The sequence below is a fragment of the Cnephaeus nilssonii genome (assembly GCF_951640355.1).
Source record: "Cnephaeus nilssonii genome assembly, chromosome: 2".
Taxonomy (NCBI): domain Eukaryota; kingdom Metazoa; phylum Chordata; class Mammalia; order Chiroptera; family Vespertilionidae; genus Cnephaeus; species Cnephaeus nilssonii.
Genome location: NC_137073.1, coordinates 22,954,715 through 23,026,803, shown reverse-complemented (window position 1 = coordinate 23,026,803; position 72,089 = coordinate 22,954,715). Strand labels below are relative to the sequence as shown.

The following is a 72,089-nucleotide window of genomic DNA, read 5'->3' as shown; positions in this document are numbered from 1 at the left end:
CTAAAATCAATAAAAACATTTTTTTAAAAAACCTACACAGTGGAGCCATGTTATACATCTTTGAAACTTAGTAAACCCAATTATACATGCAAAAGAGAGAGAGAGAGATTCACTATTTAAATAATGGAGGAGTTCCTGCCCTCCATTCTCTTCAAAAAGCATAGGTTTCAGAGGGTGAGGCCAGAAGACACACCTGCTGGTCCCTGAGGCAGTCTCCATCCAGGGGCCTTTCAAAGTGTGAGTGCTCTGTGCTTAGCTTGATTCCAGTGTTTGGAACCCAGCTGTCCAATGTGGTAAGTCACATGTGGCTGTTTAAATTAATTAAAATAAAATTATCAGGCCCTGGCCAGTGTGGCTCAGTTGGTTGGAGCATTGCCCGTTACACGAAGAGGTGACGGGTTTGATCCCCAATCAGAGCGTGTGAGAGTTGGTAGATTGATGTCTCTCTGTCTTTCTCGCCCTCTATCTACCCCCCTTCCTCTCTCTAAAAATAGATAGATAGATAGATAGATAGATAGATAGATAGATAGATAGATAGATAAAATGATCAGTACTGCAGTCTCTGTAGCCACATTTCAAGCACTCAATAGCCACCGTATAGATATAGGACATTTCTATCATCACAGAAAGTTCTAGTGAACTGCGCTGGTTTAGAAATATACATTTTGGGGGTTACCTCATGGGCCCCTACCATAAGCCAAGTACAGAACTAAAGAAACAAGAAGCACTTCCGCTGCTGGAGGGAAAGTGGGCTAAGAGTGAGACCTGGTATGTGGATCCTCAGAGGGATGGTCTCAGTAGACAAGCAAAGCCGAGTTTGATTATACTCACTCAGGGACTTGGCTGTGATCTACCTTATAGATCTGGAGGACTGTTTCTCAGTGGAGAGTTGGAACCCTAGGATAGAGGTTTACCAAGTGTGACAGTTGGACTAAAGGATGCTTACTTTGAAAAGCAGAATCCTGGGCCTCACACCAGGCCTGCTGAGCCAGAACCTCCGGGATGGGTGCCCAGGCATCTGCATTGTTCATTAAGTCCTTGATGGATTCTCTTGTTGACTGACCTTGGAGAACACTGTTAAGAAACGGAGCTGGGAAGTTGAAGAAATTGTATGCAGTAATGATGAAAAACAGCAGGTTATATGCACCAACATAGCCTTTTTCGTGTCCCCAGCTCACTGCTTTTTGTGCTCTTACTGGCTTCTAAGAAGAGAGAGTGCATTTGCATGCATGCTGCACCATCTGCCCTCCTTGTGGGCCCTGCAGTACCTCATTCTTTAAAGCTCAAACTAGAAACCATAATCTCTTCCAGGAAGCCTCCCCAGCTGCCCATAGAATTATTCCCTCCTCTATGCTACTTCACGTTTTACTTTGTTGATTAAAATGTTAGTAATAATTATTAACATATTAGTAACAGTAATAATTAGGTATGGAGCTCTCCGTATGGTATTCCAGGCTTTGTGCCAAGTGCTCCACCTGGATAAATCCATTTAACCCTTGCAAATAACCCTATGAAACAGACACTATTGATGTCCCCATTTTACAGATGGGGAAACTGAGGCACAGAAGTAAAGTCACTTGCACAACTAGAAGAACAAGAGCAGGAAACAAACTCAGACAGGTCTTACATGAAGCCCTTGAGAGCATGTCTCAGTCATCTACAGGGGCCTGGTATGACTGGCATATAGTAGGTGACAAGTATTGTTTGCTAAATAATTGAATTTTAATGGAACACTGATAGAGAACCCTTAATCTCCTTATCCCACCTTTTAACTGAGGATATGTTCATTCTAAAATGACTAAGGGTGAAGGGTACAGGAGAGAGAGAAAGACGTAGGAAGATAGGGTGTATGCTTTCACAGCTCACCCTCCTTCTTCTCTCCCAATAGCTGCTTTAGCAATTTCTCCCTTCCATTATCCAAGTTACCTGCCAGTGCTGAGATGCCTTAAGATCTCATTTGATATAAGCCCCAGGCTGTCTCATGTATATTACAACAAATGCATCTTATCCTCCCATATCACTTCTTAAGATCAGGCTGTAACTTTAGGCTCTGAGAGGAGCCCTATAGCTTTTCCAGCTTGACACCCCCATCTCTCTGCTTTAGTTGTTTGGGTATGTTTTCACTTTCTTGTTGCACATCAAATAATTGACTTGTTTTTCAGAAGGCCTGCAAAGAAAACTTAGAGTGGGAGCCAGACTCATTATGTCCATCTGTTAAATTGGCTTTCCACCTATTGAGGGCTGTGTGCCACTCCACAATTATTACCGTCCCTACTGTGCCCTTGGTATGAATTTTTATTTCCTCCAGTGACCTTTATCACCCTCGCAAAGCCAGACACCATGACCTCGATGCCTCCCTAGAAAGCAAGCACAGCAGCGTTCTCATTGTCTGGGGCTGTTGCTCCCTCCCCCTGTTCTCTGGAACGGGATCAAATGTCAGGGGAAGGAGTTACATTTACAGCTCCTTAAATTCCCTCTTCAACTTTCTATAACATAAGCTTTGCCTCCTCATGTGTTCAGAGAGGACGCTCATCAGGGCATATGGCCACAAAGGTCTGCCGCTGTTTCCCGAAGACCAGAGTGGCGCATGTGTTGGTTTCAGGAGGAATGTGAGAAGATTGTGTGTGGTAAAGAGACATGGTACCAAGTAATGTCGAGTCACATAGTGAGACAGCCACTCTCTGTTCAACCACCCTTTTATTCACTTTAGAAGACGGTCTCTGATGAATTCTACTGTCTAACATATCTCCAATGCCTGCTAACCTGCATTCTGAACAAAGCCAGAGTGGGCCTCCAGCAGGCCACAGGATCTGGCCAAAATGTAATATTATTCTGTGTCCTTTGTATATATTTTCAAAATGATCTTTTTCTCATGGTAAGGGATGCCTGATTTACATTTACTATAGCAATAAAGTTTCCTTTGAAAATAAATTTGGTGGGGGAAAAAAACTGTGTCAGTTTAAAGAAAAAGTGTGGAGTAAATAATAGTCCAGATGATAAACTCAAATGACAAAAATGGGAAGCCTGAAGCTTGCGACACACAGTGGTGGCAGTTAAGGAGTCCTGGTAAGGGACCAGACTGGCCTAGGTTTGTATTTTGGCTCTGCCACTTGGTAGCTCTGTGACCCAGTTATTTCAATTGTTTGGGTAGGGGGGGGATAAACCCCCCGCTCTTCCCCGCCCCCACACACAGAGTAGTTGTGTGGATTAAAAGAGGTGAAGCACCAAGCTCAGCATCTAACTCATAAAAGCATCCCACTCAATGGGTGCTACTGACGTGACTGTTGCCCCATCTACCTCCAGACTACATTCTGGTGTCTTGGTAAACACTCAGAAGGCCACCATGTGAGGGTCCATCCCAGTCCATGCAAGCAACCCAGACAAGGATGTTCCCAGATCAGTCCCACACTGTGTAGGACTGATTCTCTGTGCCTGCACCTTCCCATCTTCACTTCATCTCTTCCACCCCCATCTACTCGACCTTCCCAGTGTGGTCATCCAGTCAGAGACTCTCCCAGCTTTTTTTAAATTTTATTTTTAAAAAATAGTTGGCATAAGATATTATAGTAGTGTTAACATAAAAAATCATCGAAACCTGTAAAGATTTTTTGTGAGTTTACTTGAGCCAAACTGTCAACATATGCCAGGAAGCAGAACTTCAACATATTGAGATAATGCTTCGGAGAATGGGGAGTTCATTCCTTGTTTTTATAAATTTACCATCAAAAGGAAAATACATAAGTGGTTACATAAAATCCATTGGTGATAGATTAAGGAGGTGGGATAAAGCAAAGTGGGGAAACCTCTGGGATAGGGTAAAAAGTGAAATGATGGACATATGCTTCTTTTACAGAGATGGATACAGGATAGTTTAACATAATTAAAGTTGACGATTAACTTGATAACAATAACAATGAGGGACTGTCCTGGAGCCATTTGTTGTGCCCCGAGTAGTCCAGAAAAAAGGGAAGTTACAAGTTACCCAGACATTTCACAGATATGTTATCTTAGAGGCAAAAAGACAATGGGCTCAGTAAAGATCTAAGTTGATCTTTGTCAGGGAAAATACTGGCCTAGAACCATGGTCAGCAAACTGCGGCTCGCGAGCCACATGCAGCTCTTTGGCCCCTTGAGTGTGGCTCTTCCACAAAATACCACGGCCTGGGCGAGTCTATTTTGAAGAAGTGGCGTTAGAAGAAGTTTACGTTTAAAAAAATTTGGCTCTCAAAAAAAATTTCAATCGTTGTACTGTGGATATTTGGCTCTGTTGACTAAAGAGTTTGCCAACCGCTGGCCTAGGACATGACTACCCACTATAACCTGTTTGTAGTTAAATATTTAATTTTCAGACCATCTTTTGTGGTTATTTTAGATCTCTGAGTTTGCAATACTGCCATGCAGGCCTCCCCTGAGCTTGTTAGGTTAGCATGTGGCCCCTTTTGTCACAGAAGTTTCAGTTGTACAACACAATGATTCAACATTTATATACCTTACGTTGTGACCACCATGATAAGTCTAGTACCCACCTGTCATGGTACAAAGTGATTACATCATTGACTATATTCCCTATGTGTACATTATATCCCCATGACTTATCCTATCTAATACAGAGGGAATACGCTAATTGACTGTCACACCCTCACAAAGATGGTGGTGCCCACAGCCAATAAGGCGGGAATATGGTAATTGACTGCAACACCTTGAAAGATGGCGGCGTCCACAGACACAAGATGGCGGCACCCAGTCCCCTTAACCCCGCCGGGGTGGCAGGCATGCGGCAGGGCCGGGCCTGCCCCCGCCCCCAGGCGGGCCCAGCCGCACCATGTGCCTGCCTCCAGAGTCTCCCCAGTCCTCTCAGCTCCCCAGCCGCCCAGGGCTGGCCCGAGGCACAGGCAAGCCTCGGGATGTCGGCTTCCCAGCCGCCCAGGGCCGCCTGAGGCTCAGATAACCAGGGCTGGTCGAGGCTTACGCTGCCAGCAGTGGCAGCAGCAGAGGTGTGATGGGGGCTTCGCATTCCCCTGATGGCCGGGTCGCCTCCCGCCCCTGAGGGCTCCCGGATTGTGAGAGGGGGCAGGCCAGGCTGAAGGACCCCCCTCCAGTGCATGAATTTTCATGCACCGGGCATCTAGTTTATTTTTTAATTGGAAGTTTGTACCTCTTATTCCCTTTCACCTTTTTCACCCCTCCCCTCTAGCAACCATCAGTTTGTTCTCTGTATCTATGAGTCTGTTTTGGTTTTGTTTCTTTGTTTTGTTTGGTTAGATTGGGCTCCCCAGGTCTTGACCCTCCCTCTTGAGTGCTGACAGTCTGATCTTTTCATTCATTTCGTTCATTGTTGTGACAAATACGAAGTGCCTGTTGGGGTGGGGGGATGGGGAGAGAGCACTGAGAGTGGAAGCCAGGCTGCCTCTCTCAGAGCACTTGCACTTCCAAAGCACAGAGATGGGCAATAATAAACAAGACACATAGACACGGGACAATTTGGGATAGTCTGTGTCTGAGCTCCTCCTGAAAGGACACTAGTTTACAATATGAGAGCGAAAGCAAGAAGGCAGAGCAAGGCGGCTCCGACTCAGAAGGAACATGCAGCTCAGGTAACTGAAATTTTTGCCACTCTGCACGCATCTGAAAATGACCTCAAAAGCGCTGCAAGTATTGATTCAGGGATTACAAATAAATTCAAGGGAGTAGATGAATTCACAAATACAGTATAATGAAGATCCACCGTAAATCAGTGTGATGCAATAGTGAGGAGGAAGGGGGTCAATTTTCAATTGGAAATCTCTCAGAGGAGGAGGTAACATCTCAGTTGAGTCTTAAATGATGAGAAGTAGCCAGCCATGTGAGGTTTAGGGAGCACAACATGCCAGGGCATAAAAGCAACAAGAATACAGAATTTGAAGAGGAAACAAGCTTGGCAGGTTGAGGCATCAGAAAGGAGGTCAGAGCAGCTGAATTGTACAGAGAAGCCAGTGATGGGGAGAAAGGCAGAAGATGAAGTGGGAGAAGGGAAGTTGTGGGTGGGTTGATCCTGAAGGTCCACACAGATCCTGGCCCATCATCTATATAAAAGTCAGATCTTCCTCTAGGTAAGGGGCTCCCTTCAAGCCACCCCCATGGTCCTACCTTAGCTTGTACCTATTTGGGCCCTCCCAGGTAGTCCTGACTATTTCCCCCAGCAACCCAGACCCTGTTCTCTCTCTAAGTTGGGCTTGCTAACAAGTAGTTCTTCCTGATGTGTAACCTAAATCTGTTGTCTTCACTCAAGTAATAACATAAGGAAGTTACCATCGCAATCATGTCCTTTAACATATTATCACTTTCTGAGGACAAGCAATATGCTAAGAGTATTCAGGAAAAGGCTCATAGAGGTTAAGTAACTTGTCAAAAGTCACACAGCTGCTGAAACCAGTTTGGCTCAGTGGATAGAGCGACGGTCTGCGGACTGAAAGGTCCCAGGTTCGATTCTGGTCAAGGGCATGTACATTGGTTGCGGGCACATCCCCAGTAGGAGGTAGCTGGTCGATGTTTCTCTCTCATTGATGTTTCTAGCTCTCTGTCCCTCTCCCTTCCGCTCTGTAAAAAATCAATAAAATATATTTTTTAAAAGTCACACAGCTGTCCCTAACCGGTTTGGCTCAGTGGGTAGAGCATCAGCCTGTGGACTCAAGGGTCCCAGGTTAGATTCTAGTGAAGAGCATGTACCTTGGTTGAGGGCACATACCCAGTAGGGGGTGTGCAAGAGGCAGCTGATCGATGTTTCTCTCTCATCGATGTTTCTAACTCTCTATCCCTCTCCCTTCCTCTCTGTAAAAAGTCAATAAATATATATATATATATATATATATATATATATATATATATATATGTATATATATATATATATATATATGCACACAGCTGTATACTACAGGAGGATTCAGACACAGGTCTATCTAATTCCAAGATGGACTCTTTCTATTGTGTTCTTCTCTCCCCGCCCTTCCCCACCCCACCCCGGCTCTTCTCAAACATACAGACTCTCAGCAGGACTCTTTATGGATGGTCACAATAACCTGATTCACCTATATAAAAAACAACTGGGTAATTTATCTACTTAAGTTCCCCATACGTTGCCCTGTACAGGGTGAATCAGTAGCCAGTCTCTAGGGCTTATTATTATTTCTGAGGTCTGTAATCAGCAAGAGTGGATTCATTGTACAACCAAAGGCACGTTAATACTGTTTAAATCTTGAATATGGTAGATGTGAAATAACATTTGTTAAATGCATGACTAAGCAGGAAGGATGACGTTCTGCTAGTTTGAGTGGGCAAATGTCCTAGCAGTTGTCATGCGATATCCATGCCCCGGTGTTTGTCATGCTGTGTCCTTGTCACGAGTGTCTGCCATACAGAGTCCCTGTCCTGGCATTTGTTCTTTTGGCTATCCCACATCCACTCCCTCTTTCTAATAACACATCGGTTCCTGGTTGGGGAAATACCTCTGTGGGTAATCTTTCTCTTGCTGGGACCGGCCTCCAGGAGTGCCTTTCCAACTCCACATCAGCTGGGGAGAAGAATGTGACAAGAGCTTGGCCAATGGGCAGCTCCCCCTGGATTCAGAGCCTTGAGAGGAGGCGAGAGGGATATTAGTGTGCTGTTCAGACTCTGTGTGATATTGTGATTTATAAGAAATATAATCATTCAGATCACTAAATATATTTCTCACAAATTTTGGGTCTTGATCCACAATTTCTGGCTCACAGTTCAGAAAACTTTGAAATGTTCTAAGTATTGAGAGTGATGAAGGTGTACTAGTATTCTGTTATGCAAATGAGGTGACTTTCCAAAGCACATGGGACGGGGCTGGCTGCCAGGAGAACCAACCTTGTAGTTAGAAGGTTGGAACTTTCAGCCCCATCCCCCTTTCTCCAGGGAGAAGAGAGTGGCTGGAGACGGAAGCAGCAGCCAATGGCCAGTGATTGAATCAATCATGACTATGCATGCAGCCTCCATGCATATTGTTGTGATCAGTTAATGTAGCCTTCTTCAACCAAGAAATCTTGTATCCTTTCCCCCTTTTTCTCCTCTTTTTATATCTTGGTTTCTGACTTTTCTCTTGTTTTATGCTTTTCAGTATTATTGTCTCTAGAGTTCTATTAAAAAATGCTTTCAATCCTCTTTGGAAGTTGATAGGAGTTGGAATCAGTGACATTTTAGAACACTCAGCCATCCTGATGGAATCGGTGATATTTTTAAACCAGAGATTTGTTTTTAACCCAACTGATCAGAAAACACCTTATTTGTTAAAGTAAAGTTTTCGAAGACATTCTTTACAGGTGCTGACTCGGACAGTTTCTGAGTGTATCCTATGCAAGACACACCAGCAATGTTAGGATTCTATGTGTGAGGATGTGGAGAATGAACAGTGGCCTTGCAGTCTGACAGGCCTCAGTTGAAGTCATTCATTCTCTCTGAACTTCTGATTTCCCCCTTTGACAATGGAGATAATACACAAAGACTTCCAAGGCTGTTGTAACATTAAAGGTAGATCAACTTTGAAGTTCCATTAAAGATAATAACCAAATAATCCAGTAATTCCAAAAGAATTGAAAGCAAGGACTCAAGGTACTTGTATATCAATGCTCACAGCAACATTATTATTATTGTTTTTAAAAATATATATATATATATATTTTTAAAAAATATATTTTATTGATTTTTTACAGAGAGGAAGAGAGAGGGATAGAGAGTTAGAAACATCAATGAGAGAGAAACAACGATCAGCTGCCTCTTGCACACCCCCTACTGGGGATGTGCCCGCAACCAAGGTACATGCCCTTGACCAGAATCGAACCCGGGACCCTTGAGTCCACAGGCCGACGCTCTATCCACTGAGCCAAACCGGCTTCGGCTTTAAAATATATTTTATTGATGATTTTTTACAGAGAGGAAGGGAGAGGGATAGAGAGCTAGAAACATCAATGAGAGAGAAACATCGATCAGCTGCCTCCTGCATACTCCCTACTGGGGATGTGCCCGCAACCAATGTACATGCCCTTGACCGGAATCGAACCCGGGACCCTTCAGTCCGCAGACCGACGCTCTATCCACTGAGCCAAACTGGTTTTGGTGACAGCAACATTATTTATAACTAGAGGCCCAGCACACAAAATCGTGCAGGTAGGGTCCCCAGGGCCTAGCCTCCTCGATCAGGGCCATCTTCTGCCCGTTCGCCAGTCCCCAGGCTGAACGCCACCTCTGCCGCCGGGCTGTCAGGCCATTGGGATCACCAGCTCATCCCCAGCTGTTTGGGGGCTCAGGCCTGCGGGAAAGCAGGTGCTGGCGAACTCACATCCATGTGCGTGCATTGGGCCAGCTGCTGATGGAACGCACTGCCCACTCGGGGCCTCTCACACCGCTGCCACTGCCACTGCTGCTGAGGCTTGAAGCGCTGATGGAAGCTGCGGGGTGCGCCCGTGACCTACCTGCCCTGGCATGAGCGGCCCTGAGCAGGCAGCGCATTCCATCAGCAGCCAGCCCGGCACCCATGCATGGAGGTGAATTCGCTGGTGCCTGCTTTCCCACAGGCCTGAACCCCTGAGCAGCCGGGGATGAGCTGGTGATCCCAACGGCCTGACAGCCAGCCTGGTCCACCGGCCACCCACCCTGATTCCCCCGTTCACCATCGCTGATCCATCGGAGCCTGTGGGCCAGGGGCAGGGACCAAGAGGTCAGCCATTCAGCCCGCTCGCCAGTCCCCAGTTCTGCCCCACCCCGCGGGCGGAGGAGGGGGGGACAGAGAGGTGCTCAATGCACCTCATGGTGACCAATCGTTTGGTCATCACAGTCGTCACAGACACTGGCTTTAGATAGATAGATAGATAGATAGATAGATAGATAGATAGATAGATAGCCAAAAGGTGAAAACTGCCAAGTGTCTACCAATGAATGAATGGATAAACAAAATGAGGTATACACCTACAATGAAATATTATTCAGCCACAAAAAGGAATGAAGTTCAGATACATGCTACAACATGGATGAACCTTGAAAACGTGCTAAGTAAAAATAGCCAGACACAAAAGAATACATACTCTGTGATATACCTATATGAGGTACCTAGAGTAGGCAAATTAATAGAAATGGAAACCAGAGGTTACTAGTGTTAGGTCTGATCAAATAATGGAATTGATATCTCCTCCCCTGGGAACTGACCTTTAGGCCACTTCACAATGGACATTCCACTTGTGTAGACCACATTTCACTTGCTAAGACCATTATCTCTCCCCTCCAGAGTTTCCCAGAATCTGGACCTGCACAGAGAATTCTCTGCCCAGAAAAAAGGCCACCTAGAGCCCTTTAAAAACCTCTGACTCCCCATCTTTGGGGGCTGGTGCCATTTTGGGCACAGCCCATCTGGTATCCAGATGATCTAATCCTATATAATAAAAGGCTAATATGCAAATTGTCCCTTTGACCAGGAGTTTGGCCAGGGGGTGGGGCCAGCTGGCCAACTGCCCGCGGCCCCTCCCCCTTGCCAGCCAGGCCCAATCACCCAGATCAGGGCTGGCCGGCTGGATCCTACCCGTGCACGAATTTGTGCAGCAGGCCTCTAGTAAATTAATAATTCTGCACCCCTTTTGGCCTTGTGCGTTCCTCCTTTAGCGACCCTAACAACTAGGGGCTTGGGGAAGGGAGAATGGGGAGTTCTTATTCATAAAATTTCAGTTTAGGCAGATGAAAAGCTCCGGAGATGGATGGTGATGATGGTTGCAGAGCAATGTGGATGTACTTTAAGTCCCTGAATTGTACATTTATTAATGGTAAATGTTGTTAGGCATATTTTACAATAATTTAAAAAAATATTTGTTATTGACTTTTAGAGAGTGAGGAATGGAGAGAAAGAGAAACATAAAATGTAAGAGTGATACATCAGTTGGCTGCCTCCTGCACTCCCTCTACAAGGGATTGAGCCTGCAACCCAGGCATGAGCCCTGACCAGGAATCAAACAGCCAACCTTTTGGTACATGGGATGATGCCCAACCAACAAACCACACCGGCCAGGAATAATAAATTATTACCATAATTTCTTAAAGTAAAACAAATAGAGATAATGAGATAGTACTTATGATAATTATTATTATTATATATTTGTATAATCTATACATTATTTAATAGGCTAGCTATGCAGCTTAACACTGATGAACCTAGTTGGAGTTTTCCTCTGCCCACCTTCCCCATCAAGTGGTCTGTACAAATGTGCCGGACCCTGGAAAGAAAGGTGCCAGGTTCCTAGGTGTAAAGCATAATGAGCAATATCTTAATAGCTCAGGAATAATGAACCCTGATTTCTACAGGATGAATCAAATTTTCATCTGAGTTAATTGATTATTATCAGACTTCCTCTGTGCTCTTTATTATGGGTCTTTTACATTCACAAAGGGATGTAATGAGATAATCATTACAAAGAGGCAGTTAATTCAAATGTAAATCAATAAGCCAATGGATCCTGGGGCCTGCGGTATTTAGACAACTGTTAATGGCCAAGCTGTGCTAACAGAGGGAGCTGGCTGAGGAAAGAAGCCGCTCTGAGGGTGGTCCTGGGGGTTCCCCTCTACTTCTGGGAGACAAACCCATTTACAGGGAAACCCATCAGGGTCAGCGATCAATAAACCTGGATTTTAGTCACAGAGGGCACCCAGGATTACTTTGGCTAAACATTTCCTCCAGATGGGTGGTCTGAGAGAATGAGGCCTGTAAAGTGACAAAGATTTACTCATGGAAACATCTCCAATTCATGGGGGAAAGGTGGTTAGCCCACAGGAGCTGACTGAAGAAGCCAATTCAATTGGCCCAAAGAACTGGTCGCTTGACTCCTTAAAACAAGCTCTTAGGCCCTAACCCGTTTGGCTCAATGGATAGAGCATCAGCCTGTGGACTAAAGGGTCCCGGGTTCGATTCTGGTCAAGGGCATGTACCTCTGTTTCGGGGACATCCCCAGTGGGGAGTGTGCAGGAGGCAGCTGATTGATGTTTCTAACTCTCTATCTCTCTTCCTCTCTGTTAAAAAGTCAATCAAATATGTTTTGTTTTTTTTAAAAAAGAGCTCTCAGGCTGAATGTCACTGTGCTCATGTTGGCATCACCAAACTTTAACACAATGAGCAGCATCTTCTGCTAGCGATTGTCTTTCATTATCAATTTTATCTTGCCCAATAGTCTTTTTTTGTGAAGAATTGTTTATGCATTTCGTGACTCATGGAGACCCCTTTTTCCGTACTTCTTTTTCACTGAATGTTGTCTCTTCGGTCATTTCATTCCAAACTGCATTTTCATTAACCCAGACTTTAAAAACAAACAAATGCCACGAATTTGATGATGGTTTCACAACAGTGATTATACAAAAAACCTTTGAACTGTACAGTGTAAATGGGTGAGTTGTGTTAACATAAAAAAAAAAACCCACAACATTCAAACCTGTAAAGAATTTAGTGAGTTTATTTAAGCCAAACTATTGACAATTGCCGGGAAGCAGAATCCCAACGGATTGGGATAATGCTCTGAAGAATGGTGGGTTTTTCTCTATTTTTATACATTGCAATCAAAGGAGGGACACAGGTGGGTTACATGAAATCCATTGGTGATAGACTAGAGAGGCGGGAGAAAGCAAAGCAGGGAAACCCCTGGGATTGGATAAAAAGTAAAATGATAGACACATACTTAGGTAGGTGCAGAAACAATTAACATGATAACAATGAAGGAATTTGTGGTATCTGTCTTGGTGGCTAGGCACATTAGGTTGTGCCCCAAGGGGTCTGGAAAAAGGGAAGTTACAAGTTACCCAGACATTTCAAGGATATCTATATATATAAAAGGCTAATATGCTAAGTGCCCAACTGCCCGACTGGCAGCTATGACGTGCAATCACCACCAGAGGGCAGACGCTCAACACAGGAGCTGCTGTGATGCACACAGAGAAATGGCACTGTGGACCCAGCACCCACAAAGCAACGGCTTCCCCCAAATGGGACAGGAGCCCCGCCACCAACCCGGAGTGACAACCCACCAAATTGCAGCCGATGCTGCTGAGACCCCATGTGGCAAAATGTGGCCCACAGCCCAGCCCAGCCCGGAAACTGTCACTGTGGGAACCAGGTAATGACATCACGTAGCAACGCCTGGCTTCCTCTTCCTAGCCACGACTAGCCTCCTTGCAGTTTCTTCAGCCCAGGAACACGACTTGTTCCATAGCCAGGTGGAAACATTTCACACTGTAACCAAATGTCTGTGAAGCGTTTTCCCCTGCCTCATCTCATTTGATCCTCACAGAAGTCTTGGAGTAGGTAGATAGGAGACTCGGTGGAATCCTATTTTCTTTTCATTAGCCAGAAAACGGAGATTTAGAAAGTTTAGAAACTTGACCAGACTGAAAAGAAGAAATGGTGGACCTTGAAAATGATTTCAGGTTTTCTCACTGCGCAGAATATAGTCAATTACTGCTGCAGTTAAATATTTTACCCTTTGTTCTCCCTGTGTGATCTACAACAATAATCTGCTTTGTGTTGATATTTACTGCTGTGTTGCTGACAATTACCTTGAAAGAGAAGTTGAGGTGCTTCACTGGGCTGGGAAAATATTTAGCTACACCAGAAAGCATATCTAATTAAGCAAGTTTACTCTATATCTATAAAAGGCTAAGTTGACTCATGTATGTGTGATACATATAAAGCTCTCGCTGGCGCCAATTGCACGCGTGTGTTTCGATCTGTCATTGTCGATTGTGAATTTGGTTGAAACTTCTATTATAGAGAAAGGGCAAATAGCAATATTAAAATATTTCTTCTAATTAATTTCCTTATAATGTGCACTAATCCATGCCCCGGGCCACTGGTGTTAATATAGTTGCAAAAAGACAGATAGGCTCAGTTAAGGTAAAGGTTGACCTTGTCAGTGAAGATACCAGCCTAGGACGTAACTACCTACCATAACTGCTTTTAGTTAACATTTAATTTCAGACCATCCTTTGTGGTTACTTTTCGACTCTGAGTTTGCAAGACCGCCATGCAGGCCTTTCCTGAGCTTGTCAGGTTAGCATGTGGCCCCTTTTGTCCACAGTTGGATGGCATGTGAATTAAATCTCAATAAACTTAAAAAATAAACAAACCATATGAAAGAAGAAAATCTAGCCAAAGTGCAGAAGCAGTTGATTATCCACAGTGTTGGTTGTGCTGGGTGAAAAATTAAGCAACAGTGTACTAATATTTTCTGTCCATTCTAGTTATTTGGGCTAACATGCTACTTTGATTCTAAATTTCTATGAATAATTCAGAGTTGGCTGTACTTAGCAAGTACAGAAACTCTACTGAGGACTCAGGAGTTTCACTTCTGAGTAGTATTGAATACTGGAATTGATTTTCCAACATCCAGTTTTTGCTTTGGATAGATAATTTGTCTCTAGACCAGTGGTTCTCAAACTTGGCCTCACATAGAGGTCTCACGTTAGATGTATTTAAAATGTATCAATGCCCAGGTCCTGCCCAAGACCAATTAAATCAAAATCTAGAGATGGATTAGGTTGAAAGGTCCCCCAGGTGATTTTAATTGTCAGCCAATCGTGCAAACCACTGGTTAAAGAGATGCCCTTTCCTCAAAGAGATATCACTTCACACCCAGTAGGGTGGCTATGATTAAAAAAAGAAAAGAAGAGCCTAAACCGGTTTGGCTCAGTGGATAGAGCGTCGGCCTTCGGACTCAAGGGTCCAGGTTCGGTTCCGGTCAAGGGCATGTACCTTGGTTGCGGGCACATCCCCGGTGGGGGGTGTGCAGGAGGCATCTGATCGATGTTTCTCTCACATCGATGTTTCTAACTCTCTATCCCTCTCTCTTCCTCTCTGTAAAAAATCAATAAAATATATATTAAAAAAAAAAGAAAGAAAGAAAGAAAAGAAGAAAAACACCAGAAAATAACAAGTGCTAGTGAGGATGTGGAGAAATTGAAAACTTTGTGCATTGCTGGTGAGAATGTAAAATGGTACAGCCACTAGGGAAAATAATATAATAGTTCCTCAAAAAATTAAACATAGAATTACCATATGACTCAACAATTTTACTCGTAGGTATATATCTAAAATAATTGAAATCAGGGACTTGAGCAGATATTTGTATACTGGTTTTCATAACAGCATAATTCATAATAGCCAAAGGGTGGAAGCAACCCATCGGTCCAACGACAGAAATGTAGTATATATAGGCAATGGAATATCATTCAACCTTAAAAAGATGGACATTCTGACATACGCTACAACATGGATGAATCTCGAGGACATCCATGCTAAGTGAAATGCAGTTTTTCTCACCACGGGACTCCAGGGATATGAAGCACCTACAGTAGTCAAAGACATGGAGCAGAAAGTAAACTGGTGGTTTCTATGGGCTGGGGGAGAGGAGAATGGAAAGTCATTGTTTAATGGGAACAGAGTTTCAGGTTGGAAAGATGAAAAAGTTCTGGAGATGGATGTGGTGATGGTTACACAGTAATGTGAATGTACTTAATGCCACTGAATTGCACACTTAAAAAATAATTAAACCTAGGCCAGTTGCTCAGTGGTTAGAGTGTTGGCCTGAGGACCGAAGGGTCTTTTTTTTTTTTTTAATATATTTTATTGATTTTTTACAGAGAGGAAGGGAGAGGGATAGAGAGCTAGAAACATCGATGAGAGAGAAACATCGACCAGCTGCCTCCTGCACACCCCCTACGGGGGATGTGCCCGCAACCAATGTACATGCCCTTGACCAGAATCGAACCTGGGACCCTTCAGTCCGCAGACCGACGCTCTATCCACTGAGCCAAACCGGTTTCGGCAGAAGGGTCTTAGGTTCGATTCCCGGTCAAGGCATGTACCTGGGTTGCAGGTTCACTCCCCAGCTCCAGTCAGGGTCCGTACAGGAGGCAACCAATCAATGTGTCTCTCTCACATCTATGTTTTTCTCTCTCTCCCCACCTCCGCCCTCCCTTCCACTCTGTCTGAAAATCAATGGGAAAAATATCCTCGGGTGAGGATTTTTTTTTTTTAATTATTAAAGTGGCAAGTCTATATTTTACCACAATAAAAAGAAAGAGATCCCTTTTTCAAGAATGGGTATGTGACCCAATTCAGGCCAACAACACGGGAGGAGATACCATGGGAGGGCTTCTGAGAAAACTCTTCCCATTCTCAGAAGAGAACTGCAGGTTGAGATGCTCTCTCTTGGTTCTCTGGGCCCAACATCTGGAATGTTGGCTTTCATCTGGAACTCTGCAGCCCTCTTGGGACCAGCCTGAGGATAAAGCTGACAGCCAGGGCAGCTGACAGGTAGAAAGCTGTGGGTCCTTGATGATGTCATGAAGCTACTGAACCAATGGTCTCAGAAGTCAGTCCTACCTTAGGATGTAGAGTTATGTAAGATAAAATACTTCTTACAGTTATATCCAATTTGAATGGAAATTTCTGTAACTTGCTTTTGAAAGTATCCTGACATTTGTACAACTACTGTTGGTATAACAAAATTTTGGAAATACCCTAAAGGCCTATCAGTATGGAAATGGGTAAATAAAAAAGAGGTATAAACATAGATGGAATTACTCTGAGAGGTTAATGCCTGGCTGGTGTGGCTCAGTGGTTGAGCCTCAACCTATGAACCAGGAGGTCACGGTTCGATTCCCAGTCAGGGCACATGCCAGGGTTACGGGCTCAATCCTTAGTGTGGGGCCTGCAGGAGGCAGCCAATCAATAATTCTCTCTCATCATTGATGTTTCTATCTCTTTCTCCCTCTCCCTTCCTTTCTAAATTCAATAAAAAAATTTTTTTTAAAAGAGAAACATGGACCAGTTGCCTCCTGTACATACCCTGATGGAGGACAGAACATGCAACCTGGGCAGGTGCCCTGAATGGGAAATGAACCAGCAACTTTTTGGTGCACCGTACAACACTTAACCAACTGAATCACACTGGCTAAGGTGTAAATATGTTTTTCAATAGATTAAATGGATCACATTAAATATACTAGTAGGATAGTGGTTGCCATTTTTGAGGGGGTAGAATGGCAATGGGATGGTGGTAAAAGAAGCAACACGTATTGTAATTGTTATATTTCTGATCCTAAAACATGAAAAAAGATGATGTGTTGTTAACAATTTCCAGTCTTGGGATTCTATGTAGGTATGTGAGTGTTTGTGATTCTTAGTACTATTCTATACTTACAAAATTCTCAAAGGTGGAAAAAAAATCCTTCCCCAGTGCTACCCCTAGTCCAAACAAATTTATTTAAGGAAGGCAAGAAAAAACATTTAGCAAAGACTGGAACCAAGGCTAAAGTTTGTATAATTATTAGTGGGCTGTAAGACTTCAGAAAACATGGCTTTTCATTAAAATTAGAGTTTTTAACATTTTAACTGCTTATTTTGAAATAATCCTATCTAATAATAGACAAATATGCAAATTGACCATACCTCCGACACACCCACAAGCCACGCCCACAATCCAATCAGAGCGAGTATGCAAATTAACCCAAACCAAGATGGCTACAGCCACAGAGAGCAAGGTTTCCTAGGTAACAGAGGAAGCCAAGCTTTCCACCTGCCCTTGCCAGGCCTAAGCCTCCACTCAAGCTACAAAGTTTCAATTATAGAAGGTAAACAAATTCAAACAAATGGCAGCAGAATGGAGCTTGAGAGAGCAGGCCAGGGTTGCCCCCGGCAACAGGGGAAGCAAAGCTTTCCACACACCCTGGCCGGGCTCACCCGCTTAAGGCAACAAAGTTTCAATTATAACCCCAACAGAAATGGCTGCGGGCCTCAGAGGGAGCCCCAGGCTTGGCTCCGCTCCAGGCTACAAAGTTTCAATTGTAGAAGGAAAATAAATTCCAGATACCAGGGCCTCTGCTTGGGTTGCCAGGGGGCATGGCCGGCCTGCAAACCACCACAGGCCCCTCGCTCAGGCCGCCCCACACCCCAAGGGAACCCCCACCTTATCTGGGACGCCCTTCAGGGCAAACCAGCTGGCCCCCACCCCTGTACCAGGCCTCTATCCTATCTAATAAAAGAGTAATATGCAGATTGATGATCACTGCAACACACAATATAGCTGCCCCCATGTGGTCAAAGATCCTGCCCCCATGTGGACACAAGATGGCCACCACAGATGGCCAGCAGGAGAGGGCAGTTGGGGGGCACCCGGCCTGCAAGGGAGGGCAGTTGAGAAGGATCAGGCCTGCAAGGGAGGGCAGTTGAGAAGTGATCAACCCTGAAGGAGAGGGCAGTTAGGGGTGACCAGGCCGGCAGAGGAGGGAAGTTGGGGGCAAACAGGCTGGCAGCGGAGTGGTTAGGGGGTGATCAGGCTGGCAGGCAGAAGTGGTTAGGGGCAATCAGGAAGGCAGGCAGGCAAGCAGTTGGGAGCCAGCAGTCCTGGATTGTGAGAGGGATGTCGGGGGATCGGGCCTAAACGGGCAGTCGGACATCCCTAGAGGGGTCCCAGATTGGAGAGGGTACAGGCTGGGCTGAGGGACAACCCCCTCCGTGCACGAATTTCGTGCACCAGGCCTCTAGTTTTAGACATAAAAAGATTGCAAAACTATTACAAGAGATCCTATGTATCCATCACCTAGCTTCTCCCAATGGTAACATCTTACATATCTATAGTAACACCAACAAAACCAGAAAGTTAACATTGCTACAATCCAGGTAAGTAGACTCTACACCTTACTGGAATTTCATCTGTTTAACCTTTCTATTATCTTTAATGTCTTTAAGCTATAAAACCAATTTGCTCATCTATGGGTGGATAAACAAGAATTGGTATAGCCACACAGTGGAATATGATTTGGCCATAGGAAAGGAATGAAGCACTGATATACCTGCCACAACATGATGAAGTTTGAAAATATGATGCTAAGTGAAAAAAGTCAGACACAAAAGGTTATATATTATAAAATTCCATTCATATGACATAACTGAAAGATGAGACAGAGGGCCAAAGACCAGGACTACAGGCTTTATTAGAGGAGAAGGACCCTGCCGGGCTGCCTTGCAAAGGAAGAGAGCACACGTGCAGGGATGGAGACGCCCTTTGAGGGGAGGAATGGGAAGGGATGGGGCTTAGGGTACTCGGCACGCGCTGATTGGTGGTTTCATAAAAGGCACATGATTAGGCACTTAGGTACTTAGGAATCGGAGGCTTAGGGTATTAGGCAGGTGCTGATTGTTGGTTCAATGTACAGTCCATATAAGGTGCCCGGTTAGGTGCTCAGGAATGTCCAGTCATTTTACCCCGTCCATCAATTGGGGAAAGGGAGGATCTACCAGAGAAGGTAAATTTTAGAGATAGAAAAGTGATTAGCAGAGGCAGGGAGAAGAGGAGAATGGGGAGCATGTGGTTACACAACATTGTGAATGCACTAAATCCCACTGTTCACTTTAAAGTGGTTTGTTCACACTTTTTGAAGTTATAAAGTATACAAAGAGATACATATGTTTCTTTCTCTCCCAAATGGTTACTGAACACCTTATCCACTTGCAATGTTGTAGATGATGGGAACACAGTCGCGAATAAAACAGACTAAGGGGATTAATTTTCTAGTAGCAGGAGATTGGTAGTAAACATGGGAATGAATAACTTCAGATCATGATAAGTGCTGTGAAAAGCTAAGACAGGGTAAAGAGGGCAGAGAGTGATGTGGGTTGATGGAGGGCAGGGTCACTAGGGGAAACCTCTGAGATAAAGACACAACATTTGAGCTGAATGATAACAAGGACCTAGAGAGTTGACGGTGCAGGAAAAGAACATACCAGGGAGAGGAAAAAAATAGGTACTTTTAAAGAAATAGAATTGTATTAGATGCATTGATCCAGTATATATTCTACACACACTAGATATCGTGCTTTTTTCTGACTTTACCATATATTAAAAATGAATTTCCATGTTGGCACCTAATCTACTTTACTCTTTTAAAAATATATATTTTTATTGATCTCAGAGAGGAAGAGAGAGGGAGAGAGAGATAGAAACATCAATGATGCCCTAACCGGTTTGGCTCAGTGGATAGAGCGTCAGCCTGCGGACTGAAGGGTCCCAGGTTCAATTCCGGTCAAGGGCATGTACCTTGGTTGCGGGCACATCCCCAGTAGGGGGTGTGCAGGAGGCAGCTGATCGATGTTTCTCTCTCATCGATGTTTCTAACTCTCTATCCCTCTCCCTTCCTCTCTGTAAAAAATCAATAAAATATATATTAAAAAAAAAAAGAAAAGAAACATCAATGATGAGAGAGAATCATGGATCAGCTGCCTCCTGCATGTACCCTACGGGGGACCAAGCCCACAACCCGGGCATGTGCCCTGACCGGAATCAACCGTTACCTCCTGGTTCTTAGATCGACGCTCAACCACTGAGCCACACAGGCCGGGCTACTTTACTCTTTTTGATAGTTACATATTATTCCATAATATTGATAGGATATCACTTATTTAACCATTTCCATGCTGGTGAAATTTAGATTGTTTCCAGTTTGGAGCTATTGCAGAAATGCTGGAAAGAATAGATTTTCACACTTGTGCTCATATTTCTGTAGAAACATTTCCAGGAACGGGATGGCTACATCAATGTCCATTTGCATTTTCACCCACTAAAACTCTGGGAGAGGCGTGAGTTTTCTTAGCATCCTCATGGTCAGAAGCATGAAAGACAAACTCTTAGCTTAAAAAGAACAAAAGAAAGTACTGTGTAGTTGACTAAAACAGGCAAATTCAGTTTAAAGGCAGGATAACTAATGAAGAATAAGAAGACAGCAGAGAACAAAAGTCAGAGACCATTAGGAATGCCAGCTGGTGGAATTTGCAATGGAAGGTGGGAATTAATCTGTTGTGAAATGGCTCAGACCTTGAACTGAGAATAGCTTTATGAAGTACAGCTGTTGTTAAGCTCACCCTGTGTGTCACAAAGAATAGCATCACGTCCTTGGAAAAACTTAAAGTTGATAGTCCTGTGTCTCAACAGCCCTAAATTATTTTTTTTTTAAAGAAAGGCAGTACCATCCCAAACCCCCTATTGCTTCACCCATTCATTCATTAAACATTTATTAAGCTTCAATGCCATTCTACTCGGCATTGGGAATATAAAAAGATGAAGAAAAGACCCTGACCTCAGTTGCTCAGTCTTAGCTCAACGGTAATTATTAAGAAGAGCTTCTCACTCTCTGGCTGAAGCAGTGCCTCAACCCTGGCTGGTCAAGGCTTTTGAAAACCAATGGAGTGGATTCTTTCCTGAATATCCATAATTATCCTATTCAGGGATATGCAAGTTAATGACATCAACTGCTTTTCTAAGCTGCAGTCTTAGCAGTTTCTGTCTTTGTCCCTGGGAAAAGCACAAGGTACAAAGAAACTTTAATTTAATTAGATGTGAAGAATCGATCCATCGGAGCGATCATCCAGTGCCCTATGGGTGACACATCTTGAAGTATGGTATCCAATGACAAGGTGGTGGGAGGACAGAGTAGTTCACTATTTGAGTCATCTGCTTGTATTGACAATTTCTTAGGAATAGGTTGGGGAGTGCAAATCTTGAGTGAGAAGGCACTTTATTTCATACACATTGTATTTTCGACTTGTGAATATAAGATAAAAATATTTATCATTCAATAGCAATGTAGGTCTCCTATGTAAGTTCTCTGTAAATCTGAGGGCAATCAATTAATACCAACTTTAAAGTGGGACACTTTTAAGAAACATATAATTGGGTCTTCAGAGAACCCTATTAGGTTGTAACCAGAACTTGGTATTAATCCGAGGAATACATTATTTGGGGGGCATGGGGGGGGGGGGCGCGGTGGGAGGAAGTGTCCAAAAGATTTCAGGGAGCATGGACCACAGACCTGACAAGAAACTTGTTATAATGGAGGTATCTGGTTTCTTTACATTTTCCAAATGTTATGGGTTAAAGGAAAAAAGCACACAGAAAATTTGCTAGTTTAACATTAAACACAATTTCAAACCACATTAATGTAGGACTTGTTTTAAAAGGTAACTGACAAAAAATAAAAATAAAAATAAAAGGTAACTGACAGCTTTGTTTTTGACCTGTCTCATTAAGGTGAGTTCTCTCTTTTTTAAAAAATAAAATCTTTATTGTTGCAAGGATTACATATGCCTCCCCCGCCCCATTGACCTCTACTAGCCCACCTCCACCCCCACCCAGGCCTTCACCACCCTATTGTCTGTGTCCTTGCGTTATGAATATATGCATACAAGTTCTTTGGTTGATCTCTTCCTCCCACCCCCTTCCCTCTGAGGTTCCTCAGTCTATTCCATGTTTCTATGTCTATGGATCTATTTTGTACATCAGTTTATTTTACTCATTAGATTCGTGGAGTAAGAGATCCTGTGATACTTAATTTTCTCTGACTGGCTTATTTTGCTTAGCATAATACTCTCCAGGTCCATCCATGCTGTTGCAAATGGTAAGAGTTCTTTCTTTTTTAAAAAATTTCTTTATTAAGGTGTTACATATGTGTCCTTATTCCCCTACTAACTCCCCACCCCCCCAAGTTCTTTCTTTTTACAGCTGCATAGTATTCCATTGTGTAAATGTACCAAATTTTTTTTAATCCACTCATCTGCTGATGGGCACTTGGGCTATTTCCAAATCTTAGCTATTGTAAATTGTGCTGCTATGAACATAGGGGTACATACATTCTTTCTGATTGGTGTTTCCAATTTCTTAGGATATATTCCTAGAAGTGGGATCACTGGGTCAAATTGAAATTCCTTTTTTAATTTTTTTGAGGAAACTCCATACTGTTTTCCACAGAAGCTGCCCAGTCTGCATTCCCACCAGCAGTGTACTAGAGTTTCCTTTTCCCCACATCCTCACCAGCACTTGTTTGTTGATTTGTTGATAGCCATTCTGAGAGGTGTGAGGTGATACCTCCTTGGCATTTTGATTTGCATCCCTCAGATGATTAGTGACTTTGAGCATTTTTCATATGCCTTTTGGCCTTCTGTATGTAAGCTGAGTTTTCTTTTGTCTTTAAACTACACATGTTTAAAACTCATATCTAGATCTAGGTAAGATTAAGAAATACCTAGTCTCTGTGTATCCGAGCCGTTATTCTTTAAATAGATTAGATGCACTTTGGACTCCTTGAAGAAAAATATCAGCAATATGTTCTTCTCTGCTTGGACATGGATGAATTACAGGAAAACTTAACTGGTCCTCAGAGCCATGTTATTTCCCTACTTCATACAGTTGTGTCGAAGTATTTATCTTTTTTTAAAAAATACACTTTATTGATTTTTTTATAGAGAGGAAGGAAGAGGGATTGAGAGAAACATCGATCAGCTGCCTCCCGAACACCCTCCACTGGGGATGTGCCCGCAACCAAGTACATGCCCTTGACGGGAATCGAACCCGGGACCCCTAAGTCCGCAGGCCGATGCTCTATCCACTGAGCCAAACCGGCTTCGGCTCGAAGTATTTATCTTTTGTCTTTTTCTTTTCACATGCTTGTCTAAACGCAACCTGTCAGCGTTGAGATGCAGTCAACAAAGTACTAAAGGAATAAACTTGAGCGAATCCGATCATTCAAAATAAAACCACGTTAATGGAACTAATGGTGCATAAAAGCAGCTGGATGTACCAAAATAACCCTATTAGTTGGGTACAGTTGGATACATCAAGGAGGAATATGGCAATCTTTCGTTCAATCTGCAAAGCCCTTGGCCCGAGGAGGAGGGGATGGAAAAGTTTGGGTGAAGGATTTAAATGACTAGTCAAACAGTGAGTCACTGAAACTTTCCAGTTAATAATACCCTCTGCTTGAGCAGAGCCTGGGCCCAAGCGCTTTACGAGCCACATCACAGTTTAAGTTGTAATGTCTCACGGTTTTACTGCCTCTTCCACCAAATGAATACATAAAATGAAACGCGCTCTGCGTCGGCTTGAAATGCAGGAAAAAAATCTGGCTGGGGGAGGGGAGAAGGAAAGTGGAAAGAAAGAGAACAGGCAGGGATTCAGAGAGGCAGAGAAGGCGTGTGAAAAGGAAGGAATTTTCAGGAGCGGAGAGTTTTTCCCCCCGCATCTTGTGCCTAACAGGACGAGTGGACCACTGCAGGCTGAGACACTCAACAAGTCGCGCCAAGACTTGCTTCGGTGACCCCTGGCCCCACTCCGTGACAGGTGAGGCCGCAGAGCCGCAACTAGATCGCAGCTTCCTCGCGCTGCCTGCCGGGAGCCGGAGCCGCTTCCGGTTGCTCCGGGCCCCAGAACTTCGACTCCCGTCAGCCCCCGGGAAAACCGCAGAGGGGTCGCGCGGACGCTGCCGGAACTCGTAGTCCCGTCTTCGCTGCGCTTCATAGCCGGAAGCGGGAACGCACAGGGCCGGGAACTACCAAGGCGAAGGTACGGGTGGCGGCGAGGGGTCAACCCGTGCCGGGCGTGGGGTTGGCGCTGAGGCTGTCGGAGGTGGTTGGGGTTGGGTGGGAGGAGATCCGCTCGCTTACACGAGGAGGATTGAGCCGCCGCCGCCGCCGTCGTCGCGAGTGCGGAGTCGGGACTGGAGCCGCCGCCGCGACGCCGCCGGAGTTTGTGTCGCTAGCTCTCGGCCCTCCTGTCTCGCTGCTTCCCGGGGTCAGCGCGGCCTGCTCGTTCCCGGCCGGTCGCCCCCGCCTCCATTTCCCGCCCTCTCTTCACCACACACACGGCCCCCCCGATCATGGATCCGGGCAGTGGTGGCGGCGGCGTCGGCGGCGGCGGGAGCAGCAGCGGCAGCAGCAGCTGCGACTCGGCGCCCGACTGCTGGGACCAGGCGGACATGGAAGCCCCCGGGCCGGGCTCATGCGGGGGCCCTGGCGGCCCTTTGGCGGCGGCGGCGGCCGAGGCCCAGCGTGAACCCCTCAGTGCGGCCTTCAGCCGGCAACTCAACGTCAACGCCAAACCCTTCGTGCCCAATGTCCACGCCGCCGAGTTCGTGCCGTCCTTCCTGCGGGGCCTAGCCCAGCCGCCGCCACCCTCAGCCGGCGCCTCTGCCAACAACCACGGAACCGGCAGCGGCGCGGGAGGCTCTTCGGGTAAAGGGTCGGGACTCGGGGCAGCCCCGAGACGCGGGAGGAAGCCGGGCTGCGAGGGCGGGAACAGCGGCCTGGGGGCCTGGGCCCACCTGGGATGGGGTGGGCTGGGATGAGGCGGTGCGCCTCGCAGTGCCGGGGGACGCGGGGCCCGGCGGCACGTGGGGCGCTGACAGCGGTGTCGGGCGCCGGCAGTCTTGGGTGGGGCGGCCCGGGGCCGGGGAGTCGGCCTCATGGGGTGGCCGCGGCGGAGGGCCGGGCGGGGCGGGAGAAGCGCGCTGGGGACACTGGCGGGGCTTGGGGCCGGGGCCTGGGGCCCCAGTTACCCACTTAAGGTGGGAACCGTATGGAACGGAGAGGGGGCGGCGGCAGCGCAGTAACACGAGGCCCAGAAGTGAGGACAGATGGAATCCCCAGTCTGTAGGTGGGCGTTGAAAGGTCCGAGGAGTTGGGGAGGACGAGTCGAGTTTTCTCTTCACCTTAGGCCTAGGAGAGAGCGTCTCTTGCTGCAACTTCTATTATTGAAACTGTAATTACGTGTTAAATATCTGTGACACGGAACCGGCCTAAAGGAATCCCAAGATGCATTGCAGTCTTGTGATCCGACAGAAACTGTTGGCTATCAATACAAAGATCTTTTTCACCCTTCGAATTTGTAAGCTTGTAAAGTTCACAAAAAATGTCACAAAGTTAGAGTACCTCATTTAATATGGGTAGGAAATTACATTAATTTGTGTGCTCCCTTTCTTAAGTGGGACTTGGACTTTCCTCCGTCAGTGACAGGCTTAGAATTTTCAGTGTGTCAAAATCGTTTACCTTAATCAGGTTGTTGTGTCTAACTCACTTTTTTAATGTTATGTGTCACTTAACTAGTCTATTCAGACACTTGAGCATTTGTTATAACAATAGTAGTCATGTGCGGTTCTGACCTTAGGTAACAGACAAACTTTCAGAGGTTTCAAGTTAAGTTCGGTCTTTAAAAACCTTCCTGTATTTAGGGGGCTGCTTCAGTAATAGCATGCTTTCAGGTACTGATTTTGTAGGAATATCAAATGAGTGAATTTAAGTATTCTTATATAAAAGTTGCTTATTACCCTGGCCGGTGTTGCTATCTGGTTAGAACATTGGTCCTCCCAGGGTCGTGAATTTGGTTCCCGGTCAAGGTTTCTCTCTGCCTCTCACCATCCCTCCCTCCCACTCTCTGAAAAGCAAAGGAAAAGATGTCCTCAGGTGAGGATTAACAAAATAAATAAATAAATAAAATAAAAGTTGCTTATTTTAGGAACTGTCAGTATTAGCTTAAAGAGAAAAGGGGAAAGGCTGAATGTCCTTGCATTCTAGTGAGGGTATGGAACTGGATCGTAGTTATTTCCCCGCAATTTGTGAGAGCAGATTGTTGATTTCTCTTTAAAGTTCTATATTGTAGTATTTCTTAGATAAGTGGACACCATAAAAGTTTGGTTTCTTCAGAAGCTTTTGCTACAATTTTCTCTCTAGAGGCAAAAAGGGACTTTGGAGAAATACTTTTGCAAGTATGTACATATGTGAGCACATTTTGGATTTGGTTGTTTTATTGACTGGTATTTCTTATGCTTGTGTGGGTGTTTGATGTTTTCCCTTTGAACAAGGAAGCTTACTTTTTTTTATTTCTTTGCTTTTGTCAAGCCATTTTGGCTAAACTAATCCACTTAACAGCTCCTAAAAGTGCCTATTTCCAGTGCCTTATCATAAGGATCTCTGTTATCTAGACATTTTCTTTTTTGGTCCTCCCTCCTTAATCTGGAGCCATCAGCACCACTATAGCTAGACCTATTTCCAGCCTAGCTACCTATTAGCCATCCAGGGACAGCCATCAGTCATCAGGGACAGCTATCCTTAGAGCAGTGGTCTGGAATGGTAGTCAATTGTTGAATGACTAGGCAGACTAGGCATTAACTCTTATTTTTTTAAGCTAATACATTTTTATTTAAGGAATTTCAAATGTTCTGTCTCAGTCCTTCCACTGGAATCCCGAGTTTGAGTCTTAATCGTCATCCCTTTTTTGCTCAATCCAGTTGTCATTTCAGTCAGTCCACAATCCTTTAGTTGAGCTTCTTTGATCTACACTTGAATATGGACATCAAAAACTCTCCACCTAGGCCCTGGCCGATTTGGCTCAGTGGATAGAGTATCGGCCTGCGGACCGAAGGGTCCCGGGTTTGATTCTGGTCAAGGGCACCTGCCTGGGTTGTAGGCTCGATCCCCACTAGGGGGGTGTGCAGGAGGCGGTTGATCCACGATTCTCTCTCATTAATGATGTTTCTATCTCTCTCCCTTCCTCTCTGAAATCAATAAAAAAAATATATTTTTAAAAAACCTCTCCACCTATAATCGTTGGGAACTGATTTCTTCAAAGCAAATTTACTTTAGGGCAATGGTTAGGGTTTGAGTAGATGGATCTGCCTCGTTTAATTTCAGATACCCTCTAAACACGAGTAAGTTCAAATCATCTTCACTCCTAAGCTGTCACTCCCTAGATTAGTACAGATCTTCGGGATATACAAAATACCTAAAGAATAAGACATAAATCCAGATATTGTGTCCGCAAAATAAAACGCTAATGAGAAAAAGAAGTCGTCTTTGTTACAGTGTTACCAACATCAAAATTAAAATACTAAAGCAGTATGGTTGATATTTCCCTGATATTCTGTGCTTTTTAAATGATTAATCCTACAGTCCTGGAACCAGCATTTTAGGTATCATGTTCCTTCTTATATGTATCAAAACTCATACTGAACAATGAGTTCTGGGTTAGGCATTAACTCTTACCCAGGAGAACTTTTCCTCTTCCTGATAGTTGCTAATTTGCAGTTTTAATTCTTTTCTCTGTGACCTACTGGGAGTTAGAGATGTAAAAATGTGTAGGGAAGTGGTTGTAAGGAAAGTCCCTACATTATGGTCAACTTTTTCTTTTTTATCAGAGACTTATTTTGATGTTACAGACTTTACCAGCTGCTTCTACAAAATGTGAGTTATGTTTTTAAAAATTATCCTTTGTAGGGTATCTATTTGAAAAAGAATGGATTTTCTAAATTGCGGTCCTGACTTATGTGGGACTGTTGGATTGCATGTTCCAAGCCCATTCAAGTCCATAAAATACCATCAGAGCAGGAAACTATGCTTGGAAGAAGTAGGGGGAAAAATGGAAACAGCACTTAGATTGAGTTTACAAAGGAGGAATCATAAAGTTTGCAATTTTTTTTATACTGAGGAAATGGACAGTAGGGCTAACATGTTTCTTTTTGTTGTTAAGCCATAGCTGAAATTTGCCGTGTGTGTGTGTGTGTGTGTGTGTGTGTGTGTGTGTGTGTGTATTTAAACTAGATACCAGAGAGCACTTGTACAGTGTCATCTACCTTCCCTAGAAGGCTGCTGGTTATGCCTATTTCCAGCCATTCCAGCTTAGGTTTCAGTGTTGACCTAGGATCTCTTTGAAAATTTAATATAGGGTTCTAAAGACATGACTAAGTAGAACCCATTTAGGTGTAATTCATTTTAGTTCAGTACTCTGTACAGAGCCAAGTAAATTGGCTAAGTAATTGCTCTTTAAAGTAGAGGTCCTAAAATGAATGAAAATATGAAGACAAGGGTTATATATACCAGAACAAACATTTTCTATGGTAGAATGTACTTTAACCCTTTGCACTCGCTTGCTTTTTTCTCGATTCCTTTATTCTAATGCTAACCATGTCAAGTCACACTCGACATCCGAGTGCAAAAGGTTAAGCTCCAGTTTGCACCTAGTTCAGTCTCCCCCCCCTCCCCCCCCAGTAAATGAGAAACAGGTTTAGCAATGCTAGTCAGGGTTAGTTACTTGGTGTCTTAGTCCATTTGTGCTGCTATAACAAAATATTACAGCTGATAGAAAACAGACATTTATTGCTCACAGTCCTGGAGGCTGGAAGTCTGTGATAGGGTGCCAGCCTGGTTGAGCAAGGCCCTCTTCTAGACTATTGACTTCTTGTGTCCTCTTACGGCTGCAGGGGCAAGAGAGCTCTTTGTAAAGACACTAATCCCATTCATGAGGGCTCCACCCTCATGACGAAGGGCCCTCCAAAGGCCCCACCTAATGCTATCACTTCAGGTGTTAGGATTTCAACTTAAGAATTTGGGGGGTAAAGGTGGGGCACAAATATTCAGACTATAGCACTTGGATTTAAGAGCAGCCTAGTTTATAAAGTAATGGTGCAATGCTCTTTCCACTGTTCCATCCTCAACATTTCTCACAACTCTGCCATTAAAAAAATAAGTATAAAATTTAACCAGCAGTCCTCAGAGGAAGATCTAGCTCCAAAATGTAGCACATTATATTGTGGAACTTGAATTTAAAAAAGAAATATTTGTTTTGTAGTGCTTGGTTTTCACTGAATGCCTGTATGTTGGGAAGGGATTTTTTTTTTAATGATTGAGATATTAATATAACATGAAATTCACATTTTAAAAATGTACTGTTCAGTTGTTTTTGGTATATTCACAAAGTTATGCAACAAAGTGTCATCCACCTTCACTGGAAGGCTTGTTACTTGGTAGATGCTTGTTAATCACTCAATAGTCTCAAAGGATGTCTTTGGGGCCCTAGAGTAGAGAAGATACAGAATCAAACTGGTAATGCTTGTTTCCTCCAGAAGAACTCTTAAACTTTATTATTATTAAACATTACCTATTGACTGATAGATAAGTTTGGATAAATAAGGTTCTTGGCTTTAGATTTGTTTTCTTTTTCCTCTAAGACTGAAATGGTCTGCAATAACAATTCTAATATACAGGATTTTTCAGGCTTCTGTGGGAGTGTAAATAGAATAGAGTAGACAGAGGAGATCAGGGAAACTATTGCTCCTGGAGTGTCGGAATGTTTTGTGTGTGTGTGTGTGTGTGTGTGTGTGTGTGTGTGTGTGGTTAATCCTCACCTGAGGATATTTTTTCCATTGATTTTTTTTTTTTTTAAGAAAGGGTGGGAAGGAGAGAGACAGACAGACATTAATTGGTTGCCTCCTGCATGGGCCGGGGATCGAATCTGTAACTCGGGTATCTGAACTTGACCGGGAATTGAATCTTCAAATCATTGGTGGCTAGGGCCGAGGCTCTAACCACTGCACAGCACAGGCGGTGCGTTCTCTCTCCCCCCCCCACCCCCCGTCCCCCCAATCTTGACTTACTGATTATTAGGTTATTGAATTTAGGCCCTTGTTTTATGATTTTACATGCTTGAATGACTTGGGCAGGAGGATTTAGGGAACAAGTGCTGTGCCATGTTGAGCAGTTGTTTAAACTGTTAGAAATTTTGATTGAGAATAAACTGTCTTTGAAACAAGTTTTATTTAGTGCAGTGAATATAGAGCTTTTTGCATTCTTTTGTCCTTTATTTTTCACCTTTTCTGAATCGTATTGCATGAAAGGACAGCAATTAAAGTTTATCAGGGCAAGTTAGGGAGATATTATAGAGGACAGATTTTAAGCTCTGTTTTGCTTGCTTTTGTTTGCTGGGGAGGAAATGTCTTAGTGTTGAAATAGTATTGTTTTTCTGGTTGAAGAGAAAGAAAAAAAGAGACTGGATAACCTTGTGGGCGGGTGAGTTAGCAGTATTAGAATGGAAATTTTTGAGATGTGAATCTGGTTTTGCTCAGATATATGTATAACAATTAATGAACTGCCTACAGAATGCAGGATGCTGTTCTAAGCACTTGAAATGACAGTACCAAGATGAATAAATTGTTCTTAAGGAGTCTAGAAAGGGATCAGATTTACTCTAATGGAAGACACAGCATGGTAAGAGGGCCATACAGAGGGTGCAGAGGGCTTTCAAAGCTGCGAAGAATAATTGTTCACAGATTTCCTTATGTAAGTAATTTCAATCTTGTCACCCTAATGACAAAACTAAGGATCTATTTTCTTTCTTTTTTATTTTTTAAAGGATTTTTCCCATTTTTTAAAATATATTTTTATTAATTTCAGAGAGGAAGGAAGAAGGAGAGAGAGATAGAAACATCAATGGTGAGAGAGAATCATTGATTAGCTGCCTCCTGCACGCTCCCCACTGGAGATCGAGCCCGCAACTTGAGCATGTGCCCTTGACTGGAATTGAACCTGGGACCCTTCAGTCCACAGGCTGAAGCTCTATCCACTGAGCCAAATCGGTTAGGGCGTCTTTTCTTTTTTTTAAAAAAAAATAAAATATTTTATTGTTTTTTACAGAGAGGAAGGGAGAGGGATAGAGAGTTAGAAACATCGATGAAAGAGAAACATCGATCAGCTGCCTCCTGCACATACTGGGTATGTGCCCGCAACCAAGGTACATGCCCTTGACCGGAATCGAACCTGGGACCCTTCAGTCCGTAGGCCAATGCTCTATCACTGAGCCAAACGGGTCAGGGCACTATGACCAAATTTTAACTAACCATTTAGAAATCCAGGTTATCATCTGTATTAAACTACTATCTGACTCTTCTGTTAAAATTTTTGCACTTTTTGTTTTAAAATTTGTGGTAATATACCTAGTTCATTAGTAATAGCCAGTTCATTAGTCTTCCTTTATCATAAACAGTAGTATTAGTTTCTCTTTTCAATTTGGGGTATGACAGTTTTATTCAAAACTGATACACTTAGCCCAGCCAGGATAGTTCAGTGGTTGAGCACTCACCTATGAACCAGGAGGTCACAGTTCGAATCCCAGTCAGATTCCCAGGTCGCAGGCTCTATCCACAGAGTGGTACGAGCAGGAAGCAGCTGATCAATTTTTCTCATCATTGATGTTTCTGTCTCTTGCTCCCTCTCCATTCCTCTCTGAAATCAATAAAAATACGTTAAGAAAAAAAAAAAAACCTGCCACACTCAGATAACTTTTCCACTTAATTAGAATTGTTCCTGTTTGAATACTTGATAAGGATGTGTTTCTGAGCATAGAAATACCACTGGAAATGTGAAACCATAATTTCATTCCTCAGGAGTTTTACTAACTTCTCTTTCACTAGCAGATATGAACCATGCAGGATCTGATAGGTTAATCTCATATTAGAGTGGTCATCTGTTTGCTAACCATGAACAATGACTTTGGGCTTAGTGGAATTCAACACCCCTGCTCATTAGTAGTCAGTAAAATCTGGATGTCATATGCATTATGAATAAGATCAGAGTGGAATTAACAAGAGAAGGTTGCTTGTGCATTTGTGAATACTGGGTATAACTATATTGAGAAGTTTACACTTAAAAAACATTTTGCTATATCTGTTATTTTTCTGGCTCATTATTCCAAAAACATCAGTTGACAAATGTTGCTAAGGTTTATAAATGTGATCCATCATCTTAATACATGGAAAGCTTTTTTCCAGCATAACGAAACTGGTCAACTTCTTACTTTTGAGTCCTTTAATATCATCACTACCTGTAAATTAAACATTTTTTTCTGTTTTTAATCTTCACCCGAGGGTATTTTTTCATTGAGTTATAGAGAGAGGGAAAGACAGAAAGGAATATTGATGTGAGAGAAACACTAGTTGCCTCCTGCATGTACCCCAACCAGGGCCCTGGGCTAGGGAGGAGCCTCCAACCAAGACATGCCCTTGACCGAAATCCCTTACGTCTGCAGGCCGAAAGCTCTATCCACTTAGCCAAACTGGCTAGGGTTTATTTTCTTTTCCATTACAGTTTACATTCAATATTATTTTGTATTAGTTTCAGTATATTAAGCATTTCATTGCTTGTGGTACTTGACTCTTTGCCTCTATGAGCTTTACAAACTTAAGACAAACATTATAAATGTAGGATGTTTTGGAAAATAAAACGGAACAGATTTTTTTATTATGCTGCATTTTGTAGCCATGTGGAGGTGGTCTCATGACTAATGTCACTGTTCTACGAACTACTTTATAGCTTTATGCTGTAAAGTATAAAATACTGCATTTTTGTAAATCTAAGAGTTGGTTCTAGAACTAGGTAGTCAGTTGTATGTACTTTTTCATTTTGAAAAGCTCACAGTTTGGGGGCTATCTTATTAGGTAAGGAGGGGGAGCCCACCATACTAGTTGTCTCAATCTTTTTCCTGTTTTAAAATACTTGTACATCATAACTTACTTTTATTGACTGACTAGAGGCCCAGTGCACAAAATTCGTGCACAGGTAGGGTCCCTAGTGGCTGCCGGCTGTAGACTGGGGCTTCCCTTCCCCTGGCTGCCTGCCGCTGCTGCTGGCCAGCCTCTGTTCCCCTGGCTGCAGGCCCTATTGCCAAAGCCTGCCATGTTCCTTGCCACCCCCTGGTGGTCAGCACACGTGTAACTCACGGTCTGCGCCAGGACTCCGGCTCGTAGGGACAATTTGCATATTAGCCTTTTATTATATAGGAAGGATTTTCAACAGGCTGTTTGAGGAAAGGCTCTTGTATAACTTGGAAAAGCCCAGCTGAGTCTGTTATGTCTGTATGTTAGATGGTGGTGATTACAGTATTTCATAGGGTTTTGATGGAATTTAAATGAGAGAGCAAACAGCACATAAAAGTTCAATAGAGCCTTGGCTGTTTTTGCTCAGTGGTTAGTGTCAGCCCGTGAATCAAAGGGTCGAAGGTTCAATCCTTATCCTGGTTGGTGTGCATGAGGGAGGAAACCAATCGATGTGTCTATCTGACATCAATGTTTCTCTCCTCTATCTCTCTCTCTCTCTCTCTCTCTTTCTCCCTTTTACTCCTCTAAAAATCAATGGAAAAAAATATCCTTGGATGAAGATTACCAAAAACAAAACAAAACACCCCAACAATATTAATTAATATAAATTAATATTTTGCAAAGGAGGCAAGAGCATACAATGGAGTAAAGACCGTCTCTTCAATAAATGGTGTTGGGAAAATTGGACAGGTACATGCAAAAAAAATGAAACTAGACTACTAACTTACACCCAAGAATAAACTCAAAAATACTTAAATGTAAGTTGTGAAACTATAAAATCCTAAAGGAAACCATAGACAGCAAAATTTCAAACTTCTCTTGGAACAATATTTTTGCTGATATATCGCCTAGGGCAAAGGAAACAAAGGAGAAAATAAACAAATGGGACTATATCAAAATAAGCTGCTGCATCAACAAAATGAAAATGAGCCCCCTATATGGGAAAACGTATTTGCCAATGATACATCTGATAAGGGGTTAATGTCCAAAGTATATAAGGAACTCATTCCACTTAACAAAAGGAAGACAATCCAATTAAAAAATGGGCAAAGGATCTAAATACACACTTCTCCAAAGTGCACATACAGAAGACCAATAGACATATGAAAAAATGCTCAAAGTCACTAATCATCCAAGAGATGCAAATTAAAATAACAATGAGGTATCACCTCACACCTGCCAGAATGGCTGTCATCAAAAAATCAACAAATGACCAGTGTTGACGAAGATGTAGAGAAAAGGGAACCCTAGTATACTACTGGTGGGAATGCAGACTGGTTTAGCCATTATGGAAAACAGTATGAAGTATCCTCAAAAAATTAAATATGGAACTGCCATGTGACCCAATGATCCCACTTCTAGGAATATGCCCTAAGAAACCTGAAACACCAATCAGAAGGAAAGTCTGTACCCCTATGTTCATAGCAGCACAATTTACAATAGCCAAGATTTGGAAATAGCCCAAGTGCCCATCAGTAGAGTGGATAAAAAAGCTGTGGTACATTTATACCATGGAATACTATGCAGCAGTAAAAAAGAAGGATCTCTCACCCTTTGAGACAGCATTGAGGGACCTAGAGAGTATTCATGCTAAGTGAGATATTCAGTCAGAGAAAGACAGGTATCACATGATCTCACTCATGTGGAATCTAATGAACAAAATAAACTGATGAACCAATTGGATCCAGAGATATGGAAACATGGAACAGACTGGAATCTCAGAGAAGGTGGGGGAGAGTGGGTGGGTGGGGAGATATTAACCCCTGGACACAGACAAATAGTGTGGTGAAGGCCTGGGGTTGGGAACAGAAGCGGGCTAGAATGGGTCAATGGGGAAAAAAGGTGACGAAAGTAATACTTTCAACAAGAAAGATAAATAAATAAACAACCAAAAACATTAGTTGGAGTTAGGGTCACCCCCACATCCAGCATTGTATCGATTTGTGAGAGCTTGATATCCCTGTCTGGCCATAATAGATACTCAGTAACATGCTGGTAAAATTTAGTTGATACTCAGTACACGTTAGGGTATGAAGACGGTCATTTGTTGAATATTTGATAGGTGCCAGAAGTTATTTGTCTAAACAAAGGTGTTTTTTTTTCTTCTTCTTCTTTTAATCCGTTCAATAATCCTGTCGGTGATTGGCACATAATTTCCATAATATCAATGAAATAATTACATCTTACAACTTGTTAGTGACAAGCCATGATTTAAAGTCAGGAATCAGCTCAGTTCTAGCCTCTTTTGCTACTACATGCTACTACCTCTTCCATCTCTAGGGTGGCATATGAATTTTATTCACTTAGCATTGCCTGGCTTCATCTCAAAATGGAATATTTTTTCCTTATCCACAAACTTTGCTTTGAAATAGGAAAATGAACAAAAGTTAATCTCTTTTATGTCTGAAGTACAATTCCTATTCCCTTCTAAACCTAGTTGAAATGATTTCTGCCTCCTACCCCCCTTCCATTTCTGTGACATAGGTTGGGGGTCATCTTAAATCTTTCACTCTTTCTTCCTAATCCTGTTAGATGTTGCATCCATTATCTGTGCACTTAATCCCACCTCTAGTTTTATTGCTCAGTTATCATAATGGCATGCTTCCTTGTAGTAGTGATGCTGGTCTTTCTGCCTGTAGTGTCTTTCCCTCTCTAGTTCTTCTATATACTACCATAGAATGATCTTCCTAAGTGATACTTGATATGTCACTTCTCTCAGAAAGCCTTGATTGCCCTTTACCTTTCAGGGGCAGAAAATTGCTTTCTTCAACACTTGTTGTTATTAAAGGCTGGGTCCAATACCTTTTCTTGACTTTTATAGGTGTTAATACTTTCTGGCAGTGGTTTTATTTTATTATTTTTTATTAGAATTTATTGGGGTGATAATGGTTAATAAAATTATATAGGTTTCAGGGGTACAACTCTATAAAACATCATCTATATATTGTATTGTGTTCACCACCCCAAGTCAAGATTCTCTCCATCACCATTTAACCCCCCTTTTACCTTCTTCTATCCGCCCCCCCCGTAGTGGTTTTAAAAATGAGTTTTGCTGGTTATGAATTATTTATTTATTTATTTATTTATTTATTATATTTTATTGATTTTTTTACAGAGAGGAAAGGAGAGGGACAGAGAGCTAGAAACATCGATGAGAGAGAAACATCGACCAGCTGCCTCCTGCACACCCCACAGAGAGGAAGGGAGAGGGATAGAGAGCTAGAAACATCGATGGAAGAGAAACATCGATCAGCTGCCTCCTGCACACCCCCTACTTGGGATGTGCCTGCAACCAAGGTACATGCCCTTAACCGGAATCGAACCCGGGACCTTTCAGTCCGCAGGCCAACGCTCTATCCACTGAGCCAAACCGGTTTCGGCATGAATTATTTTTTTAAGTAAATATATTTATTGATTTCAGAGAGGGAGGGAGAAAGATAGAAACATCCATGATGAGAGCGAATCATCAATCAGCTGCCTCCTGTACATCCCCATACTGAGGATTGAGCCCGCAACCCGGGCAAGTGCCCTGATTGGGAATTGAACAGTGACCTCCTGGTTCATAAGTCTACGCTCAACCATTGAGCCACACCAGCCAGACTAATTATTCTTTACTAGAGGCCTGATGCACGAAATTGGTGCAAGAGTAGGCCTTCCTTTCTCCAGCTGCCGGCACCGGCTTCCCTCTGGCACCCGGGACGCGGGCTTCCCTTGCAGTCCCAGCTTTGTCTGGAAGGACGTCCACATGTTACGCTTTTATTATTATAGATTACTTTGTGTGTAGGATTCATGTGACTTCAAATGCTTTGATGTCTTTTTGTATTTTGCAGATTCTTTAAAGCAGGGGTACTTTCATATTAGAGTATCATTTAAGTTTATCAGGTATAAAAAATAAATTTAAGCATAGTTGGGGAACAGTATATATCTCTTCTAGTGATGTCATAGGTAGATTTGTGGTGTGGAAATGGGATTTTGCTTGACCTTAGAATTCTAACATAGGGCAAAACTGGCATCCTTGTAATTGCCTTTCTGAGATGTAAAGGCCTATATATAGTTGGAGGATTTTATCTGAAGTACTTTATTTTGTTATCAAATATAATTTATTTGAGGATTTTTTTAAATTTAATAAATCTTTATTGTTCAGATTATTACAATTGTTTCTCCTCCCCCCCCCATAGCTCCCCTCCACCCAGTTCCCACCACCTCACCCTCTGCCCTTACCTCCCCGCCACTGTCCTCATCCATAGGTGTATGATTTTTGTCCAGTCTCTTCCCACACCCCCCACACCCTTTTCCTCCTGAGAATTATCAGTCCACTCCCTTTCTATGCCCCTGATTCTATTATATTCACCAGTTTATTCTGTTCCTCAGATTTTTAATTCACTTTATTTTTAGATTTACTTGTTGATAGATATGTATTTGTTACTTTTTTATTCTTCCTCTTCTTAAAGAATACCTTTCAGCATTTCATATAATACTGGTTTGGTGGTGATGAACTCCTTTAGCTTTTTCTTATCTGTGAAGCTCTTTTTTTTTTTTTTGGTTATTTTTTGGGGGGGTGGGAATTGCTTTTTTTTTTTTTAAGTATGAAATCATGGAGAGCCACCTTTAAATATATTTTATTGATTTTTACAGAGAGAAAGGGAGAGGGATAGAGAGTTAGAAACATCGATGAGAGAGAAACATCAATCAGCTGCCTCCTGCACATCCCCTACTGGGGATGTGCCCGCAACCAAGGTACATTCCCTTGACCGGAATCGAACCTGGGACCCTTCAGTCCACAGGCCGACGCTCTATCCACTGAGCCAAACCGGTTAGGGCTGTGAAGCTCTTTATCTGACCTTCAATTCTGAATGATAGCTTTGCTGGGTAGAATAATCTTGGTTGTAGGTTCTTGCTATTCATCACTTTGAATATTTCTTGCCACTCCCATCTGGCCTGCATAGTTTCTGTTGAGAAATCAGCTGACAATCAATCATATGGGTGATCCCTTGTAGGTAATTAACTGTTTTTCTCTTGCTGCTCTTAATATTCTCTCTTTTTCTTTTGCTCTTTGCATTTTAATTATGATGTATCTTGATGTGGTCCTCTTTGGAATCCTTTTGTTTGGGGTTCTGTGCGCTTCCTGGACTTGTAAGTCTATTTCTTTCACCAGGTGGGGGAAATTTTCAGTCATTATTTCTTCAAATGGGTTTTCAGTGTCTTGCTCTCTCTTCTTCTGTCACCCCCATAATTCTGATGTTGGTATGCTTGAAGTTGTCCCAGAGGCTCCTTACACTATCTTCATATTTTTGGATTCTTTTTTCTTTTTGCTTTTCCGGAGGAGTGTTTTTTGCTTCTTTGTATTTCAAATCTTTGACTTCATTCTTGCGTTCCTCTAGTCTGCTGTTGGGTCTCTGTATAATATTTTTTATTTCAGTCAGTGTGTGTTTAATTTCTAGTTGGTCCTTTTTCATATCCTTGAGGGTCTCGCTAAATTTATCGGCATTTTCTAGGAAATTCTTGAAAAACCTTATAATCGTGGTTTTGAACTCTATATCCAGTAGTTTGCTTTCCTCCATTTCTTTCATTTGTGACCTATTTCTTTGTCTCCGCATTTTGGCTGCTTCCCTGAGTTGGTAGGGTAGCTATGTGTGCTAGGTGTCCTCTATGGCCCAGTGGGTAGGCCTCCCCAGTTACCTGAGGTAGACACTCTTGGTGCACCACTTTGTGTACTGTGTGTATAGCCGTGTTGTTGTTAAGTCTTGATTGTTGTTGGTATCACTGGGAGGAATTGACCTCCAGGCCAGTTGGCTGTGAGGATCAGCTGTGTCTACGCCGGGAGAACTTCTGTACTGGAGACAGCCTTATGAGACAAGACTTGCAAAATTGCAAAAGCCTCTGTGCTCAGCTTGGATGGGACAGAGTCTCAGGGCTGAGCAGACAGTCTTGGCTTCCCGTCAGCCCTGCCCTATGAGGCCCCTGGGTCTCAGTGTCCCTCGGTAATCGCTGCAAGCACCTCTGAGAGAAAGCCGCCCTCGAGTTTCGCCTGCTGCCAGACAGTCCAGTTTCTCCCCCCAATGAATCTGGATTCCCAGATTCTCGCCCGGAACTGGAGTTCAGCGCTGTCGGGTGTTTCCGGTTCCCTCCAGCTAGAGAAAACCAGCGGCACATTCAGCAGTCAGTCCCCTCTGTGGCGCACTTGCTCGCGCCCCTCCAGACCTCTTCCTTGCGCGGCTCCCCTGAGTTTCCGCCTGACAGTCCAGATTCCCCTCGTAAGAGCCTGGGTCCCCAGAACTGGGGTTCAGTGCAGTTGGGAGCTTCTGACTCCCTCCTGCTAGGGAAAGCCAGCAGCAACCTCAGCAGTCAGTCCTCTCTGCGTGCACTCGCTTGCGTGCCTTAAGACCCCTGCCCTCCGCTGCTCCCCTGAATCTCCATGTGCCTTTCTCTCTACCTGACAGTCCAGGCTCCCCCCGTATGAGCCTGGGTCCACAGGGTCTCGCCCGGAACTGGGGTTCAGTGCAGTCACGAGCTTCCTTCTCCCTCCCACCAGAGAAAGCCAGCCAGGCACTAAGCTGCCCTTCCTCTCTGCGTGCGTCTCTATACCTCAGCCTTTTGCAGCTCCTCTGATTCTCCGTGAGCTTTTCTCTTCCTTTCTAGTTGTAGAATTTCCACTGAGCCAGCTTTCCTGTGGTGCTGGATGATGTCCGTTCTGTCTTTTAGTTGTAGTTTTGAAATTGTTGTGCGGGGCAGCAGTTTAGGTGCTTACCTATGCCGCCATCTTGGTTTCCTTTTTCTATTTGAGGATCTTGATGATAATGTGATTATAGATTCTTAAAAAGGGCTAATCATAGGCTAGAGGAATTTAGTAAGGGAATTTAGAGAAGTAATGTGTATTTGTTGAGCAAAATTTTATAATTTTTTTTTAATTTTATACATTTGATCTGTGCTGGGCAACAGATTGCTTTTATAATATCTGTGAAGGAAAAGTTTATGGAGCAAAGTAAGAGAATAAGCATTCTTTTATGAATATATTTCAGTTATTATTTTTTAAAGTAGGTTAAACAGAGACTTGTAATTGGAATACCTGAGTTAGTCATTGATCTGAATTATTGAGATTTTTGTTGTGTTTTGAACTTTTGTTTTTAAAAATGTAAGTAAAATGGATATATAGATCTTAATTTTTAATAGGACTTATTTCTATTAAACAGCGCCTGTGGAACCTTCTCAAGAGGAACAGTCGTTGTGTGAAGGTAATTTTCTATGATGTGACTCTTGTACTATTTAATTTGAGAAAACAAGTTGTGTAATGGTGTGTAAAGCTAGATATTGCTTTGTAAATATATATTATATCTCAATTTCTTGTCTAGGTTCAAATTCAGCTGTTAGCATGGAACTTTCAGAACCTGTTGGTAAGAAAATTTCTGACCATATTAATACAGTAATAAGAAACTCTTTCACTCTCAAGATTTAAGGTGCAAATGTAAGTGTTATGATTATTATAATGCCTACATTTAAAACTGACATTGAGTCTTTGCTATGAAGATTTGGACATTAATACTGCTGTGATAAATTTAGTGTTGCAAATATAAAAGAACTGAATGGAGGAATGTTAAAGTCAGTTTAAATAGTTGTATCTCTTCCAATTAGTTGGTGAAAATTTTTCTTTCCTTTTGTAACTTTATTACTCTTAGGGGTTTCATATTCCTAAGGTGATTAATAAACTTGAAGCCAAAGTTATTACTTGCAGAGGGAAAAGAAAAGATCTTCTAAATTCTTTCATACTTTTCCTATGTTCTGATTTAAAAATTTCCCCTTTTTCTACTGTCAGGACATCTTAACACTGGAATAACAGGGCCGTTAAGAAAGTTAGATCTCCTGCTTACATGTTGTTTGTCCTAATGAAAATGAAGCTTTGGTAAAATAGCAACTCTCATAGTATCTGAGTCAAGCTGTGATGTCAGCAGTGTGGCCAGCTTGATAGCTATTATCCATTTCTACTGTTAAAGAGATTTTCTTGCTTACGTGTCACTAGGCATTAGGAAATGGAGCTAAATATGCAAAGTTCCATTTATTGAAAGCACCTATGTTTTAAAGTACCTGTATATATTACAGGTGTTTTTTAGAATACTGAATTAAAATGCCTTCTTTTAGTAGAAAATGGAGAGACAGAAATGTCCCCAGAAGAATCATGGGAGCACAAAGAAGAAATAAGTGAAGCAGAGCCAGGGGGTGGTTCCTTGGGAGATGGAAAGCCCCCAGAAGAAAATGCCCAAGAAATGATGGAGGAGGAAGAGGAAATACCAAAACCTAAGTCTGTGGTTGCACCACCAGGTGCTCCTAAAAAAGAACATGTAAATGTGGTATTCATTGGGCATGTAGGTAAGTTACTCATAGCTATGATTGGGTACATAAAAGAGAACATCTTTTTAAAAAAAATTATTTAAAAAAATATATATTTTATTGATTTCAGAGAGGAAGGGAGAGGGAAAGAGAGAGAGAAACATCAGTGATGTGAGAGAATCACTGATTGGCTGCCTCTTGCACGCCCCTTACTGGGGAATCGAGCCCACAACCCAGGCATGTGCCTTGGCCAGAACCTGGGACCTTTCAGTCCGCAGGCTGGCACTCTATCCATTGAGCCAAACCAGCTAGGGCAAACAGAACATCTTTTTAATAACTTGTAGATGTTTTGTGAAACTGAACTGTAATTTGCTAGATTATTTAGCTGGCAGAAAGTTGTCAACAAATACTTTGTTCTCAAAGGGTGGGCAGATGAACAATTTAGTACTGGTATGGAAGCTGGAAGAAAAGAAGCTTCAGTATATTTTTATATAATGCGTAAATTAGCCTTTGATGATAGCTGAGCATATTATGATATCTTAATATCCTAGGGAATGTGCCTTTTCTATGTGTGAATTAATTTTATTGTATTAGCTTTACTATGTAGTTTAATGTTGTGGAATATGAGAATTAGTATAATAGGTTGCTGATTTAGCAACCCCTCAATCCCCACCCATTTGATTTACTTAGATATTTAATCAACTAACCTATCCCCAACATTCTGAGAAGAAAATAATACAATTATGTGTCCTTTTTTCTCTTCCCTTTATCTCCGCCTTCCCCTGAATATGATGATACACCCTTCTACTTTTTTAGTAGCAAGAACTCCTTTGAAATTTGTATAGGAACACTAATGTCTACTAAAAGTGAAAGGCAGACTACTTAAATGTAGTCACAGCTCTTGGCTATTTTTGCTGTCCTCTAAAGCTCCCTTAGGGTTTTTTGTGGTTTTTTTTTCTTAAAGTAGGTTTTTTGATTTTTTTTTTAATATACATATTTTTATTGATTTCAGAGGTGAAGGGAGAGACAGAAACATCAATGATGAGAATCATTGATTGGCTGCCTCCTGTACGCCCCCTACTGGGAATTGAGTCCACAACCTGGGCATGTGTTCTGACCAGGAATCAAACTGTGACCTGTTTCATAGGTAGATGCTCAACCACTGAGCCATGCTGGCAGGGCTCCCTTATGTAATTTATATTCATTTGCTGCCTGGCTCTTAGCTTAAGGTCAGGGAATAATCTGTTTAAAAATCGTTTCTTTTGTTCTTTATCCGTAAAGTAGTTGTAAATCATTATCAAGCTGTTAGGGGGACTTAGTAGCTCCTTTTTCCAAGAGAAGAAGAAACCAATAGATTCCTACAGTTTCTGTTGCTTTTGCACGATTTAATTATATAGTATATGCTAAACCATATCTTCATAGTTCTGTTACGTGTCTATACTGGTTGGCTTTTTAAAATATTTTTTTATACCTATGCTTTGCATATTGTTGATGTTATTACTTTTAGATGCTGGCAAGTCAACCATTGGAGGACAAATAATGTAAGTATATTTTTTTCTTATATAATAGAGTTAACTCAATTGAATGAAATTTGGGAATTGTCAACATTCATAAAATACAAAGGAGATAAAACAGATCACCCCAAGTTAAGAAAAATTAATAATAAAATGACATTACCTGTAGAGAAGGCTGTAGTAATTTTTGCAATGTGATTAGTATTTTCTGATGGATTATAGGCCATCACTAAAATTCTTTCGTTATCACTGTCAGACTCTCATGTAACATGAATTGAATATATTTCTGAAAATTGCCTTTTATGTTTTTTATAAAAACTAATAAAGAACCAACCCTCACTTACAGGAAATTTTACTCTTTGTATATAATTTTCTTGGAAATAATAAAAACCAGGTCTTGAACCTGGTGCATGAAGAGAACTGGCTTTTCCTCATCATCAACTCCTTAAATTTATGTGGATTTAATTAAATATAAGGTAGTCTGGCTAACATGCTAAGATAATTTTTTATCATATTATATAAGCTATTAAGGTATGAAGACACCATGGTTGGCCTCCAGGAACATATTTTAGTATTGAAAAACCTTTTAAATTCACAGGTCCTAAATATTTAATTCCTCTTAGATTAGACCCATTTTTTTTAAAGCTGTCATCAGAGGATCTAGACTCTAGAGGGTATATCATCATCTTGCCTTGTTAAGTAATCTTAATTGATAATCTTGCCAATTCTCACTTCTGAAGCTTCTCCAACAGACTCTAAAACAAGTATCCTCTTCTAAGGCTCTACAGATAGATGTGTTGGGCCCATTTGATGTGTTTTAGAAGAATGTATGTTTTTTGCTTATGGGCTATCCTTTTCATTGATATTTCACTGGGATTCTATAATCAAATGGTTAGAAACATGCACTACAGATGACTGCACAGAGAACCCCATAGAGATGAAAGCCAGAACTGGAATTCCTAAGGAATTATTTTAAAATAATCTCATTTTGAGAAATAATATATTTAAAATATTAAATATTGAAGTGTATTAGTAAGACTTAATTGCCTAGACAACACTGTTGGAATCATTTTTATATAGCATTTACATTTGCTTTTTAAAAGAAACTTTTATTGCTTTGGCCAGTGTGGCTCAGTTGGTTGGGTGTCATCCCATGCTGCAAAAGAGATTGCTGGTTTGATTCCTAGTCAGGGCACATGCCTGGGTTGTGGGCTAGATTCCTGGTAGGGTACATGCAAGAGGCAACCGATGTTGAGCTCTCACATAGATGTTTCTCTCTTCTCCCTTCCTCTCTCTCTAAAAATAAACTATTATAAAATAAGTTAATAAATAAATATAATAAACTTTTATTCTGAATTAATTTTAGACTTTAAAGATAGGTTGTAAAAACAATACACAGTTCCCATACACCTTTCCCTTGGCCTACCCTAATGGAAACATCTTATATAACTGTAGTATAATCATTAAAACTAGAAAACTAACATTGCTATAATACTATTAATTAAACTACAGATCTATTTGAATTTCACCAGTTTTTGCAGTAATGTTTTTCTGTTCTAGAATTCCATTTTGTGTTTAATTATTTTGTCTCCTTAGTCGTCTTTAACTTGCAACATTTTCTCAGTCTTGTCTTTTCCCACCTTCATAACTTGAAGATTGCTATTCGGTGCATGAAGTTTGTGTACTTGCGGGGGGGAGTTCCTCAGCTTGGCCTGCGCCCTCTCGGAGACCAGGAGCCCTCGGGGGATGTCTGATGCAGGCCTAAGCCTTCAGTCGGAAATCCTTAGTGCTGCCGCAGAAGCCAGAGAGGCTCCTACTACTGCCGCTGCGCTCGTCTGCTGTCAGCCCCGCTTAGGGCTTCTGGCTGAGTGGCGCTCCCTCTGTGGGATCACACTGACCACCAGGGGGCAGCTCCTGCGCTGAGCATCTGCCCCCTGGTGGTCAGTGAGCCATAGTGAAGGGTCGTTCTGCCGTGCAGTTGATTTGCATATTAGTGTTTTATTATATAGGACTAGAGGCTTGATGGCCGAAAATCGTGCAAGAGTAGGCCTTCCTTCCCCTGGCTGCCGGCACCGGCTTCCCTCTGGCACCCGGGACTCGGGCTTCCCTTGCAGCCCCGGCTTCGTTAGGAAGGTTGTCCGGTCTAATTAGTATAATACTCTTTTATTATTATAGATTCTTCAATTGGGGTTAACTGATGTTTTTACAATAACACTGAGGTTGGGCATTTTGGGCAAGAATATCATCAAAGACATGTGCTCTTCTTAGGGCATCCTGTTGGGGTAAAAGATATTAATATTCAGTATGTTTTATTTATTACTGGTGATGTTTGCTAAAAATTACTTGATTAAGGTGTTACCAGGATTTTCCACCTTAAAGTTATGATTTTCCCCCTTTATTTTGTGGGAGATAATTTGAGACTATGCAAATAACTTTTCTACTGAAAGTTCCCTGATTCAAGCATCCACCAGAGGTACCTTTACTTCATTATATTTAGAATTGAAATTCCTTTTTAAGTGATTTAAATTTTTCCTAATTTCATTGAGTAACTTGTGTTTCTTTAAATGTTTTTAGGTATTTGACTGGAATGGTTGACAAAAGGACACTTGAGAAATATGAAAGAGAAGCTAAAGAGAAAAACAGAGAAACTTGGTATACTAAACTTTTATGATACTATAAATTACTTTTAAGGAAATGCTGCCCACTTACTGCTTTTGTAGTCTACTGAAATGGTGTCATAACAAAGGAAGTTTCTTTCCCCTCATACTATGTAGTAGATCATTTCCCAATGACTTCAAAACTTGCACAGAGAAAATTTGGAAACATCCAATAATAAAAGGCTTGTTGAATATATTCTAATTGGGCCATTTAATTGGGCCATTATCTAACCACTATAAAATTGCATTTAAAGTAACCAGGAATAGAATATGTTACAGTGGAATTTGGGGAGAAAGCAGGAAAGATCATAGTACTTAGCACATGATCATTAACTATGTAAATAAACAATGGAAAGAAAAATAATTGAAGGAATTATTATTTATTTATTTTTTTTGAAGGAATTATTGACAATGATTCCATTGAGTGGTGAGAGAAAAGGTCAACTTTTTTCAGTTTTCTAACCTTATCTATTTTATATTTTAAAAGTTAAGCTTATCTGAATGGGGCATTGGTGTGTTTTTTGTTGTTATATTGCTCTGTAAAGGGAAAATCCTAATGAGTATATACTATGAAATACAGATAAGGTACTTTAAGTTAATGCCTACTATTATGGATGAATTGAACTTAAATAATTTTTACATGGCAAATAATATTGAAATAATTTTAGCAAGTAACTATTGCTCCCAAGTGGCAGGTTAAACAGCCTTCATGTTAAAAAGACATCCTTAGACAGCCATTATTCGTATTATATTTTGTGACAGATGATTATAAAAATGAAATATAGAGGAACTTATTAACTCACTAGAGGCTCAGTGTGCGATTGAAATCGTGCGAGGAGGCACCCCGCAGGGGGCCTGGATCTGCGCCTGACCCGCGTAGTGCTGGCTGTCATGTTGTGTACGCTGGGGTGGGGGGGGGCGTGCTCCGAGCCATGCAGCAGCTGCTCAGAGCACGTCCCCGGCCGCCACGTTATGTTCACTGGGGTGGAGGCAGGTGCTCCTGTGTGTTATGTGTCCACTCCGGCCTGCCCCAGCCCTAGCCTCCCTGTGGCCGCTGGGGCTGGGGGCGGCACGCAGTCCCCTCCCGCCCGTCTGCACGCGCAGCTCCTCCTGAGTGGTGACACCCAGCTAATTAGCATATTTCCTGTTCATATATATAGACTAGAGACCTGATGCATGGAATTTGTGCAAGGGGCTCGGCCCTCGCAGCCCCAGCTTGGTCTGAAAGGTCATCCAGAAGGTTGTTTGGCTGTCTGGTCTAATTAGCATATTACGCTTTTATTATTAACTAGAGGCCCGGTGCATGAATTCATGCACGGGTAGTGTCCCTGGGCCTGGCCAGTGATCAATCAGGTTCCCTGCCTCCTGGCCTCTCTGCTTCCTCCTTCCCTCCCTCCCTCAGCACCCTGTGCCACTCCCTGGTGGTCAGTGCACGTCATTGAGAACGATTGAACTGGTCTCCCAGTTGAACTCCAAAGGGGATAATTTGCATATTAGCCTTTTATTATATAGGATGATGGTGATATTAGCATTGGTACTTAAAGTAGTCTTTCTGTGTATGTTTCAGCTATTTTCATAAATAATGTTTGCTTCTAGAAGAAATGGTTGACTGTGGATATATGTAAAAGTTCCAAGTGTTTGAACCACATTAACATAAATTTTATTCTCTTAATTTTCAATTCTGTCTAGTTCTGTTATTGGTTTAAATGTTGTATGATGGACATAAAGCTAGATGTCATCAATTACACCTTTAATGGTAGAATAATATCTTAGAAATTTTCATGTTTTTACCAGTATTATTCTTATTTTAAAATTATTTCAGGTACTTGTCTTGGGCCTTAGACACAAATCAGGAAGAACGAGACAAGGGTAAAACAGTAGAAGTGGGTCGTGCCTATTTTGAAACAGAAAAGAAGCATTTCACAATTCTAGATGCCCCTGGCCACAAGAGCTTTGTCCCAAATATGATTGGTGGTGCTTCTCAAGCTGATTTGGCTGTACTGGTAAGAAAGACATTTCTAATTCACCTTCATATTTGTTAGCAACCCCACTTAAAATTTTTTAAAAATACATTTTTATTGAGTTCAGAGAGGAAGGGAGAGGGGGAGAGAGATAGAAATATCAATGATGAAAGAGAATCATTGATTGGCTGCCTCCTGCATGCTCCACACTGGGGACCAAGCCCGCAACACAGGCATGTGCCCTGACCGGGAACTGAACCTGGGACCCTTCAGTCCGCAGGCCGACACTTATCCACTGAACCACACCAGTTGGGCCCCACTTAAATTTTTAAATATTTGAGTTTATCTGTAAAAGCTGGAATTTAGGTTGTGGTGAACTATAATATACATGGTTACAATTTTCACTTTTGTCTTGCTGACCTGTGCAAGAAGTCTTTATAATTTAGTTTACTTATGAAAATACTAGTGGCCTGGTGCACGAAATTTGTGCAGGGGTGGGGTGTCCCTCATCCTGGCCTGCACCCTCTCTAATCTGGGACCCTTTGGGGGATGTCCGACTGCCAGTTTAAGCCCGATCCCTAGCAGTTGGACATCCCTCTCATAATCTGGGACCGCTGGCTCCTAACCACTCACCTGCCTGCCTGCCTCTATGCACTCTGCCTGCCAGCCTTCTCACCCCCAACTGCCTCCCCTCTTGCTGGCCTAATTGCTCCCAACTGCCCCCCACTGCCAACCTGCTCTCCCCAACTGCCCTCCCCTCCTGGCCTGATCTCCAGAAAGCTTCTGATAAAACCGAAAGGAAAGACGTTTTATTGCTAGAAGGGTATACCTGAGTCTGTAAGAATAAACTATTTGACTTCTGGGAATAGGTAATCTCTGCCAGGAAAGGAGAGTTTGAAACTGGATTTGAAAAAGGAGGACAGACAAGAGAACATGCAATGTTGGCAAAGACAGCAGGTGTAAAACACTTAATTGTGCTCATTAATAAGATGGATGATCCAACAGTGAATTGGAGCAATGAGAGGTAAGCTTACATATCTTACTGGTTTGTTATAGACATTTTAGTGAAATAAAGGATGCTTTTGTTATTATATGTTTTTCCCCTGTGGTTTTTCTAAACCTCACTTTTAGAAATGAAACTAGAGTTCAACTGCTTTATAATTGGATTATTTATAAATGTTATAGATACGAAGAATGTAAAGAGAAACTAGTGCCATTTTTGAAAAAAGTTGGCTTCAATCCCAAAAAGGATATTCACTTTATGCCCTGCTCAGGACTGACTGGAGCAAATCTTAAAGAGCAATCGGATTTCTGTCCTTGGTACATGTAAGTAATCTTTTTTTCCTTTAAGAGTTTATGTCTTAATAAGTAATGTAAGAAAATAATGAATATAACTTTGGCTTTAAAAATACCAGGAACTTTGCCCATTTTTAATTGGGTTATCTTTTTGTGATTGAGTTGTAAGAGTTCTTTGTGCATTGGGTACAAGTCCCTTATCAAATACATGATGTGCAAATGTTTTCTCCCATTCTGTGGGAGATCTTTTCACCTTCTTGATGGTGTCCTTTGAAACATAAAAGGTTTTTATTTTGGTTAAACCTAGTTTATTTTTTCTTTTGCCGAGTGTACATTTTGTGTCATACATAGGAAAACTGCCTAATCCAGTTAGGAAGAGTTAGAACCCTATTATTGACATTTAGGTGTGCATTTCACTTTAGCCTACTTTTTTAATAAGGTGAACTCTTGATTATTATATAGCTTTTGTAAGCTTTCAAATTGGGAAGGGTGAGTCTTTGAATTTTGTTATTCCCCCAAGTTTGTTCGGTTATTCTGGGTTCCTTGAATTTCCATATAAACATTAGGATCAGCTTGACAGTTTCTGCAAAAAAGGCAGTTGGGATTTCAACAGGGATTGAATTGAATCTGTAGATCAGTTTGGAGAGCATTGCCATCTTGACAGTATTTTATGTGTCCTATAAAGTGTAGCTTTAAAGGGGAAGTTATTTTATAGAATCTTCATTTCAAAGCTGGAAAAGTCCATAAAAATTAAGAAAAAGAGTGCAGTCATTTATTACAGCACGTGGGCTATTTGCTATAAAATATTTTTCTAAATCTCATGTTTATGGGAAGGTTTTTTATATTATATTCAGCTACTTTGTTATTTTTAATTTTCTGGGGAATAAATGAAACGAATTAAATAATAAGTTGGATTAATGAGACAAGTACATGGGTGGAATGAAAACATGATTATAACCATTTTTTGTATAACATTACAATCATGTAACTTAATATTTTGATATTTATGTTGACTCTCTTTAATGGATATTGTTATGTTCTCAGTGGATTACCATTTATTCCATATCTGGATAATTTGCCAAACTTCAATAGATCAGTTGATGGACCAATCAGGCTGCCAATTGTGGATAAATACAAGGTACCCAAAATGTTCAAGAAATTGGGTTTTATGGGAGGTGAAATAATTGTTTTGTGTTTTGTTTTAAATTATGAAATAACTTGAATAACAACAACATAGATGTCTCTTTTTTAATGGCTGCATATTATTTTGTGGTATAGACCATAATCTATTCAACCAGCTTAAATTATTTCATCTGTTTCCCAATGAGCCAATAATCTTTTATCTTTTTATTATTTTTTAAAATATATTTTATTGATTTTTTACAGAGAGGAAGGGAGAGGGATAGAGAGTTAGAAACATCGATGAGAGAGGAACATCGGTCAGCCTCCTCCTGCACACCCCCTACTGGGGATGTGCCCGTAACCGAGGTACATGCCCTTGACCAGAATCGAACCTGGGACCTTTCAGTCCGCAGGCTGACACTCCATCCACTGAGCCAAACTGGTTTGGGTGAGCCAATAATCTTTTAGAGAGAAACTCATACAAGTGAAATTGCTAGACTCAAAAGGATTTGCACATTAAAGTTTGTGCATATTGACAAATAACCCTTTCAGAATACTTTGCTAATTTATATTGCCACCAGGAGTATATGAGTGCTAGTTTTACCACAACCTCACCTAACTGGATGTTCTACTTAAAAAAAAAAAAAAAGCATCATTATTTTTAACTGCAATATTAGTGTAATGTTTTGCCCCTCCTCAAATACTTTATTCTTAAATCCTCACCTGAGGACTTGTTTTTATTGATTTCAGAGCGAGGAAGAGAGAGGAACGGTTTGAGAGAGAGAGAGAGAGAGAGAGAGAGAGAGAGAGGAAACATTGATTGGTTGCCTCCTGCAGGTGCCCCGATGGGGGATTGAACCCAAAACCTGGGTATGTGCCCTGGCCAGGAATTGAGCTCTTGACCTTTTGGTGTATAGGACTATGCTCCAGCCGAGCCACATCAGCTAGGGCGCCATACTAGATTTCTTGAACAAGTATTGCTTTTCCAGTTTTATAGATGAAGAAACAGGCTCAGAGATTGCAAGACCCTGAACAAATAATTCAGATCTTCAAACAAAATTCTGAGCCATCTCCTGTACCATGCTTTCTTTTTAAATGTTAGGCATACTTATATATTGGTACTATAGTTGTGCACATGCTTATGATGCAGGTATTATAGATTACTTTTTACCTATCCTGTATTTAAGAGTAATTCTAAGTATTCTACCACTTGTTTTAATGATTTTTTTTTTAAATGAATAAGCCCTACAAGATTTCACATGGGGTTTGTTGAACTGTTGTAGAGTGGTAATAAAAATCTGAAGCTTTTATTTTAAATTTCAACAGGATATGGGCACTGTGGTCCTGGGAAAGCTGGAATCAGGATCTATTAGTAAAGGCCAGCAGCTTGTGATGATGCCAAACAAGGTAAGAATTAATAATGTTCTTTTCTCATTTAGATTTTCTCTTGAAAATTTTAGCAAGAAGCCAGGACTTTTAAAAAGTTTAGGGATTTCCACAAAAATAAACTTAACTTTTAAAATCCAGGATTACATTTATTAATGTCAGGTATAAAACTTAAGAAAAAAATGTGGTGTTATTCATTGACAAATGGGGAGAGATCAGTGTTAGCACAGTGGTAGAACTAAAAGATGCACCAAGAGACCTTCAACTCTTTTATTTTACAAGATGGAAGAGATCTGGAGTGATTAAGTGACTTGCTTCCATTAATATACTGGATTAATAAGTGAGCCAAGGATGAAAACTCAGGTTTAATCACGATACAGTAAGCTTTCTTTCTCTTTTTGTATATGGTTACATTGGATACTGTAACATATTATGTCTAAGCTATGTTCCTAATTTGTTTTAAGCGTAAAGGGTTTATCTTTATCATAAACTAGAGGCCCAGTGCATAAAATTCGTGCCTGGGTAGGGTGCCTAGTGGCTGCCAGCTGGGGCCTTTCTTTGTTCTGTGCCTCCTCCTGGTGGTCAGCACACATCATAGCAAGCAAGCGATCGAACTCCCAGTTGGTCAAACTCCTGAAGGGACACTTTGCATATTAGACTTTTATATATATAGGTAGATGTCTTCTTAACTCTTTCCTACTTATTGTGATTTCTTCATCATTGGAGGGGGTTTTATTAAAACATGCAATATCTCTATGAATTATTCCTTTGTGTTATTTGTGGCTGCTCACTTAGTGACATTTATAGATGACATGTTACTAAGAAAGTTACCCGTTTTCCAGAGAGCACTTCTCTAAAAACTCCAAAGATGTTGTTTAATGTAGGAAAATAGACCTGAATCATCAGAACTTCCAGACAGAGATTTTGTTAGATTTAAATGAGAATTTCTTTACCATGCTCAATTCCAGGTGCAGTGAATTAGAAAAGATGTCTATTGTCAATGTATAATTGACACCTTACAAATTATACTCTGGGGTTTCTTGATGCCTTATGCATTGGGGCTTAGAGTATTCCACCATAGTATTTTTTTTCTAAAGTGTTTCTGTATTAAAGCCTACTTTTTCTGCAACTTGAAAGTCAGTGACAACTGAATGAAAATAATAGTCGATTTGAATTCTTGCTGAGTTTTGTCTGTAGAGTAGTCATTAGAAATATAGCTGATCATGGAAGATGGAAGTGGGATTGGTGGTTGCCAGGGGCTGGGGGAGGGAGAATGGGGAATGACTGCTTAATGGGTATAGGGTTTCCTTTTGGAGTGATGAAAAGTTTTGGAACTAGGTAGTGGTTATGATTGTAGGACATTGTGTGAATGTAGTAGATGCCACTGAATTGTACAGTGTAAAATGATTTAAAAAGACAAATATTATGTGGTGAGTATTTTACCACCACAGAAAGAAAAGTACAATTCACTATAGGCAAGGGCCTTAACATACTAGTTATAGACCAGGAGTGGGGAATATTCAGCCTGTGAGCTTTGGTCTGGCCCTGCCAAGGCATTAGGGGCAAGTTAATTAAATGTTTGACCAAATATAACAGGCTAATTTTTAAAATTTGATAATTTTATATGGCCCACAAATGATGTTATAAATATCCAAATGGTCTTTGGCAGAAAAATGTTCCCCACCCCTGTTATAGACAGAGTGGCTGTTCTCTGTGGAAGCTGTCAATTTATACTAATTACTTACTGGGCAGGTGTAGCATATGATATAGTTGGTTAAGTGAGCCTTGAAAACTCAGTTCACTTTTGTCCTCAGTCTCTGTGGAACAGAGTTAAATATTTAAAAGATACAGATGTCATACTGCTTTACATTGAAAATTAATGGGTAGGCAACCTATGGAATGGGAGAAAATAATTGCATATCCTAAATCTGATAAGATGTTAATATGCAGAATATATAAAGAGCTACAACTCAACACAAAAAAAAAAAAACAAGCCACCTTACTAAAAACATGAGCAAAGAGCTTAAATTTACATTTCTCCAAAGATGTACATGAAAAATGATCAACATCACTAATCATTAGGTAAATGCAAATCAAAATCATAATCAGAAAATATTTCACACCCATCTGTATGGCTACTATAAAAAAACAAACCAGAAATTAGCCGTGGCCAGATAGCTCAGTTGGATGGAGGCTCACCCTGTAAGGTAGATTCGATCCCTGGTCAGGGTGGGTATAGGAGGCAACTGATGTCTCTCTCTCTCTCCTTTCCTCTCTCTCAAAATAAAACATATCCTCGGGTGGGAATTCTAAAAACCATTTTTTTTAAAACCCAGAAAATAACAAATGTTGGCAATGTGGAAAAATTGGAACCCTTATGCATTGTTGGTGGGAAATGTAATGGCGTTTCCCGAAAAAAATTAAAAATAGAATAAAACCATATATATAATCTGTTAGTTTCACTTCTAGGTATGTAACTCCCCAAATTAAAAACAGAGCCTCAAAGAGATATTTGTACACCCATGTTCATAACAGCATTGCTCACAGTTGCCAAAAGGTGGAAGCAACCCAGGTGTTTGACGGATTAACAGATAATCAAAATGTACATACGTATAAGTGGATTATTATTCAACCACAGAAAAGGAAATTCTGACATATGCTATACAATATGGATGAACCTTGAGGACGTTATGATGAAATAAACCAGTCACAATGATTCCAGTTTTATGAGGTACCTAGAGTAGTCCTCAGATTTCATAGAAGCAAAGTAGATGGTGGTTTCCAGGGCTTGTGGGGAGGGAAGAATGGGGAGTTGTTTAATGGTATAGTTTCAATTTTATAAGATGAAAAATTTTCAGAACTCAAGATTGGTTGTATACAATATGTACTTAATACTATTGGACTGACAAAATGTTCAAGGGGATAAATTTTATGTTCTATATTTTACCACAATATTTAAAAAGTATTTAAAAATTGATGAGTAAAATTAAAAATTGATCATTTTTTATTTTGCTATTTACAAAATTGTTCTAATGTGCAGATTGATATTTAGACCTTTTTTAGATTGCTGGTTTGTTAACTTCTGATTCTTAAGGAGTCTTTGGAAGCCTATGCTTCTAATGCCTGCATTACTTCTACTTCCTATGCTGGGCTGTAGCAGTAAAGTGAAGCAAAATAAATGATGTTGTAGGATAAAAAACTCTGTGATGGAATTTCTGAATATTGCTCTGATATTTACAAACTGGCTTTGAGTTTGTATCCAAAGTTAACTGAATCTGCAAGTTTAGTGCAAAGTGGCTTTCCCCCCACTTCAGTGCAGTAATCTGAATGCTCATTTCTGATAATTTGAGATACCAAAAGGATAGTGTATAAACTCCAGCTCATATGTTATTATGAGTTGGACTCAACCATTTAAGATCATATGCTGTATAATTGGTAAATACATTGCAGGCTTGTCTCCAAAACTTTTTGAACTGTTAAGACAGGGTATCACACCTCAGTCAAGACAATGGGCATCTATAAGACAGTTACAGATACCCTTTACTTAGAAATGTTAACCACGTATCCCTGCCAAATTGCTTAAATATAGCCTAAAATCACTCCTTGCACAGCCACATGTTGGGTTTAAGGTTGAATGAGATTACCAAGTGGATTAAGTTAATGTTACACTAGCTCTATTGTGTTTAGCCATACAAGGCCATAGGGATTGTTATGTTGGGTTATTAGGGCAAAAAAAATAATGAACAATAGTTTGTACATGGTGGAACTGCTAAGTTCTACCCCTTTATCCTGCTGTTACTATAAAGAAGTTAGCTAACAAATATGGCTCTACTTCACTTCTTAGGATGAATTTCAGTTGAACAGGTATCATTAAGGCATAAGCTACCTTTGGGAAAGAATATCATTATGCGGGAGGGATAAAGGTACTAGAGCTTAGCAAGTGACTGTAGCATTCTGGTATGGAATATATTGATTCTGCATTTTTCACTGTTCACCTACCATCATGAGATAATTCATTTTGTCTTGAAGGCTATTTTGTTTTCTGGTATATATTTTTTGAAAATATTTTTGTTCCTATTTTGATTTTAGAGAGAGAGAGAGGAAGGGAGGGGGGAGAGAGAGAAACACTCATGTGAGAGAGACATACTGATCAGTTGCCTCCCGCCCACACCCAACCAACCTGCTACCTGGCACATGCTCTGACTGGGAATCCAACCATTGACCTTTTGGTGCATGGGATGATGCTCAACCAATTGAGCCACACCAACTAGGGCAGTTTTCTGGTTGATGTTTTAAAAATCTGAGTTATCTCAAAGGGCACAAATGAGAATACTTGTGGGTATTGCTTTTAACACTTCCCCATCTATATATCTTTTTAAAACATTTTTGTGCAGCTATCACCATTAGTTCCAGAATATTTTATCACACCAAAAGGAAAACCTGTAATCATTAATCAGTATGCTTATTTTAAATCCTCTCTCCTTTCTCAACCCCCAAATCCTCTCCCATCTTGCAACCATCAAAATATTATCTAAACATTCAATATTCTTTTGTTGTTGTGTTTATTCCTCACCCAAGGACATGCTTATTGATTTTAGAGAGAGAGGAAACTGGAAGGAGGAAAGGAGAGAGAGAGAAAGAGAAAGAAACATCAAGTGGTTGCGGCTGCCTCCTGTACTTATGTATCTAGACCAGAGATCAAACCCACGAGTTAGAGATGTGCCCTGACCGGGAACCTGCAACCCTTTGGTGTATGGGACGACACTCCAACCAACTGAACCACACTGGCCAAGGGGACCAATATTCTTTTAAGCTTACTTCAAACAACTTCTAAAAAGTATACTCTTGCCCTCGCCATATTTGCTAAGTGGTTAGAGCATTGGCCTGCCCACCAAAGGGTTGTGGATTTGGTTCCCAGTCAAGGGAATGTACCTCATCCTCTTGTCTGTGTCCATCGGTAATGCATATCTATCTATATGTATAAAAGCCTAAGGGACTGGACGACCAGACGACCAACGGGTAGCTATAACATGCACTGACCACCAGGGGGCAGTGCGCTCCCACAGCGGGAGTGCTACTCAGCTGACAGACGGGCACCAGACACAGGGCTCACGGCTGGTGAGTGCAGCTGTGGCTGTGCAAATCTATCCCGCCTAGGCTCCTCCCTGGCTGCCTGCTGCTTCTCACACTACTACATTCCCCAAGCACTCTCACATTATGAGAGGGCCCAGGCCAGGCAGAGGGACCCCACTGGTGCACGAATCTGTGAACTGGCCTCTAGTATGCATATAAGTTCTTTGGTTCATCTCTTCCCACTGCCCCCCTTCCCTGAGATTCATCAGTCTGTTCCATGTTTCCATGCCTCTGGTTCTATTTTATTCATCAGTTTATTCTGTTCATTAGATTCCTTGTTTGTTTGATTTTTTAGATTCAATTATTGATATTTATTGTTCATACTTTTTATCTTCTTTTTCCCTTCTCCTTCCTCTTAAAGAATACCTTTCAACATTTCATGTAATAATGGTTTGGTGGTGATGAACTCCTTTAGCTTTTTCTTGTCTGTGAAGCTCTTTCTTTGACTTTTCAATTCTAAACAATACCTTTGCTGGGATGTGTCTTGGGTTTATTGGGGTTTATCTTGTTTGGGACTCTCTACTTCCTGGTCTATTTCTTTCATCAGGTAGGGGAAGTTTTCTGTCATTATTTCTTCAAATAGGTTTTCAATTTCTTGCTCCTTTTCTTTCTGGCACCCCCTTGATGCATATGTTGGTATACTTGAAGTTGTCCCAGAGGCTCTTTACACTATCTTATTTTGGGATATTTTTTCCTTTTTGTTTTTCTGATTGGGTGTGTTTTGCTTCCTCATATTCCAAATCACTGATGTGATTCTTGGCATCCTCTACTCCAGTGATGGCGAATCTATGACACAAGTGCCAGCACTGACACGCATAGCCATTTCTGATGACACGCGGCCGCTGAGGCGGCCGCATGCCAAGGATGAAACATTTGCTGCTTCTGAGGATGAAACATTTGCGAAATAATGTTTTTTCCTCAAAGTGACACACTACCCGAGTTATGCTCAGTTTTTTGGCGAAGTTTGACACACCAAGCTCAAAAGGTTGCCCATCACTGTTCTACTCTATTGATTCACTGTAAATTATTCTTCATTTTAGTTAGTGTATCCATCATTTCTGACTGGTCCCTTTTCATGCTTTTGACGTTCTCACTAAGTTCCTTGATATTCTCACTAAGTTCCTTGAAGCTCTCATTAATTTCCTTGAGCATCTTTATAATCATTGTTTTGAACTCTGTATCTAGTAGTTTGCTTCCATTTCATTTAGTTCTTTTTCTGGAATTTTCTTCGGTTCTTTTGTTTGTGACATGTTTCTTTGTCTCTGCATTTTGGCTGCTTCCCTGTGTTTGTTTCTAAGTATTAGGTAGAGCTGCTATGTCTCCTGGAATTGATAGAGTGGCCTTGTGTAGTAGATGTTCTAGAGAGCCCAGTGACTCAGTCACCTGAGCAGGGCAATGCTAGGTATGCCTCTGTGTGGGCTGTGTGCACTGTCCTGTTATAGTTGAGCCTTGATGGATGTTACTGTCTCTGGGAGGTATTGACCCCCAGGCCAATTGTGAGAACCAGCTGTGACTACAAAGGAAGAGCTGCTGTGCAGGAGACACCCCTATGGAAGAGGACTTGGTTCAGTGGAGCTTTGGTGCTCACTGAGTTTCCCCCTTGAGTGTGATGCTGGTGGATGTAGTAAAGTTGTAATCTGGAGTGATCTGAAGCTGTCCACCAGGCCACCCAGGAGGTGCAAATGGATAACAGATAATTTTAATTGGCAGTTGTCCGTCAGGGTATGATTTTCATTAAAGTTCACGTCATACAAATGTAGTAAGTATTTTGGATAATCAACAAGCACAGAAAAACGCAACAATTCAATAAACAGGTTGTTTTATGATCTGTAATGCATTGAGTGAACGTGTCAGAAAACCTCCAATCTCGGTTTCTTTTTAAGCACAACGTGGAAGTTCTTGGAATCCTTTCAGATGATGTAGAAACTGATTCTGTAGCCCCAGGTGAAAACCTCAAAATCAGACTGAAAGGAATTGAAGAAGAAGAGATTCTTCCAGGATTTATACTTTGTGATCCTAATAATCTTTGTCATTCTGGACGCACATTTGATGCCCAGGTAAACCAGTTATTATAGTTATCTCACTGATCTTTACGGTGCAAGTGAAATTTGAATTTAAATGTCCTTTGTCCAGGTTATTGATGACATGTCATCATGTATAGAAGGGGAATTGAAATAGAATAAAACGTGTGTGTGTTACAACAGCCATAAGGTATCTTATAACATAAAGTCTTCTTACTGGTTAGATAGTATTCTTTGTAAATTCCTTATTTTCTAATCTGCTTATATCATTACTCAGTGTCTTTCACTTTAAATAGAGCAAGTTGCTTTGGAAGTCATGGTTTGTCTGCTCCTTTAGCACTAATAACTCTCCAGACAGAAAAACATGCCCAATATTTTCATGTTAGTAACCTGCCCTCCCCAGGAGAGTGACAGAGTAAATTAAATTGTGATGCCAGATACAAGGTTGTTTTCCTTTACTGGACCTTAGATATTGAGAAGTGGATAAAACTATGATCAGTTCACATCTAGGGGGTGGGAGGAACCCAGTAGCATGTGAGCAGTATGATTCCTTGGGGGAGGTATAAGGGAAAGGTTTCCCCGAGGGGAAAGAGTCTGCCTACTGTTTTGAAAGTTTGACTGGGCACTTGCCAAGAAGGTCAGTAGGTTAAGGATATCAGAGTTCATTCTTTGAGGTCAAGTGACCTGACCTATCACTTCTAACACAAAAATAACTTTTAAGATGGTGAGTTATATATTCTTGTGATACTATATTCACTTTAGCACGTTCAATTATTTTTTTGCCCTGGGTATAAAGATGTGAATTTTCTTTTTGTTTGACAGATAGTGATTATAGAGCACAAATCCATCATCTGCCCAGGTTATAATGCGGTGCTGCATATTCATACCTGTATTGAGGAAGTTGAAATAACAGTGAGTATTAAGATAATTGGGGGTTTTGTTTGTGTGTTTTAAGACCATTTCATCTTGATAATTTCTGACCAACAGTAGTGATGTACTCTTATTTGCATGCCTATTCTTAATTTAACGATTCTTTTATTTGGCATTATTCTGATGTCTTTTCATCCTTTTATCTTGGATAGGCCTTAATTTGCTTGGTAGACAAAAAATCAGGAGAAAAAAGTAAGACTCGACCCCGTTTTGTGAAACAAGATCAAGTATGCATTGCTCGCTTAAGGACAGCAGGAACCATCTGCCTTGAGACCTTTAAAGACTTCCCTCAGATGGGTCGATTTACTTTGAGAGATGAGGGTAAGCCTTTAAATTGATGTCTAGTAGTATGTCTAAAATAGACTCTTCACCTGAGTACAGTTCATAGAGAACCTGGATGCATGTTTTATGAGTTAAATGAATTGGACAGCTGGTAAAATTAACTATGCATTTTGGCAGTAATGCTCTAGAAGAATTATTTTGGTATTTTGCAAGTAGTGGGTTTTGAGAGCCATTTATTTACTACTAGAGGCCCAGTGAATGATTAAATCATGCACATGTAGGGTCCCCTAGGCCTAACCTGCCATTCAGGCCATATCCACTGCCCTGCAAAGCCTAGCACGCTCCGCGGACACTGCTGGCAGCCTGCTCCCCGCTTTTGATGGCAGGGGGTCCGCTGGTGCCGGAGCGGACACACAGCTCCCCGCTTTCAATCGCGGGGGAGCTGAGTGTCTGCTTTGGCCTGGTGCCGGAGCGGACAGACACCCAGCTTCCCTGCTTTCGCTTTCGATCGCGGGGGAGGTGGTGTCTGTCCGCTGGTGCCGGAGCGGACACCCAGCTCCCCGCTTTTGATGGTCGGCGGCAGGATGTGGGCTTGCTGCCCCAGAGGCCCCTTCTGTGCCGCAGCACAGCCATGGCGCAGACGCTGAGCTCGCGCCGCCGCTGGCGACGCAAACTCAGCGTCCCGCCGGCCCAATCAGCCACCCCGGCCACCCCGAGTCCCGCGCCTCCTGGCCAATTGTGGGCATAGCGAAGGTACGGTCAATTTGCATATTACTCTATTATTAGGTAGGATAAACAAGATTTCTGTGATGTAATATATGTGATTAAAGCCCATCTTGCCCTTTTAAGATTTTGCAAGGTAAGCTTGAGGTACATATCTTGTCATTTTGTGGTCAGAGGAAATCATTTAAAAATCAAATATAATACATTCACTGCACTGATATGAGAGTGGGAATAAAAGGGATATATAGATTGATTGCCTTTTAACACTTGTTTTTTAAAGGTTTAATAGTCATGCTCTTTTTTTAGTTAATCTGAACAGCTGTAATTTTTCTGTCTTGTGGCCATGAAATTCTTTGGTATCATGAAAACAAAATGACTTTTACTAAACATTTCTCTGTGGGTTGTTAACTTAGGTGACTATTTTAAGATTGGAAAATTTACATAAAACTTTGGTTTAATTGAAATATAGAATACAATTGTATGTTCTAATTCCATTCAGCAAAAAATTGACTGTATTGCATGTCAAAAACTGTGCTTAGCACCGGAAATATGATGATATACTAGAGACCTGGTGCATGAAAATTCGTGCACTGGAGCTGGAATCCCTCAGCCAGGCCTACCCCCCTCACAGTCTGGGAGCCCTCAGGTGGGAGGTGACCCGGCGATCAGGGGAAGGCGAAGCCCCGTCACACCTCTGCTGCTGCCACTGCTGGCAGCATAAGCCTCGGCCGCCCCTGGTTACCTGAGCCTGAGGGGACTGGGTGCCGCCATCTTTGAGGGTGTGACAGTCAATTAGCATATTCCCCCTTATTGGCTGTGGACTCCACCATACTTGTGACAGTGTGAGGGTTAATTAGCATATTCCCTCTTTATTAGATAGGATATGGTTGCTGCATCTTAGTTCTAGTTCAGAGAAATCTTTATAAAGACACTATAGAGTTCATAAAATTTTTTATTTTAAAAATCTGCTTGGTATTAGTGAAATTCGCTGATTACTGGGTTGTCCTATGAATATTACAAAATTAGCCCAACCAGCCCATGGCTCAGCAGTTGAGTGTCACCTATGAGCCAGGAGGTCATGGTTCAATTCCCAGACAGGACACATGACTGGGTTTCGGGCTAGATCCCCAGTGTGGGCAGTGGAGGAGGCAGCCAATCAATGATTCTCTCTCATCATTGATGTTTCTATCTCTTTCTCACTCTCCCTTCCTCTTAAAACAATAAAAATATATTTCAAAATATATACCGTATATAACAATATTAACCTGATAAAATCACAGAGAAAATTAATATAGCATAAAATTTTTTTAACTACAAGAATATTTTTCCTAAATATAGTGGAACCTTGTTTCTCAAACTTAATTCATTCCAAAAGGCTGCTCAAGAAGCGATTTGTTCGAAAACTGAATCATTTTTCCCATTAGAAATTATGTGAATTGAATTAATTCATTCGAAACCCCCAAATGATTCTTTTTCAACTTTTCTTATATACAGTACATGTTTAATGTACTGTTTAATTTGTAAACAAATACTTTTTTTCTTAAATTTATCAAACCACCTCCTACTAGCCTTAAAGGAATTTTTCCTATATCACTGCCTGCGAAATGCTGTCATCAGCTAACTGCTTTTCCTTTATCCAAATCATCAGCAGTTTTTCTGCCTATTCAATTGCCTGTGACTGCTGTTTTGCGAGCACTTTCAGACCCTTGGCAACATTAGCACTCTTTGTCATGCTGAGGTATCAGTATGAAAGGATTTTCAGGTGGAAAACCCAGACTTTTTCTCTGTGAACAACTTGATTGAGAAACAAATTGTTCAATATGGGAGACCTTCAAGAAATGAGGTTTCACTGTAGTAGGTTGGTTTTTAGTTTTTCCCCTATTAGACGGAGAGCCCCTTTTAACATCTTTATTTGAGATAATTCACATACTATGAAATAGACCTGTTTTAAGTGTACAATGCAATGAATTTTAATATCTTTACCGAGTTGTGCAGCCATCACATTCTAACTTTAGAATGTTTATTATAGCTAAAAAGAAGCCCTTATACCTATTTATAGTTAGCTCCTATTCCTACCCCCAGACCTAGGCAATCACAACATTTTTTTCTATTTGCCTTATTGGACAAGTTATATAAATAGAACATAAAATTTGTGGTCTTCAGTGTCTAGTATATTCCACTCATTATGGTGTGTGTGTTTTTTTTAAATCTTAACTGGAGGGTGGCTTTTAAAAAAATTATTTTCAGAGAGAGGAAGGAGAAAAAGGGAAACATCAATTTGAGAGAGACACATCGATCAGTTGCCTCCCGTATGTGTCCCATAGAACCTGCAACCTAGATATGTGCTGCCCTGACCAGGAATCAAACCCACAACCTTTTGGTGTATGGGATGACGCTCCAACCAACTGAGCCACCAGGCTAGGGCCACTCAGTATGTTTTTTGATATTCAACCATGTTATATATCATGTATTGTATATAAATCATTCCTTTTTGTTGCCAAGTAGTATTCGATTGTACTAATATTCCACTTTCGAAGATATATATTTTTAAATCCTCACTGGAAGTTTTCCATTGGTTTTTAGAATAAGTGGAAGAGAGAGGGAAAGACAGAAATATTTATGTGAGAGAAACATTGATTGGTTGCCTCCTGCACGCTCTCTGACCAGGGCCTGGGTCAGGGAGGAGCCTACAACCGAGGGACGTGCCATTGACCGAATCAAACTCAGGACCCTTAGGTCTGCAGGCCGACCCTCTATCCACTGAACCAAACCAGGTAGGGCAAGAGATTTTTTATATAGGAAATCATGTCTTTTTTTCAGCTTTCCCCCCTCTGTCCCCCCCTCAGAGATCCACTTATTAAGACTCCTTAATCAGAAATCATGCCTTTGTTGTCAGCAAGACGTTTTTTGTCCTGCTGAGGTATTAGCATGAAAGAGTTGTCAGATCCAAAACTGAAGTTAATACTTTATGTTGTAAAAATTAAGATTTAAATTAATAAGCTTTAAATACCTTACATGGCTTTGCTGTTAACTACTGAAAAAGTTTTTTTTGTTTTTATTTCATTTTCAGGTAAGACCATTGCAATTGGAAAAGTTCTGAAACTGGTTCCAGAAAAAGACTAAGCATTTTCTTGATGACCCTGCACAATACTGTGAGGAAAATTGACTGCAAAAGCCTACTTCACACCGCCTTCTCTTATTTTCTGCCCATTGACAAACCTCTCCCCATATTTTGCAAAGACAAAATTCACAGCAAAAGTCCACATTATGTCAGCTTTCTCATATTGAGAGCTCTGCTATGCCACTGTTGAATTTTTCCCAATATTATTTTTCTTCCCCTCTCAAACTGCTTCCTTGGACAGATTTGGCAATAGCTTTGTAAGTGATGTGGACATAATTGCCTACAATAATGAAAACCTATAGAAATTTTTTAATTTTTCATTTTCCCCTTAGGCATACATAGTCTTTCCGCCCCCAGGCAGATCATTCTGAGTGTGCGAGTGTGTGTGCACATGTTACAAAGACAACTACCATGTTAATAAAATATTCAATTTGAAACCCTTTTTGGTATTTGAATTGCTTTTGAATAATGTTTTTTATCTGGATATAACATTGTTGCATTAGCTTTTTAACGTTACCAAGTAACTGAATACATTTTATTACTTGGACTTTTCTAAACTCTTTCCCTATCCACTACTTTAAATGAGGCATTTACAAACAGTATTCAAGTTTGTATTAAAGGAAAGAATCAGTTTGACCCCTTTTTGATGGTAATGCATACATATAATAATTAAATACCTTTCTGTAACTGTGACACTGCTTTATTAGATCTATCAGTTATTTTTGGCCGATTTATATTTTAACATGATTTCTTAAACACAGTAAATTGTTTTAAAATAAAAGCATACTGTAGTTTTTATAAGAAAGCATAATTGTACCCCTACAGAAAAATACCATTACCGTGTTAAATTAGTGGAATTTACAATAAAGAAAGCATGTTGAGACCTGGCAAAAATGCCTCCTTTAGAATTTATAAGAGCTGCATGCATCTAGTATGAAGACTATCAATTGGAAGTGCCAGATCTACAAATAATTCATTTTACTATTTGTATCACTGATTTTAAATGTTGGGTGTTCCTTGCTGGTTAACGATAAATCTCATCCAGCAACTAAATGAACACATACTTAGGAACCATCAGAATTTGCACAGATTACAGTTAACAGTGATAAGTACAATCAAGCACAGTATAAGCTTTTCTCAACTATTTGAAATTGATTGTTTTCTTAAATTTAAAGCTGGAATTTGTTAAACTATGATTTGGATGAACCACAATGTAGCATTGTGGTGGTTTTAGATTGAAGGATGACTTTCTGGTACAACTCAGGACTTTGAAATTTTTAATGAGAACAAATGGGAAATGGGAAAGATAATTTCTCAGTTTATTGGAAGCCCCCCCTTGATTTTGAGTGTTGCCATTTATTGAAGACTTGGCCTCTTTCACATTATAATTTATTTCTAATTAAGATACTCTCTAATTATTTAATGACATTTATGTAGTTCCCTGTAGTCTTCCCTAGAAAAGAAAAGCCTAGTCAAACTGTAATTCCAATCACAAAACCTGATACTTAATTTAACTCTTGTTTTCTTAACTATAGAAATCCCATTCTTATGAACAGAGCAACATTATTCTCTTGCAGCTTCCTATAACTATACTCGGCTATTAAATTGCATGAATTTTAATTCTATTATGTCTGCACATCTCTGGGCTTTTATTTTTCTGGGAGATATGGGAATTTTAATCAGTACATAATAACTTTTTGTACTTCCAAGTTAATAACAAAATACTAGTAATTGCTTGGATTTTAATGAATCTTTAAAAACTAAAGAGTTGTTAAAATTACTTCTAAAGATAGTTCCGTTTTTAAATTGAACACATTTTAAAAACCAGTTATATGCTTGCTATTAAGACAATTACACTTTTAGAATATTATGTGCATGTTGCCAACACTCTTAAGTAAAACATGGCTATCAACTGTGAAGGGCCTACATCTAAAATGTAATTATGAAAGAAAAACTTCATGAATTCTTACACATTTGTGCAAATAATTATTTAACAACCTCATTGTTAAATTAACCAATAACATGTGCTTTATGAGCTTTGACATTTTTTAGAGAAGTATTCTTAAAGTTGCTGCATTTTAAATTAATTACAATGGATAGTTATTTAGATGAGGAAATAAATGTCTGAAATAAACTGGCAGTGTGTGGCGATGTTGGACCTTTAAAAAGCAATAGATTCCTATGCTGTCATTTTGTCTTCTGCAAGTCAGGTTTGTTTATATGGTTGACAATGCAAAAATAGAGGACAATTGGCAGATTTGGGAGATTACAGACCTAAATATTGCATCTTTAGCATAGATGTGTTAGAACAATTGTCTTTGCATCTTTTTACATTACTGATGTTTATACAACTTTCATTCTAGATTATTTAATTATAGTTTTTTAAATTAACTGAATTTAAGAGAAGATATCATTGAAATAAATGTCTAAGTAATTGCTATTCTAAACCCTTATTTCTTACTGTGGGGGGCTGGTATAGTAACTATTCCTTGCTTTTGATTTGCAAAAAGGACTTATCCAGTGAAAATCTATGTAAAATCAAGAGTTGAACTGAGTATGTACTGCCATGAACTTATGTAAACAAATAGTAAAGTTGTTGAATAATTAAGCCCATGTACATTTGTTTGTTTGAATTGAAAGTCTTGAAATATGTGATAATTGAATGTAAAAACTTTGTAAATTGTAAAAAAGTCCAGGTTCACTGTAACGAGGTAATTAATACTTGTCTGCTAGTTATATAAAGTACAAGAACTGCTTTTACAATATGGGATGTACTTTGAGGTGATGCCATTGATCGATTACCAGCATCCTATCAGCTGAAGTGCTGCATATATTTTGGGTCATAGTTTCAACCAGATGCAGTTTTATAACCCAAGAAAAAGGTGAACCTATGGTCAAAAACTGCTTCCACGATGAACTTTTGAAAAAAGTCAGCTAAACTCCCTGGCAATCTTCAGGAACACTATGACTAATTACTCCGTGATCTTTGATGACTATTCCACATGACAGCACTCTAGCACCTTTCCTCATTGGCATGGACTTCCTCATTGACTGCTGCTTCATGGATGGTAGTAGCTTCATTGCTTTGGGTAGGGATTTAAGGTAGTCAAGGGACAAATATACAGTTTTTATTACAGCTCTTAACACCAGGCAACTTTCAACCTTTAAACCCTTTGTGAAAATTCTGGTTTCAGCACTATAGCTCTGATTGTAGGTTAAGTGTTATATTCAGTGTTGGCCTACCTTATCAGAATAAACTGTGCTATCAATCCTCTCACAGACATATGTAAGGTAGATAGCAATCAATAGGATTTAGGGGACGATTTTCTGTCCCCAAATAATACAGCCTTTATTTCCTCCAGCAAATTTCTCAGTGATTCTAGCAGATAGCATCTAATACATTCATGATCTTGTTTCTTTCTTTAGAGATCACACCATGGCAGCAACGTGTTAAATAAACGTAATTATATAGCACAACTCAAAAGACTCGATTTAAATTTAGTAGTCAGTTGGTGATATTAGATTTGATAGTAAATGGAATAGTTTTTGTATATTCCTGTAGTAGTTTGGTGGACCCCATTTGAACCAATTTACTGTTGGAATTCAGACAGAGTGGATTTGGTTCAACTTGTAATTGTTTTGGCTCTAGGATATTCTTGACCTAGAACATATTAGGTCTTCCCTTCAATACACTTTCACATACCTCTAATCCTATGCTTCCTTGAAACAGTAATATGCTAGCAAGTTGTTTACTAAGGAATGTTACAAGGGCCCTGGAGGAAATGGAGATTAAAACATGCTCTCCAACATAAGGGAAAAGCAGAGGCACCATGTCTGATTAGGCAGAAAATTACACAGAATTTCTTAAGCAACTCTTGGGGTGGCAATTGCCTTTTCTGCCTTGTCACACATGCCACTGTGCCATTTAAAAATTAATGTGGAAACCTCAGGTTTGTCCCCTCTGCCAGGCACATTAGCTTAGTGCTTCCGATGTCAACCCAAGTCCCTGCTACCTCCTTTCCTGCTGCCCTGGAAGAGTATTTGTGCTGGAGTTGGAACTCCCGCATTCCTCAGGTGATCATCCACATGAATTAGGTGAAACAGGTCTGAGTTTAGAAGGTCTGCATTTTAAGAACTTTCATTGGGCTCTCAGAAATCGACACATCTTAGTTAGCTAGTTTCTTGTTTGTTCTAAGGAAATGTGGATCTCTCTCAGGCCAAGGTTTAGAGTCTAGTTTCCACTAGACAGCAGGTTAATACCTAGTTCTCATTTTTAAAAAGAGGGGGGTGGGGGCCTAATTAGGTTTGCTGTTTTTTTAAAAAACACTTAATTCCAAAGCATGACAGAATGCTATAGGTAGGAATTAGGGGAATCCAAGGTAAAGAAACCTTTTTCTTATGATTTATAGCTGCCTACTGTGCCTGACTTGGTGCCTGTGTGAGGATTAAGCCCTTAGTCTGCTCTTGCAATTACTCAAATGACAAGTTTAAAAATACTTGCTTTTGTAATAATAAAAACTGTCACCTACCCTTTTGAAGGATTTGTCTGTTTGTTTATAATTAATTACCTGTATTATATCCGTTTTCTGTACAATCCTTTATTTTTGTATCAAGTATTGGAACCATCTACCAGCATGGATCTAATTAGATGGATCTAATAAGCTCTGTCACATAAGAAATTTACAAACGTCGTCTGCTTGCATATAGTATGCAAGGCCTTTGTACAGTGCATATGATTCTTAACAAAACAGCAACCTGATAGGAAGTTATAGATGCTTAATAAATCAAGTAACTATATAACAGTATGTGGTTTATGTGAACAAGAATTGAGGAAACCAATGATTCTGCCAAAACTACAAACTTATATTGTTCAGAATTTTTATGAGCAAGTTTGCCACGAAAGCAGGGGTTCATGTGAAAGTTCTAAATAAATGGTTTGACATTTCCCACACTTTTCAATGACCAGCTCTCCAACCCAGTCCATCAAACATTGTTTGTTGTTGAAAAAACAACTTTCTTAAGTGTGTTTGGGCATCCAACCACACATAGGCAATGTATAGCAGTGGGCAGAAAACTGATGGTAGATAATTTTACACTTCGTGACCCAGAGATGTTCTCTGAAAAATAGCATCAATACCTTGGATACTGTAGATTTGTAGTGAAGAACTATATACCTCCCAACCTAGAATAAATGATGGCCATTAGAAGAGTATGCTCTAATTACCTTGTTTTCGTCCCAAGAGTCTTAATACGTACATACTAATTTTTAAAAAATAATTCATGCCCTGGTTGGTGTGACTCGGTTGGAACATCATCCTGAGTACACTGAAGTCGGGTTCTATTCTCAATCAGGGCACATACTCACGTTGCAGGTTTGATCCCAGGTAGGGGCACATATTGGAGGCAACCAATCAATGTTTCTCCTTTCCTCCCTCTCTAAAATCAATTAAAAAAAAATCCTTGAGTGAGGATTAAAAAAAAGTATTTCGCCCTAGCCAGTTTGACTCAGTGGACAGAGCATCAGCCCACAGACTGAAGGGTCCCAGGTTCAATTCCAGTTAAGGGCAGGTACCTCAGTTGCAGGCTTGATCCCCAACCCTGGTAGGGGTGTGTGTGGGAGGCAACCAATCAATGTGTCTCTCTCTCACATCGATGTTTCTTCTCTGTGTTTCTCTCCCTCCCTTCCACTCTGAAAATAATCAATGGAAAAATATCCTCAGAAGAGGATTAACAACAAAAGTAATTCACATATTTGGTTCAAGATACTTACACAGGGTGTCCCCCCAAAATGTATATATACACTTTGAATAACTCCAACAGGTTAAATATGAAGAAAGAAACATCAATAGAGCTATCAGCTATTAATTGTGTATACATTTTTTGGGGGACTCCCTGTATTTAGTGTTCCTTTATCACCATTGGCTCTATTATAACTACCTGTAGTATTCCTTTACAAGCACTGTTTATGACTTTGGACGTTACAAAGATCACTCCAACTGAAGGACAGAGAATGGACTACAAGATGCAAAACTGGAGGTAGGACAACCCAGGAGGCTGTTAGGGGGAAAAACGATGCCCTAAGAATTGGATAAATTTAAGAGATATTTAAAAGGAATAAAGATTTTATTATTGACTATATTTGGGGGAATGAGAAGAAATGATAACTCCCATACTCTGGGCAACTAGGCTGTTGGGGGTGCCAATGACAGAGAAAACAGAAGGAGCACGTTTTAAGGAAAGATAATGAGTTCATAGTGGGGCACTGCTGAGTGTGAAGTTCTAATAGGACTTCTATATCAACAGTTGATGAGTTTCAAGATGGGAGGTCTGCAAATTTCTATTATCTGATGAATGATAACAAATCACCCCAAACTCAATGGCTTAAAAAACATTATCTTGTTGCTAAACAAGGACTGGCTGCCCATTGCATACAGAAGCCAATATGACATTGGCTTTTGAGAAAAGAAAAGGTTTTATTTTGAAGTCACCAGCAAGGAGACAGAGAACAAGGCTCAAATCTCTTAACCCAGGTGAGTTTTAAGAGGTTAGGAGAAAAAAGACTGGTATATAAAAGCACTGGCAGAGCAAGTTTTGATTGAAGAGCTTTGGACCTTGGCCATTTATGGAAAGATATGGTAAGGGGCTTCAGCACCAGATCTTCCTGGGACAAACGACCCTTTGCTTCTGAAAGGGTTCCAGTGTTCAAGTTTTGGTCATGTCCCAGTCGTGTTGTTCTGGAAGGCGGGGGTAAGGGCGGCTTTGGTTCTGGGTGCAACTGGAGGTCAAATTGTCTCCTCTGAACATGCTTCAGCTGCATGACTTGTGGTTTTGGTTTGTGTCTCTGAAAAGCAACTCAATATCTTGTTAGAAATAGGACAGAGCGTGTCTGAACTGATTCTGCAGTTACAATCACACTTTTTATGGGTCAGGAATTTGGAAGCAACACAGCTAAATGGTTCTGGCTCAGGGTTTCTCAAGACTTTGCAGTTATCTCAAGCTTTGATTGAGGAAGGATCCACTTCCAAGCTCACTCATGTGGTTGCTGGCAGATTGCTTGAGTAGCCATAAGACATGGTAGCTGCTTTCACTCAGAGCAAGTAATATGAAGGAAAGAGAGAGTAGGAGAAGGAGGGAAAAAGAACACTCAGGGCAGAAACTATAGTCTTTATAACTTAATCTCAGAAGTGACATCCTGTAACTTCTGCTATATTCTATTTGATAGAAACAAATCGTTAAGTCCAGCCCACACTCAGCATCAAAGAATCTGTGAGCATGACATTTTTTAAACCACCACAATACCACATCCAAATTATTAACCTTCCTAAAGCACAGTTCATCACCACCTCCTCTTTTCTTAGCACCAGTTCAAACACCTTGTACGATTTCTCCGAAGTATAAACCCTTAGCTAGATAATAAATTCCTTAACCTACTCTTCTAGCCTCATCTCCCATTCCTCCCCTCTGCACATTCTTGGTCCAGCCACTTACTACTTCCAAACACCACCATGCACCTTTCTCCTGAATTCATACCATTCCCTTGGCCTACCAGTCTGGTTCTCAAACTTGAATGAAAGTGACACATCTGACAGCCCTAATGCTTTTAACACATACTAGAAAAACTGATAAATGAAGCCGAACGTAACAATTCATAATCTTGTGCTAAAACGTTTCACCTTATACTAGATTCTAGAATAGATAAGTGAGAGTAAGCAACAGAGATTTAAGAAAATTTCTTCTAAAACTGATCAAAGACAAAGTCATTATTAGAGATCAGCAGAATACCCATTACTCCACCTTTGGCAATGTGGAAGAAGCATTTTTGGGGAGAACAATTGATATGGAAAGTCTCCTCTCATTCCTTCTCTCTCAAACATTTCCATAGCTGGTTCCAAAAAGACTACAACCATCCTGAAAGTCCATTGAAAAGCTCCTAAAAAAAAAAAAGAAAAAAGAAAAACGAAGAAAAGCTCCCAAATAAACTATTGTTTTATCTACATGCTGGAAGGACATTCCGAGTTAAAACAGATGAGGCAGAGCATTATGTACTGACTTGGCCAACCTCCAAGACTCATTAAGAGAAAAAATCGCCCAGGCCCGTGTTCCCAGTGGTTAGAGCGTAGCCACGCGCACCAAAGCGTCGCGGGTTCTTCCAGGTCAAGGGCACTCACTACCTGGGTCTGGGTTGCTGGTTCGCTCTTGGGGCGCGCGCAGGAGACAGCCAGTCTATGTGTCTCTCTCACATCAATGCAAAAAGAGAAAAAGAGAAAAAGTCAACGTACAGCGCAATAAGTATAGTTGGCTACCATTTGTTTAAATAAAAAAAAAAAAGACTAACTTTAAACCCAGCCACACAGAGA

At 40.9% G+C, this 72,089-nt stretch overlaps 1 protein-coding gene across 3 annotated transcripts; it reads left to right on the top strand.

The window, feature by feature from the left end:
• Positions 1–24,391: 24,391 nt before the first annotated feature.
• GSPT1 (G1 to S phase transition 1) lies at positions 24,392–66,340 on the top strand. 3 transcript variants are annotated; one of them, XM_079785254.1, is made up of 15 exons: positions 24,392–24,410; positions 40,455–40,496; positions 40,614–40,655; positions 41,398–41,625; positions 43,094–43,127; positions 45,675–45,752; positions 47,580–47,760; positions 48,588–48,742; positions 48,904–49,044; positions 50,059–50,152; positions 51,463–51,543; positions 58,539–58,712; positions 59,499–59,588; positions 59,759–59,927; positions 63,682–66,340. In XM_079785254.1, the coding sequence occupies exons 3-15, from the start codon at positions 40,634–40,636 to the stop codon at positions 63,732–63,734; spliced, it is 1,500 nt and encodes a 499-aa protein (XP_079641380.1). In that variant the 5' UTR covers positions 24,392–24,410; positions 40,455–40,496; positions 40,614–40,633; the 3' UTR covers positions 63,735–66,340. The 3 variants fall into 3 exon arrangements, with proteins under 3 accessions (XP_079641380.1, XP_079641379.1, XP_079641378.1); XM_079785253.1 differs by lacking the exon at positions 24,392–24,410 and adding an exon at positions 24,434–25,078 and having other exon boundaries at positions 41,401–41,625; XM_079785252.1 differs by lacking the exon at positions 24,392–24,410 and adding an exon at positions 24,435–25,078.
• Positions 66,341–72,089: the final 5,749 nt, after the last annotated feature.

Bases quoted from the DNA above. Each gene is read 5' to 3' on its own strand.
- GSPT1 (XM_079785252.1), top strand. From the start codon at position 24,724: ATGGATCCGGGCAGTGGTGGCGGCGGCGTCGGCGGCGGCGGGAGCAGC. The intron at 40,497-40,613 runs GTAATTTTCTAT...TTTCTTGTCTAG, and splicing joins GGAACAGTCGTTGTGTGAAG to GTTCAAATTCAGCTGTTAGC. The intron at 40,656-41,397 runs GTAAGAAAATTT...GCCTTCTTTTAG, and splicing joins GGAACTTTCAGAACCTGTTG to TAGAAAATGGAGAGACAGAA.